Source organism: Phyllobates terribilis, unplaced genomic scaffold (genome assembly GCF_046119375.1).
Source record: "Phyllobates terribilis strain yellow unplaced genomic scaffold, ASM4611937v1 Scaffold_3__8_contigs__length_932513732, whole genome shotgun sequence".
Lineage (NCBI taxonomy): Eukaryota > Metazoa > Chordata > Amphibia > Anura > Dendrobatidae > Phyllobates > Phyllobates terribilis.
In genome coordinates, this window is record NW_027362763.1 from 1838562 (window position 1) to 1899509 (window position 60948).

At 45.5% G+C, this 60948-nt stretch overlaps 4 non-coding genes across 4 annotated transcripts; all 4 read left to right on the forward strand.

The window, feature by feature from the left end:
- The first annotated feature begins 27774 nt into the window (after positions 1-27774).
- On the forward strand, positions 27775-27846 carry TRNAG-CCC (transfer RNA glycine (anticodon CCC)). The gene has a single exon. It is a non-coding gene; the product is annotated as a tRNA-Gly (tRNA).
- A 21267-nt stretch (positions 27847-49113) lies between these two features.
- TRNAG-UCC (transfer RNA glycine (anticodon UCC)) lies at positions 49114-49185 on the forward strand. Its single transcript has one exon. It is a non-coding gene; the product is annotated as a tRNA-Gly (tRNA).
- A 1678-nt stretch (positions 49186-50863) lies between these two features.
- On the forward strand, positions 50864-50935 carry TRNAG-UCC (transfer RNA glycine (anticodon UCC)). Its single transcript has one exon. It is a non-coding gene; the product is annotated as a tRNA-Gly (tRNA).
- A 9692-nt stretch (positions 50936-60627) lies between these two features.
- On the forward strand, positions 60628-60699 carry TRNAG-CCC (transfer RNA glycine (anticodon CCC)). The gene has a single exon. It is a non-coding gene; the product is annotated as a tRNA-Gly (tRNA).
- Positions 60700-60948: the final 249 nt, after the last annotated feature.

Sequence of the window (60948 nt, forward strand, 5' to 3'; positions counted from 1 at the left end):
ATTAGTTTTAATTTGCAACCTGATGGAGGTCAGTATAGATGGACTAATAGAATGATGCTATGCCCAAAAGATTTTACTTCACTAGGTGCAGTAAAAAAATTGGTATTCTATACACAGGTAGTATATCTTGCAACACAGATAGGCGACTCCACTGACTAACACACTCTGCAATAGGCCAAAAAGGATTAGCTTTGCTAGATTCAGCCAAATGCTGTGAAAAAAACTTGCACAGCACTGGCACAGACCTGCCTGGCAAAAACTGATAGGAACTGATGTTAACTAGTCCTGAAAAGGACTGCAATTACAATTAGTTTTTACTCCCACAACCGATCTATTTAAGAGCACAGACCTCCCTGATAAAAGTCGTAGGAAATGCTGTAACCTAGTCCTTAAAAGGACTGTGTGATGAACCTGTAGCCGCCATCTTGGTAATGATAAATCATATCCAGGGATGGCCACACTTCAGCAGCCCCCACCGTTGGGACCTTCTGTTAAAACGTCAACTAGATAGTTTCCCCCCATCCAGGCTCCTGTAAGATAAGAAGCCTACTTAACACTTGAATGCTAGGAGCTTCAAAGACTTCGAGAGGAAACACAGCCAGCAGGGGGGGGTGCTTCGTCTATCTGTACCTGACCATTTGTCCCATAGGACTAGTTTCTTTGTCTGTCACCAGCATGGAGGCATAAGATATAGAAACATGAATAGTACACGCATGTTGCGTGGGATGGGCCAATAAAAAAATATCACGGCGTCCCGGAGCCATTGCGCACACAAGCCTCCGCGGTAGACGTTTGTACGTGCTCTGGAAGCCAAGATATAGCGCGGAGCCATTCCTGAGGACCGTATGGTATCATAATTGATATCAAAAGGTCGGTTACGGCGGCCCGAATCCATGGGAACCCCTGGGGGTATCATGAGACCATCCCAGAAGAAGTTATTGGGTTCCATAGAATTTGGGCTTCTGATCGAAGTTAGACCTGAGGGTGGAGACTGAGCCAGCTGACCTCACCAGCAGTGGGCGGGACGGGGCAGGTAAGATAGCAGGACAGACAAGAGACAAGTCAGTCTTGACCCAAGAGTGGTGTGCTGAACATCTGAGCACCAGCTGAGGCCACCAAGGGGAGGAGCAGTTTGACCATGCGGTGGTAGGCCTCAGCCTGTAACAAAGAACCGTGCCTGCGACCGCAGAATCCTCTCCCTGCGTCACAAGAAAATCAAGAAACCGGTAACTGATATGCTGTGGTGATTCTGTGTGTTGTATTCCATTGTTGTATAGTTTAGCCTGACCTTATACCTGTGTATATTTAGTTGTATATCGTGTATCTAGTGTATTATTATAATCAATTACCTCAAGTAATTGTGGGCCTGCCTTTTATTCTGCATAACGAACGCACGTCCGTGTGAGCTCGGCTCAAGCCAAAAACGCTACCCAGGGTTGGTTCCTGACCCGATATAGGCCCATTCACGGACTGGGCGTATATCTAAAATAGGGACTGGTGGCAGCATACCAACTGGGGATTGGGGAAGGCTAGTAGTGACGGTCGGAGGTTCAGATATATATATTCCTGGCGCGGCCAAGGAAGATATATATACCGCCCTCACTACAGAGGGCCCCGATACCCAGTAGGTTACAGGACAGTCTCTCTGGCGACCGCTTATCCTAGGTGCAGTTCCTTGACTGACCTGAGGCTAAGAGGGCGCTAGCGAGTTGTGCTGTGTAGTGACGTTGAAGGGATAACACACTACCGTGTTCCCTGCGCTGGTTGCAGCTACCTGGCACTACTTTCTCTAGGTGCAGTACCTTGACTGACCTGAGAGGTAAGGGGGCGCCAGAGAGCTGCACCCACCGGCCGGCTTTCATCACATTGGTGGCAGAGCGGTGGGATTGCAGAATAATAGTGTTGTGGGACCCCTACTCCCAGGCACTAAAGACTGCCAGTGGTAACTTCCACTGCTGGAGTCTTAAGGTCAGCCCAACGTTAGACGGTCAGGCTAAAAGTATAACAAGGTGTGTGCAAACTCAGGGTTGCAGCGGTGTCGGTTACCAAGATGGCAGACGGCACCAGGAGCAAGACCCTGCAAGAGGCTAATGCTACGGTCCGTGTGGCAGGAGGGGAGGACATTGTTACTCATGGCGAGGAGGAGTCCAGCCCGGGCACCTCAGGGAGCCAGTCCCCAGTATACGGTCCCGCAGTGGGCTGCCCACCACCTACCCAGCCCAGCCTGTCCAGATCACAAGCCCTTTTACAAGCGGCTATGGCAAGTCTCCAGTCTCATGGCGATGCCGTCTACAAAACCCTCCTGGCAGCATCAGAGAAGGCAGCGGAGGAGGAGCGTGCAGAGCGGGCTGCGGAGCGGGCTGCGGAGCGGGCTGCGGAGCGTGAAGCTGCAGAGCGCCGGGAGGTTGCGGAGCGTGCAGAGCGAGCTGCGGAGCGCCAGCACCAACTGGACCTGGCCCAGCGGGGGCTTCCGCTAGAGCAACCAACCCATCAGGAGACCAAGTCGTCCAAAGTCCGAGCTGAGGACTTCCCTCTACTGGAGAAGGATGGGGACCTGGACTCCTTTCTGGTGGCATTTGAACGGACCTGTCTTCAGCACCATCTGGCCCGGGATCAGTGGGCCAGATACCTGACCCCCCGTTTGAGGGGTAAGTCCCTGGATGCCTTGGGGGACTTACCTGCCGGGGAGGTACAGAACTACGACTGCATCAAGCGGGCCCTGATCCGGCAGTACAACCTCACTCCCGAGTCGTACCGCCAGAAGTTCCGGAGCCTGCTGCGTGGCCCCAAGGACACCTGGACCGATCATATGCGGGCGCTGTTGAGAGCCGCAGAGCACTGGACCTCGGGTCTAGCGCTTACTACCCGCCAGGAGGTCCAGGAACTGTTCGTCACGGAGCAGTTTTTGTGGAACTGCCCAGAGGACCTCCGACAGTTCCTCCGTGACCGAAAACCAACAGGGGCTTCTGCTACAGCCGCCCTGGCAGACGAGTATGCCAATAACAGGGCGCCTGAGCTGAAGAAGTCTGCCAGCAGCACCTGGAGAGGGGGTAAGCCCAGTCATGCCCCTGTTTCCCCGGCCCCTAGAACACAAGGGGTGTATCCCCCTGTTGCCCTCTCCAGGCAAGGACCAGACGTAAGACGTTGTCATCTATGCAACAAACCAGGACACTTTAGGGCTGAGTGTCCCCAGCGCCAAAAGACCCCATCCCAGTCCCAGAGAGCGCCCAATGTTTTGTGTGTGGGAGGGGGTGGTGGTAGGTCCCTGGACAACATCCAACCCGTCACCATAGGCCGTTCTGCGGTCATGGGACTGCGGGACACGGGCGCTGAACGAACACTGGTACGGCCTGAGGTGGTGTCCCCCCAGGACTTGGTACCAGGAAAGACTCTTTCCGTCTCCGGGGTTGGAGGCGTGGAGCCGGCACTTCCCGTTGCCATGGTGTATTTGGACTGGGGTGCCGGAAGGGGGATGCGGGAGGTGGGAGTAACGCCAAATATTCCCGCAAATGTTTTATTAGGGACCGACTTGGGGCGTCTAGTATCGCAGTATGTACCCTCTGAACCCCCAAGTTCGGCCCCCCAAGAGTGTATTGATTTGTCTGCTGCTAATGCCAACCATGTTGTATGTAGTGTGTGTCCTGCTGAGGAGGAGGGAGTGAAACCTGAGGGTAACACCTGCACAGACACAACACAAACAGGGTTAGTGAAAGCAGGTGGGGAGTGTGGGGATGCCCGCAGAGGTGCTCAGCCGGCGTGCCGTGACCTCTTGTCCTCCGGTGAGGGAGGGGGCGGGCAGGATTCTGTAGAGGGAAGCTCAGGGATGGAGAGGGGGGCAGCTACCGGCAGTGTAGGGCTCCCAGGGGTATCCAGGCTGCTGAGTATAGGCCCACTGCAGGGGGAGGAACAGGCCATGGGAGGTGGGGGTGTCCCAAGAGAGGAGCCGCCAGGTAAGACCCCAGGGCAGGAGTTCCCCACATCCGAGATGTCCAAAGGCCTAGGAAGCCTGCCTGATCGGGCGGCTTGGTCAGAAACAGAGGGGAAGCAGGCACTACCCACGGTCACAGCGGTCATAGCCGCTGTCACCAGGAGTGGGAGCGCCGGAGCCCAAGGAGCCTTGCAGAGGTCCGACGGCTTCCCCACTTCTGACCAAGTGTCTGCCGGGTCAGACAGCGGCCAGGTGACATGCCCGGAGGGGCTGACGGAGGATGTGGCAGTTTCGTCGATTCTGGCCACATCAAGTCAGGAATTTCAGGCTGCGTTGGAAGCAGACGACAGCCTGAAAGCTCTCAAGGAACAGGCGGCACAGCCTCCCATGGAGTCAGACTGCGAGCGTGTGGTCTGGGACCAGGGACGGCTGTACCGGGTAACGGTCCAGCAGGGTTCACCGGAGGCGTGGCCCAGGGACCGACAGTTAGTGGTACCCTATCCGTTCAGGGCGGAATTGTTGCGGATCGCACACGAGATTCCGATGGCCGGACACCTAGGGATCGCTAAAACCAAGGCCAGGATAGCTCAGCATTTCTACTGGCCTGGGATGGGAGCCGCGGTGGGTGCCTACTGCCGTTCGTGTGACACCTGTCAGAGGGTGGGGAAGGCGGGGCCGCGCCCCAAAGCCCCACTGGTAACTCTGCCAATCATCGAAGAGCCTTTCTCGAGGGTTGCTGTGGATCTTATTGGACCTCTGTCCACTCCCAGCCACTCCGGGAAATGCTTCATACTCACGGTAGTGGACTATGCCACCCGGTACCCGGAAGCGGTAGCTTTGTCGTCCATTCGGGCCGACAAGGTGGCTACCGCCTTACTGGAGATCTTCTCCAGAGTGGGTTTCCCCCAAGAAATGCTCACCGACCGAGGGACCCAGTTCATGTCGCGGCTGATGGAGTCCCTCTGTAAGCAAATGCAGGTGCAACATCTGGTGGCCAGCCCGTATCACCCACAGACTAATGGCCTGTGTGAGCGGTTCAATGGCACCTTAAAGCAGATGCTTAAGATGTTGGTCGACTCCCACGGGAGAGACTGGGAGCGTTACCTCCCACACCTCCTATTTGCTTACCGGGAGGTTCCGCAGGCCTCAACGGGGTTCTCCCCCTTTGAGCTCCTGTACGGGCGACGGGTACGGGGCCCCCTGGCTCTGGTGAAGGAAGCATGGGAAGGGGATTTGGCCACCCCCGAGGTGTCGGTCATCGAGTATGTCGTGCGCCACCGGGACAGGATGATGGCCTTGGCAAAGCTGGTGCAGGACAATATGGCCCAGGCCCAGGCCGACCAGAAGCGGTGGTACGACCAGAATGCTTGTGAGAGGACCTACCAGGTGGGTCAAAAGGTGTGGGTACTGGTCCCCGTACCACAGAACAAGCTTCAGGCAGCCTGGGAAGGTCCCTACTTCGTGCACCAGAAACTCAACGCCGTCACCTATCTGGTCACCCTGGATCACGCCCGTGGAAGGAGGAAGGCCTTCCACGTGAACATGATGAAGGCTAATCATGAGCGGGAAGCGACTGCCCACCCAGTGTGCAACCTTCCCGAGGAAGGAGAGGTAGAAACCCTCCTGGATCTGCTCACCCAAGCCAAGGCGGGTGGGTCCATCGAGGATGTGGGGGTTGGCCACCAGCTCACGGAGGACCAACGGTCCCAGCTGGGGACCACCCTGCACCCCTTCCGGGGGCTGTTCAGCAGCCTGCCCGGAAGGACTGAGATGGCTGTCCACGACGTGGACACTGGCGATCACCCGCCGATCCGGCGTTCAGCATATCGGGTCTCTTTCGAGGTGCAGGGAAACATGCGCCAAGAGATAGACGAGATGCTGAAGCTGGGGGTGATCCAGGCATCCAGCAGCGCGTGGGCCTCGCCTGTAGTCCTCGTACCAAAGAAGGACCGAACTACACGGTTCTGCGTGGACTACCGGGGGCTCAACGCTGTAACGGCCACCGATGCGTTCCCCCTACCACGCATCGATGACCTGCTCGATCGGATGGCCGGGGCTAAGTACCTGACCATCATGGATCTGAGCCGGGGGTACTGGCAGATTCCTCTGACCCCCGCGGCAAGGGAACGCTCTGCCTTTATCACCCCTTTTGGACTGTACGAGTCCACAGTGATGCCATTCGGCATGAAGAATGCCCCTGCCACTTTTCAGCGGATGGTCAATACGCTGCTTGAGGGACTTGAAGGGTACGCGGCTGCGTACTTGGACGATATTGCAGTCTTCAGTCCCACTTGGGAGGATCACCTAGAGCACCTGCGGCAGGTGCTCGGTCGGATCCACCGGGCAGGCTTGACCATCAAGCCGGAAAAGTGCCAGCTGGGCATGAGTGAGGTCCTCTACCTGGGTCACCGGGTAGGCGGGGGGGTTCTGAAGCCAGAACCGGGGAAAGTGGATGCCATCGCATCCTGGCCCACTCCTAGGACCAAAAAGCAGGTGATGTCCTTCTTGGGGACCGCCGGGTACTATAGGAGGTTCGTCCCACACTATAGCACCCTGGCCAAGCCCCTGACGGACCTCACCAAGAAGAAGCTGCCCGTCGCAGTCGACTGGACAGTCGCCTGCGAGACAGCTTTCGGGGCACTCAAGGCCGCCCTAAGTAGCTCCCCTGTACTGCAAGCTGCCGACTTCGACCGGCCGTTTGTGGTACAGACCGACGCCAGTGACTTTGGCCTCGGTGCTGTGCTAAGTCAGGTCAACACGACAGGCCAGGAACATCCTGTCCTGTACCTGAGCAGGAAGCTACTGCCCCGGGAGGTGGCTTACTCCACGGTGGAAAAAGAATGCCTGGCAATTGTATGGGCCCTGCAGCGTCTGCAGCCCTACTTGTACGGGAGCCATTTCACCGTGGAGACGGACCACAACCCCCTCAGCTGGTTACACACGGTCTCTGGGTCGAATGGCAGGTTGCTACGCTGGAGCCTCGCTCTCCAGCAGTACCACTTCTCCATTCGCCACAGAAGAGGCCGTGACCACGGTAACGCTGACGGGTTATCCCGGCAAGGGGAGGGTGCAGAAGGACGCACGGGGGAACACAGGAATGTGCTACCCCCTCGCGCCCTCGTATAGGGGGAGGTGTGATGAACCTGTAGCCGCCATCTTGGTAATGATAAATCATATCCAGGGATGGCCACACTTCAGCAGCCCCCACCGTTGGGACCTTCTGTTAAAACGTCAACTAGATAGTTTCCCCCCATCCAGGCTCCTGTAAGATAAGAAGCCTACTTAACACTTGAATGCTAGGAGCTTCAAAGACTTCGAGAGGAAACACAGCCAGCAGGGGGGGGTGCTTCGTCTATCTGTACCTGACCATTTGTCCCATAGGACTAGTTTCTTTGTCTGTCACCAGCATGGAGGCATAAGATATAGAAACATGAATAGTACACGCATGTTGCGTGGGATGGGCCAATAAAAAAATATCACGGCGTCCCGGAGCCATTGCGCACACAAGCCTCCGCGGTAGACGTTTGTACGTGCTCTGGAAGCCAAGATATAGCGCGGAGCCATTCCTGAGGACCGTATGGTATCATAATTGATATCAAAAGGTCGGTTACGGCGGCCCGAATCCATGGGAACCCCTGGGGGTATCATGAGACCATCCCAGAAGAAGTTATTGGGTTCCATAGAATTTGGGCTTCTGATCGAAGTTAGACCTGAGGGTGGAGACTGAGCCAGCTGACCTCACCAGCAGTGGGCGGGACGGGGCAGGTAAGATAGCAGGACAGACAAGAGACAAGTCAGTCTTGACCCAAGAGTGGTGTGCTGAACATCTGAGCACCAGCTGAGGCCACCAAGGGGAGGAGCAGTTTGACCATGCGGTGGTAGGCCTCAGCCTGTAACAAAGAACCGTGCCTGCGACCGCAGAATCCTCTCCCTGCGTCACAAGAAAATCAAGAAACCGGTAACTGATATGCTGTGGTGATTCTGTGTGTTGTATTCCATTGTTGTATAGTTTAGCCTGACCTTATACCTGTGTATATTTAGTTGTATATCGTGTATCTAGTGTATTATTATAATCAATTACCTCAAGTAATTGTGGGCCTGCCTTTTATTCTGCATAACGAACGCACGTCCGTGTGAGCTCGGCTCAAGCCAAAAACGCTACCCAGGGTTGGTTCCTGACCCGATATAGGCCCATTCACGGACTGGGCGTATATCTAAAATAGGGACTGGTGGCAGCATACCAACTGGGGATTGGGGAAGGCTAGTAGTGACGGTCGGAGGTTCAGATATATATATTCCTGGCGCGGCCAAGGAAGATATATATACCGCCCTCACTACAGAGGGCCCCGATACCCAGTAGGTTACAGGACAGTCTCTCTGGCGACCGCTTATCCTAGGTGCAGTTCCTTGACTGACCTGAGGCTAAGAGGGCGCTAGCGAGTTGTGCTGTGTAGTGACGTTGAAGGGATAACACACTACCGTGTTCCCTGCGCTGGTTGCAGCTACCTGGCACTACTTTCTCTAGGTGCAGTACCTTGACTGACCTGAGAGGTAAGGGGGCGCCAGAGAGCTGCACCCACCGGCCGGCTTTCATCACAGACTGCAATCACAACTATTCCCTACTCCCAAGCTATCTGTATATTTGTGCGAAAATTGGCTTGAAATTAACAAGGTATAGCGCACACAGCAACAGCGGTGCCGTCTAACACGCAGCTGCAGCAGTGAGAAAATGGTGGCGACGGGGAAAATGGCTTGGTCTTATAGGGCAAGGACATGTGACATACACTGCCAATGACACATGCCCTTGCTTGTGTGAAAAAAAGCACTTCGCTCCGTGTGTGCGCTGCTGATAGGCTGACAGATTGCACCTCCCCACTGTAAATGCGGGAAAGAGAAAAAAAAATGGAGATCTTCATTGTTCCTGCAGAGATCCATCCCCTGCCCCTCCCCCCGCCCCGCTGTACACTCAAACTGCGTATTAACATTAATTTTCATCATTACTGAGAAAAAATCCAGTTATGATTTTGGTGCACGAACAGGTATCGAACATAACCTCGGACAGCCGAATTTTTCTCAAATTGTTCGTGTTCGCCGAACGGCTCGAACACCGCCCAAAACAGCTCGAATTTGAGATTGGCGAACAGTTCAAGTAGAACAACGCTCATCTCTAATATTCAGTCCTCCTTTTTTAAGTAAAACTTTAGCAGATTTAACAGCCAAAATCCCAAACCAGTCAAGTGGGTTCATGCATTGGTGGTATAGTTGTGAGCATAGCTGCTTCCCAAGCAGTTGACCCGGGTTAGATTCCCGGCCAATGCAATACTTATGTAGTTTTATTTCTGGCATATCATACATTTTACAAACTATTTTGTAATGTTAGAGCAGAAAATGTAAAAAAAAAGCTGATCCTGTAAAATGTGAAAAAAATGCTGGGTACCTTAAGCATTTTTGGTATAGTGGTGAGCAAACCTGCCTTCCAAGCAGTTGACCTGCGATTGATTCCTGGTCAATGCAATACTTATGTGGGTTTTTTTTCCTGGCACGTCTTACTTTTTACTAATAATTTTGTATTGTTAGTGCAGAAAATGTAAGAAAAAAACATGGTTTCTGTAAGTGTTGGTGATATAGTGGTGAGCATAGCTGCCTTCCAAGCAGTTGACCAGGGTTAGATTCCTGGCCAAGGCATGAATTGTTTTTCACATTTGGTGATGCTTTTAGTCTGTTTTAATTTTTCGTGTTAAGGCTCATGCTCTTCTTTCTTCTTAGAGTTTAGCAACCACGAAAATGAGGAAAAAATTGAAGAGAATATTTCTTAGATTTTTTTCAACTGTCTCATCTAACTGATCTTCTGCTCTTCAGTTGTTGATTAAACACTTTGTAGGGTTAGTCTCCAATACGAAAGCAATGTGAGGGTTGGCATTGGTGTTAGGCTGGTGGGTGTAGTTGCTTTTAAAACAATAGGCCATAGTTTAATTCTTGAAGAACTCATTGTTTTTTTGCATTTGGTGGTGTTTGGAATCTTTTTCACTTTCTGTGCTAAGGCTTATGCTTTTATTTCTTTCTTGGTAACACTTTAGCTACCTTAGTGGGCAGAAAGCAAAGCTAATTGAGAGAATTTGTAGGCAGAGGTGGAAAAGCTACATAACTGATTCCAAAAACTCCTCTGTCTTTAGAGTTAGTGTTAAAAATGCCAAAAATGGCAGAGGTCTTTAGGGGGAATTTGGTGCTGCTGTTGACTCTTTGTAATCTGTTTGAGCTAAGGCTCATAGTGTACTTTCTTTCTTGGTAAGAGTTTAGTTACCTTATTGGCAAAAAAGTGAAAATAATTGAGAGAAATGTAAGAATTGGTGGAAAAGCTACATAGCTGATTCACAAGAATTCATCTTTGAGTTTTGGACAATGCTTTGCCTTGTTTTTAAACTTTTCAGTAATTGGCTCTTTCAAGACATATTCAGTAGAGATGAGCGTTGTTCTACTCGAACTGTTCGCCAATCTCAAATTCGAGCTGTTTTGGGCGGTGTTCGAGCCGTTCGGCGAACACGAACAATTTGAGAAAAATTCGCCTGTTCGAGGTTATGTTCGATAACTGTTCGTGCACCAAAATCATAACTGGATTTTTTCTCAGTAATGATGAAAATTAATGTTAATACGCAGTTTGAGTGTACAGCGGGGCGGGGGGAGGGGCAGGGGGTGGATTTCTGCAGGAACAATGAAGATCTCCATTTTTTTTTCTCTTTCCCGCATTTACAGTGGGGAGGTGCAATCTGTCAGCCTATCAGCAGCGCACACACTGAGCGAAGTGCTTTTTTTCACACAAGCAAGGGCATGTGTCATTGGCAGTGTATGTCACATGTCCTTGCCCTATAAGACCAAGCCATTTTCCCCGTCGCCACCATTTTCTCACTGCTGCAGCTGCGTGTTAGACGGCACCGCTGTTGCTGTGTGCGCTATACCTTGTTAATTTCAAGCCAATTTTCGCACAAATCTACAGATAGCTTGGAAGTAGGGAATAGTTGTGATTGCAGTCCTTTTAAGGACTAGGTTACAGCATTTCCTACGACTTTTATCAGGCAGGTCTGTGCTCTTAATTAGATAGATTGTGGGAGTAAAGACTAATTGTAAATGGAGTCCTTTTCAGGACTAGGTTACATCAGTTCCTATCAGTTTTTGCCAGGCAGGTCTGTGCCAGTGCTGTGCAAGTTTTTTTCACAGCATTTGGCTGAATCTAGCAAAGCTAATCCTTTTTGGCCTATTGCAGAGTGTGTTAGTCAGTGGAGTAGCCTATCTGTGTTTCAAGATATACCACCTGTGTATAGAATACCAATTTTTTTACTGCACCTAGTGAAGTAAAATCTTTTGGGCATAGCATCATTCTATTAGTCCATCTATACTGACCTCCATCAGGTTGCAAATTGAATATAATTTTTTTCTGCATCTAGCTCTGAAAAAATATTGGGCTTCTAGCTGTGTGTGGGACTTGTTGTATTAGTCCATCTATACTGACCTCCATCAGGTTGCAAACTGCATATATTTTTTTCTTCATCTACCTCTGAAAAAATATTGGGCTTCTAGCTGTGTGTGGGACTTGTTCTATTAATCCATCTATACAGACCTCCATCAGGTTGCAAACTGAATATATTTTTTTCTGCATCTACCTCTGAAAAAATATTGGGCTTCTAGCTGTGTGTGGGACTTGTTCTATTAATCCATCTATACAGACCTCCATCAGGTTGCAAACTGAATATATTTTTTTCTGCATCTACCTCTGAAAAAATATTGGGCTTCTAGCTGTGTGTGGGACTTGTTGTATTAGTCCATCTATACTGACCTCCATCAGGTTGCAAACTGAATATATTTTTTTCTGCATCTACCTCTGAAAAAATATTGGGCTTCTAGCTGTGTGTGGGACTTGTTGTATTAGTCCATCTATACTGACCTCCATCAGGTTGCAAACTGAATATATTTTTTTCTGCATCTACTTCTGAAAAAATATTGGGCTTCTAGCTGTGTGTGGGACTTGTTCTATTAATCCATCTATACAGACCTCCATCAGGTTGCAAACTAAATATATTTTTTTCTGCATCTACCTCTGATAAAATATTGGGCTTCTAGCTGTGTGTGGGACTTGTTGTATTAGTCCATCTATACTGACCTCCATCAGGTTGCAAACTGAATATATTTTTTTCTGCATCTACCTCTGAAAAAATATTGGGCTTCTAGCTGTGTGTGGGACTTGTTCTATTAATCCATCTATACAGACCTCTATCAGGTTGCAAACTGAATATATTTTTTTCTGCATCTACCTCTGAAAAAATATTTGGCCTTCTAGCAGTGTGTGGGACTTTCTCTATTAGTCCATCTATACTGACCTCCATCAGGTTGCAAATTGAATATAATTTTTTTCTGCATCTAACCCAGCCAATAGTTTTGGCCTAATACCACAGTTTGGCCACTCAGCTCTGCTCGGTTCCCATCCATTGTATTTTTGTGCAAACAACTCCAGAGTTGTGAATTAGTTAACCACCAAAATGAGTGGAAAAAGGCCTGCTGCTGGTGGAAAGGGGAATAGGCGTGTTGGGAAGGGGAAAAAAGGTTGTGTCCGTGGGGTAGGTGTTAAAGCAACAGTAACATCTGCAGAAGAAAGACCATCTTCCAGCCAAACTAAAATGTCTACTTCTTTTAGCGGACAATGTGATAAGATCCCTTTCTTACGGCCACGCCAATCGCTACAAATTCCAGATGAGGCACAAAAACAGCAGGTGCTTCAACGGATATCAAGTGCTCCTTTAAGTGGGCTCTCCTCCACATCAACTTCAACATCACAAATACTCCAGTCCTCAAAGGTGTCACCCCAATCGCACTTGCTTCCTCACAGCTCCCAAATCTCCAGCTGCCCGTCTGAGTATGAGGTAGAACAGATGGTTGAGTCTGCAGAGTTGTTTACTCATACTATAGCCTGGGAATCAGAGGTCGACTCCAGCGCTTCTGTGAATCCAGACGAGGAAATGATCTGCACTGATGCCCAGAATCTTTATGAGTCGGATCCAGGACCAGACGCAGAAGGTTCTGACAATAATGTAGACCCTCATTCCCAAACTGTAACTCCTGTTGGTGGAGACAATGAGGAAGACGATGATAAGACTCAAATACCTGATTGGAGCGACAACTTTAGTTTTTTGTCAGGGCAGGAACAGGTTGGCTCTGAGGACGACGGGTGTGATAACGCACAGGGTGATGATGATGAGGTTGGAGATCCCACTTACTGTCAACCCACAGTCAGCCAATAGATGAGGTCAGCAGAGGAGGTGGAGGAAGATGCTAGTGACGACGAGGTCAGGTTGCGCCTTCCTGGACAGAGACATAGTACTGGAAGCACGTCAACAACTGCATCCTCAAACACAGCTCTGCCTCTCACCACAAGTCGTGGTGGCTCTTCAGGTCGCATGGGTGCTAAGCCTTGCATAGCCTGGGCATTTTTTCAGATCGATAAAGATGACCCAACTCGTGTTATCTGTAACATTTGTCAGCAAAAGCTAAGTAGAGGCCAAAAAATACATAGTTTGAGTACTTCATGCATGAACCGGCACATGGACATGAAGCATAAGTTGCAGTGGGAAGCTCAGTGTGCTACAATGCGGCCTAGCCGGCCGGGCCAACCACCGTCTGCCATATCTTGTGCATCCGCGGCCTCTTCATCCTCTGTGACTGGGGGGACAGCAGTCACACCTGTTTTGGGGCGCAGACCTGCCACCTCTTTACCTGCAACAGCCAGCGTGATTGGCAGGTCATCATTTTCTTTGGAGGTGGGAACACCAGCTGGTGTTGAGCGCTGTCCGACATCGATAGCACCACCTTTGGATCAAGGCAACCTAACATGTCCGCCTGCATCTTCCTCACAGACCGGCAGTTTGCCGGGGACACCCTTATCAACCCCGTCTAAGCACAATAGCCAGCCCTCGGTCCCTCAGATGTGGACAAGTAAAAGACCATTTCCTCCTAGCCATGAGAAAGCTAAGAGGTTGAATTTCACCATCTGCAAGCTCTTGGCTACAGAAATGCTGCCTTTCCGCCTGGTGGACACAGAGGATTTTCGAGACCTTATGTCCGTCGCGGTGCCCCAGTACCAGATGCCCAGTCGGCACTACTTCTCAAAGAAAGGTGTGCCTGTGCTCCACCAGCATGTCGCACACAACATCACCGCTTCTTTGAGAAACTCTGCGTGTGACAGGGTGCATTTCACCACAGACACTTGGATGAGTAGGCATGGACAGGGGCATTACATGTCGCTGACTGGGCACTGGGTAACTATGGTGACAGCAGGACAAGAGGCTGCTGTCCAAGTCTTGCCGTCCCCACGAGTTGTGCGTCAATCCTCTTTATGTCAAAGTTCCTCCACTGCTTCTGCCTCCTCAACCTCCTCTCGGTCTTCCACCTGCACCCAAAGCCTGTCTGGTCATGCCACAAGCTTTCTAACTGCGCAGAAGGGATCCTGCACACCTCCTTACTATGCTGGCAGTAGGGCTCAATGTCATCAGGCGGTTTTTACATTGAAATGTCTGGGAAATGTGAGTCACACAGCTGAGGAGTTGTGGTCAGCTCTGGAGAACCAATTTCATGAATGGTTGTCTCCACTGGACCTGAAACCAGGGAAGGCCGTGTGCGACAATGCTGCAAAGCTGGGTGCGGCCCTTCGCCGGGGCAATGTCACACACGTGCCTTGTATGGCTCACGTGTTGAACCTGGTTGTCCAGCAATTTTTAGCCCACTATCCCAGACTAGATGGCCTTCTGCAGAGGGCACGGTCGCTGTGTGCTCACTTTCGCCGTTCGCATCCCGCAGCTCAGCGACTTACATCTCTACAGAAGTCGTTGGGCCTGCCACTTCACCGGCTAAAATGCGATGTGCCTACCTGGTGGAATTCAACTCTGCACATGTTGCAGCGACTGTGGCAGCACCGACAAGCCCTGGTGCAATACGTTCTGACGTATAGCCTGGGCCAACGAGATCCAGAGGTGGGGCAAATCACGCTGGAGGATTGGTCTCAGATCAGGGACCTATGCACCCTTCTGCACAGTTTTGAAATGGCGACAAAGATGTTTAGTGCTGACGATGCCATTATCAGCATGACTATTCCGGTGATTTACATGCTGGAGCACATGTTAAACAGAATTCGGAGTCAGGTGGTGGCACAAGAGGAGGTGGAGGAAGTAGAGGAGGAGGAGTTGTATGCGGAAGGGCTAACATCTGCAAGGTCCAGACGGTCGGCAGCACCAAGGCGGCAGGCATGTGAGGGTGGGGGAGATGGTTTTACCAGGGCGCATGGTAGCAGCCAAACTAGTGAGGAAGGTGCAGGAGCCCAGGAAGAAGTGGAGGACGAACTGATGGAAGACTCATCAGATGAGTGAGACCTTGATCACATTTCTGTTGTGCGAGGTTGGGGGGAGAGGACAGAGGAAGGAAGCATGATTGTTACCTCGCCACCAACACAACAGGGACTTGGTGCTCCTGGATGCGCAACACACATGAGTGCCTTCTTGCTGCACTACCTGCAACATGACCCTCAAATTGTGAGAATTAGAAATAATCCTGACTACTGGGTTGCCACACTGTTAGATCCCCGGTACAAAAGTAAATTTGCAGAAATTATTCCTGCCATAGAAAGGGATGCACGCATGCAGGAGTATCAGCAGAGACTGTTGCAGAATCTTACATGTGCTTTTCCAGAAAATACCAGTGGTGCACGTAGTGAATCTCACAGTTCCAACTTGCCAACCGTGGGACCGTCAAGTGTTCAGCACTCAAACCGTAACAGAACCACAGTATCTGCTGGTAACATCAATTTTGCGGAATCATTTCACCACTTTTTTAGCCCATCCTTTGCAAGGCCACAGGAGACAAGAAGTCTGACACATAGTCAACGCCTAGAGACGATGGTACAGGAGTATCTCCAAGTAAACATTGAAGCCACGACTGTGTGACTGGACCCTTGCTCTTTTTGGGCTTCCAATCTGGATAAATGGCCGGAGCTAGCCACTTACGCCTTGGAGATCTTGTCATGCCCCGCAGCCAGCGTTCTGTCTGAACGTGTGTTCAGCGCTGCTGGTGGTGTGCTGACAGATAAGCGCACGCGGCTCTCCACTGATAATGTAGACAGACTCACGTTCATAAAGATGAACAAATCATGGATCCGAAACGACTTTTCTACCCCTGTGTCATCCTGGGGAGAGTAAAAGCTTGATGATTGGTTAAAATCACCCTACCAACCGTTTTAAGCTTTCAAATTACTAATCATGTTTATCTGTATCTTGACTAGTGTTGAGCCACCCCCGTAGTGTTCGGGTTCGGTTCGTCGAACACCGGGATGTTCGAGGAACTGTTCGTCGAACTGTTCGTCGAACACCTTAGAACACTGTCGAACACCGTTAAAACCAATGGCAGGCAAACAAAAACACATAGAAACACATAGAAAACACCTACAAAGGTGTCCAAAAGCTGACAAACTGCTCAGAAGACACTCTCTTTAAAAAAGCCGGCCGGCAAATTCAGCAGCGGCATACACCGGTACCCGACAATTTAGACAAGAAGGAATAGAGCATCACACATAGATTAGATAGATAGAAACATGTCAGTCACACATATAAGAAGCACAGTGACAGTGTTGGTTACTGCACTTGTCATTTAGTGTAAAGGATTTATTAAAAAAAATATTAGTGTTTTCATGCACCGTCTCTTTAAAAAAGCCGGCCGGCAATTCAACATCTGTACCCGACAATTTAGAACAGAAAGAATAGAGCTTCACACATAGATTAGATAGAAACATGTCAGTCACATATATAATAAGTACAGTGATAGTGTTGCTTACTGTACTTGTCATTTAGTGTAAAGGATTTATTTAAAAAAATAATAGTGTTTTCATGCACTGTCTCTTTAAAAAAGCCGGCCGGCAATTCAGCAGCGGTACCCGACAATTTAGAACAGAAAGATAGAGCATCACACATAGATTAGATAGATAGAAACATGTCAGTCACATATATATGAAGTACAGTGATAGTGTTGGTTACTGTACTTGTCATTTAGTATTAAAATAAAGGATTTATTATTAAAAAAATTGGCGTGGGGTTCCCCTTAATTTTAGGCTCTAGCGGAGGTTAAGCAGACGGCTGGGGCAGATGTTTGAAGCCTGGGAAGGGGGTAATACCCACAGAGCTTCCCAGGCTACTAATATCAGCCCCCAGCTGAATACATAGCCTTTACTAGCTATTAAAATGGGGGACCCCCCCAAAAAAATGACGTGGGTCCCCCCTAATTTAATAGCTAGCAAAGGCTAGGCAGACAGCTGGGGGCTGATATTAATAGCCCAGGAAGGGAGCCATGAATATTGGCCCCCTCCCAGGCTAGAAACACCAGCCGTCAGCCGCCCCAGAAATGGCGCATTCATAGGATGCGCCAATTCTGGCACTTAGCCTCGCTCTTCCACGCTGCCCTGGTGCGGTGGCAGGGGGTAATAGGGTTGGGGTTGATGTCAGCTTATAATGCCAGCTGACATCAAGCCCAGGTTAGTAATGGAGAGGCGTCTATAAGACACCCCCATTACTAACCCCATAGTCAAAGTTAAAAAAAACACAAACACCCAGAATAAAGTCCTTTAATTGAAATAAAGACACAATCCTTTATTGTTCTAAATTAAACTCTACTTACCATCACGCCCATTCCAGCTGAAGCCAACGATCTCCTGCAATAAAAGAAAAATAATAAAGCAACCTCATCCTTACCTTTCCATGGTTCCCACGACAGCTTCAGCTCTGCTACATCGAGATGACAGGCTGGACCGCAGCAGAACGCTGCCATCCAGCCTGTCATCCCGCAGACACTGAGAAGCGCAGGCTTGCTTGCGCTGCTCAGCGTCTCTCTGTGACGACATCCAGATGAGCCGAGTTCATGTCCAATGAACTCGGCTCACCTCATGCACGTCACTGACAGCGTGGGAAAATTCTCACGCTGAAGCGCTGATTGCAGGAGAATTTTCCCACGCTGTCAGTGACGTGCAGGAGGTGAGCTGAGTTCATTGGACATGAGCTCACCTCATGCACATCACTGACAGCGTGGGAGAATTCTCCTGCACTCAGCACTTCAGCGTGAGAATTTTCCCACGCTGTCAGTGACGTGCATGAGGTGAGCCGAGTTCATTGGACATGACCTCGGCTCATCTGGATGCCGTCACAGCGAGACAGTGAGGAGCGCAAGCATGCTTGCGCTTCTCAGTGTCTGCGGGATGACAGACTGGATGGCAGCGTTCTGCTGCGGTCCAGCCAGTCATCTCGATGTAGCAGAGCTGCAGCTGTCGTGGGAACCATGGAAAGGTAAGGATGAGGTTGGTTTATTATTTTTCTTTTATTGCAGGAGATCGTTGGCTTCAGCTGGAATGGGTGTGATGGTAAGTATGGTTTAATTTAGAACAATAAAGAATTGTGTCTTTATTTCAATTAAAGGACTTTATTCTGGGTGTTGTGTTTTTTTTAAATACTTTACTAGAAATTCATGGCGGTCATGTCTAATACTGGCGTGACCCCATGAATTTTGGGCTTGGGGCCAGCTGATAATACCAAGCTGGCCCTAACCCCTTTATTACCCAGTGAGCCACCGCACCAGGGCCCTGGATGAGTTGGGTACAGCGCCAGAAAATGGCGCTTCTATGAACGCGCCATTTTCCGGGGTGGCTGCGGACTGCAATTTGTAGCGGGGGGGGGGCCCAGAAAGCTTGGGCCTCCCTGCACTGCAGATTCCAGCCCCCAGCTGCCTAGTTGTACCTGGCTGGACACAAAAATAGGGCGAAGCCTCACGTACTTTTTTTTAAATTATTTCATGAAATTCATGAAATAATTAAGAAAAAAAGGCCTTCCCTATATTGTTGTGTCCGGCCAGGTACAAATAGGCAGCTGGTGGTTGGGGGCAGCCCGTTCCTGCCTGCTGTACCTGGCTGGACACAAATATAGTGCGAAGCCCCACTTCAATTTTTTTTAATTATTTCATGAAATTCATGAAATAATTAAGAAAAAAAGGGCTTCCCTATATTGTTGTGTCCGGCCAGGTACAAATAGGCAGCTGGTGGATGGGGGCAGCCCGTTCCTGCCTGCTGTACCTGGCTGGACACAAATATAGTGCGAAGCCCCACTTCAATTTTTTTTAATTATTTCATGAAATTCATGAAATAATTTAGAAAAAAAGGGCTTCCCTATATTGTTGTGTCCGGCCAGGTACAAATAGGCAGCTGGTGGATGGGGGCAGCCCGTTCCTGCCTGCTGTACCTGGCTGGACACAAATATAGTGCGAAGCCCCACTTCAATTTTTTTAAATTATTTCAGGAAAAAAAATACGTGGAGCTTCGCCCTATTTTTGTGTCCAGCCAGGTACAACTAGGCAGCTGGGGGCTGGAATCCGCAGCGCAGGGAGGCCCAAGCTTTCTGGGCCACCCCCGCTGCAAATTGCAGTCAGCAGCCACCCCGGAAAATGGCGCGTTCATAGAAGCGCCATCTTCTGGCGCTGTACCCAACTCATCCAGGGCCCTGATGCGGTGGCTCACTGGGTAATAAAGGGGTTAGGGCCAGCTTGGCATTATCAGCTGGCCCTAAGCCCGAAATTCATGGGGTCACGCCAATATTAGACATGACCACCATGAATTTCTAGTAAAGTATTTAAAAAAAACACAACACCCAGAAAAAAGTCCTTTAATTGAAATAAACACACAATTCTTTATTGTTCTAAATTAAACCATACTTACCATCACGCCCATTCCAGCTGAAGCCAACGATCTCCTGAAATAAAAGAAAAATAATAAAGCAACATCATCCTTACCTTTCCATGGTTCCCATGACAGCTTCAGCTCTGCTACATCGAGATGACAGGCTGGACCGCAGCAGAACGCTGCCATCCAGCCTGTCATCCCGCAGACACTGAGAAGCGCAGGCTTGCTTGCGCTCCACAGTGTCTCTCTGTGAGGGCATCCAGATGAGCCGAGTTAATGTCCAATGAACTCGGCTCACCTCATGCACGTCACTGACAGCGTGGGAAAATTCTCCTGCACTCAGCGCTTCAGCGTGGGAGAATTCTCACACTGAAGCGCTGAGTGCAGGAGAATTCTCCCACGCTGTCAGTGACGTGCAGGAGGTGAGCTGAGTTCATTGGACATGAGCTCACCTTATGCACGTCACTGACAGCGTGGGAAAATTCTCCTGCACTCAGCGCTTCAGCGTGGGAGAATTCACACGCTGAAGCGCTGAGTGCAGGAGAATTCTCCCACGCTGTCAGTGACGTGCAGGAGGTGAGCTAAGTTCATTGGACATGAGCTCACCTTATGCACGTCACTGACAGCGTGGGAGAATTCTCCTGCACTCACCGCTTCAGCGTGAGAATTTTCCCACGCTGTCAGTGACGTGCATGAGGTGAGCCGAGTTCATTGGACATGAACTCGGCTCATCTGGATGTCGTCACAGAGAGACGCTGAGCAGCGCAAGCAAGCCTGCGCTTCTCAGTGTCTGGGGGATGAGAGGCTGGATGGCAGCGTTCTGCTGCGGTCCAGCCTGTCATCTCGATGTAGCAGAGCTGAAGCTGTCGTGGGAACCATGGAAAGGTAAGGATGAGGTTGGTTTATTATTTTTCTTTAATTGCAGGAGATCGTTGGCTTCAGCTGGAATGGGCGTGACGGTAAGTATGGTTTAATTTAGAACAATAAAGGATTGTGTCTTTATTTCAATTAAAGGACTTTATTCTGGGTGTTTGTGTTTTTTTTAACTTTGACTATGGGGTTAGTAATGGGGGTGTCTTATAGACGCCTCTCCATTACTAACCTGGGCTTGATGTCAGCTGGCATTATAAGCTGACATCAACCCCAACCCTATTACCCCCTGCCACCGCACCAGGGCAGCGTGGAAGAGCGAGGCTAAGTGCCAGAATTGGCGCATCCTATGAATGCGCCATTTCTGGGGCGGCTGACGGCTGGTGTTTCTAGCCTGGGAGGGGGCCAATATTCATGGCTCCCTTCCTGGGCTATTAATATCAGCCCCCAGCTATCTGCCTAGCCTTTGCTAGCTATTAAATTAGGGGGGACCCCACGTCATTTTTTTTGGGGGGTCCCCCATTTTAATAGCTAGTAAAGGCTATGTATTCAGCTGGGGGCTGATATTAGTAGCCTGGGAAGCTCCGTGGGTATTACCCCCTTCCCAGGCTTCAAACATCTGCCCCAGCCGTCTGCTTAACCTCCGCTAGAGCCTAAAATTAAGGGGAACCCCACGCCAATTTTTTTAATAATAAATCCTTTATTTTAATACTAAATGACAAGTACAGTAACCAACACTATCACTGTACTTCATATATATGTGACTGACATGTTTCTATCTATCTAATCTATGTGTGAAGCTAAAATCCTTTATTTTAATACTAAATGACAAGTACAGTAACCAACACTATCACTGTACTTCATATATATGTGACTGACATGTTTCTATCTATCTAATCTATGTGTGAAGCTCTATTCTGTCTGTTATAAATTGTCGGGTACCGCTGCTGAATTGCCGGCCGGCTTTTTTAAAGAGACGGTGCATGAAAACACTATTATTTTTTTTGATAAATCCTTTACGCTAAATGACAAGTACAGTAAGCAGCACTTTCACTGTACTTCGTATATATGTGGCTGACATGTTTCTATCTATCTAATCTATGTGTGGTGCTCTATTCTTTCGGTTCTAAATTGTCGGGTACCGGTGTATGCCGCTGCTGAATTGCCGGCTTTTCGTGTTTCACTGTTGGCACTGTTCCCATCGATTTGGGCAATCACTGTAATGCCACAACCACCATGGCTGTGGCATTACAGTGAGTGGCAGACAATCCCTGCATGATTGGTGCTCTAAATAGCGCCAGACATGCAGGACACGCTTTTGGTGCACGAACAGTTATCGAACAAAACCTCGAACAGCCGAATTTTTTGCCAATCGTTCGGGCTCGTCGAACAACTCGAACACCGCCCAAAACAGCTCGAATTTGAGATTGGCGAACAGTTCTAGTCGAACACCGCTCATCTCTAATCTTGACTGGAAAATAATTTGGGCTTTGTAGCAGTGTGCAGCACTGATTCTATTAGGCCATCTATAATAAGCTCCACCAGATTTAAAATTACTAATCATGTTCATCTGTATCTTGACTGGAAAATAATTTGGGCTTTTTAGCAGTGTGCAGCACTGATCCTATTAGGCCATCTATACTAAAGCTTCACCAGATTTAAAATTAATAATAATTTTTAGCTGCATCTAGCCCGGAAAATAATTTTGGGGCTCCGAGATGCGCAAGACACATAAGTGCCTTCTTGCTGCACTACCTGCAGCATGACCCTCATATTGTCAGAATTCGAAGTAATCGTGACTACTGGGTTGCCACACTCTTAGATCCCCCAAACTTTTCGATCAACCTTTTCATTTTAATAAAGACCAAAAAAATGGTCATTTTTGAAATTATAAGCATTAGCAGGTTGTTAGAAACTGAAATCAAACAGTTTTCAACTCAAAACTTTATTCTAGGTGATGTTACATTTTCACATAGGACCCCTTGTTCGAAAGGAGCTTCTGAACTCTCTCGTCCATTGAATTTGTCAGGTTTTGGATGGTTTCTGCTTCAATTGTTTTGCATGAGGACAGAATACCCTCCCAGAGCTGTTGCTTAGATGTGAACTGCCTCCCGCCATCATAGACACTCCTTTTAATGATGCTCCAAAGGTTCTGAATGGGGTAGAGGTCAGGGGAGCATGGGGGTCACACCATAAGTTTGTCCCCTTTTATGCCCATATCAGCCAGAGATGCAGATGTTTTATGTGCAGCATGAGATGGTGCATTATCATGCAGAAAAATGATCTTGCTGTGAAATACACGGTTCTTCTTCTTGAACCATGGCAGGAAGTGCTGTTTGAGAAAATCCACATACATTATGGAGTTCATCTTTAGCGCCTTCAGGGATCCTAAAGGGGCCGACAATCTCTCTCCCCATGATTCCAGCCCAAAACATTACTCCACCTCCTCCTTGTTGGCGCTGTAGCCGTGTTTGCGTGGGGTGTCCATCAACCAGCCATCCTCCACTCCATCCATCTGGACCATCGAGCGCTGCACGGCACTCATCCATGAACAAAACAGTTTTGAAATCAGTCTTCATGTAATGTTTGGCCAACTGGAGCCGTTTCTGCTTGTGTGAAGTGGATAGAGGAGGTCGACAGGATGGCGTATGCACAGCTGCAAACCTCTGAAGGACCCTGCATCTTGTTGTTCGGGGGACGTTGGAGGCACAAGCAGCTTCAAAAACATGTCTGCTGCTATGACAAGGCTTTTTTGCCGCTGCTCTTTCAACCTGACGTAATTGCCTGTAGGAAAGAGTCCTCAATTTGCCCTTATCAGCACGCACACGTGTGTACTGTGAATCAGCTACATACTTCTTGATTGCCAAGACACTTCATCCTGATCATCGCACAATGTTGATTGTAGTCATGCCTTGACCTAAACACTCCACAATTTGTTGCTTCTCAGCAGCCGACACATCCTTTTTCTTTCCCATTTTGGCAGAAAATGTAGGCTGCTGAATAATGTGAGACAGCCTTCTTAAGTAGTCTTGCCTTTCATTGGACACACCTGCCAAACTAATTAGCACAGGTGTCTGCAATTGCTTACAGTGATATAAAGAGCCCTGACACACATCACCATCAATGAGTTTAACTGACAAACAAACAAATTCTTCCCTTATCACTCCTAAACACTTTTTGCATAATAATTTGGAACACAGTGTACATGTGCTTTTCCACAAAACACCAGTGGTTCACGTAGTGAATCTTACAGTTCTAACTTGACAACCGTGGTCTGTATGGAGTTGTTCAATAAAGGGCCCAAAATTAAGATAACATAGATGGGAGAGGTCTCTATGAATAGGAATTCCTAAGTATTTGATACCCTGTGAGGGCCAGGCAAAGGGAAAGTTGGACTGGATGGAATCCTATATGGATTTGGGGAGGGAGACATCGAGGGCCTCAGACTTCGCTGCATTGATTTTAAAATTTGACCATGTAACAAAGTGATCTATTTCAGCCATAACAGCATGGATGGATATATGTGATTGAGTGATATATACTAGGACATCATCAGCAAATAGAGAGCACTTGTACTCGGTGCCTCCCACCTCAATCCACCTAATATTGGGGTTATGGCGAATTGATGAGAGCAGGTGCTCCGTCACTAGGATGTATAAGAGAGGGGACAGAGAACATCCCTGCCTTGTCTCATTGGTGATTGTGAAAGGTGATGAAAATGTTCTGACGCGCCCCCTGGGCCTTGGGACACCCGGAGCCGGACCATTTTTGGTGGATTCTGGTGGTTGTAGTCTCCGTGGCGGCAACCCGGTTCCGTGGCTCAGGGCAGTCAAACCAGTGGCGGAACTATTTATGTGGTTTTGATGTTTAAATGTCCGACTACGCCACCCGTGGATTGCGGTCAGAGTGAACCGCCGCTCCAGGGCAGACCGTTGAGGCTGGTGTTGTGGGTGCAGCAGAGCGTAGCATAACTCCCCACGGGAGGAGTATAGCCTCAGGGCAGTGTATGCGGAGGATGGGGGTGATGGTGCAGGGCAGCAGCAGTAATGACACGGAGTCAGTGATGCAGTCCAGGGCCTTTACTCACAGTTCTTATTATCCAGACCACGTCTGCAGGTAACGGCTGCCCACGTCGTACTGTGCTCACCAGGTGAGGGGCTCAGACAACTCCCAGATAACTTTGGAGTGCTTCACAGGACCCCCTTTGTGTGTCCTTTGTCTGGCCTTTCTTACCAACCCTTCTGTCCGGCTGCCTCGGGCCTCCTCTTGGTAAACTTGGCGCCAGTTTCCCTGACCCTATGTGGTGCCTTCCTAGCGGGTGTAGCGAGGGGCTGCGCCACATAAAATGTCACAGCCTCCTGTTTCTAGCTGAGGGTCGTTTCCTGCCTCCACTAGTTTCGGGGACCGGTCTCCCCCTTTGGCCTGACCCCTCCACGCAGGTGGATTCGGGCGTGCGGTGGCGACTCGCCCGTCCGCACCCCTGAGATCCCTTCGTTCAACGTTCCTGGAGCCTTCTCCGCTCCTCTTCCTTCCTTCTCCCTCTTCCAGGCCTGGGCCTCTGTTACTAGGCCCGCCTCCGGAGCAGAGCTCATGCAGAGCCCCTGCTCCCTGCCACTTCTGCTCAGACTTCTCTGCACTGAACTAAGATGGTGCCCACCTTTTATACTCCCTTCTCAATGCACCCAGGAACTGCTTCCTCCCTGCTCCTGAACTACAGGGTTCCCCTTCCTCAGTGTTCCCTCCCCCCACTCCAGCCAGGGACAGGGACTGTCGTGCCCATCTCAGGGGCATATTGGTCGCCCTGCCCCACGGCAATGTGGTGTAATGCATGCAGGTGTCGGGTCCTGATCCACACTACATCCCCTCAGGGTGCTACAGTTCCATTTATCTTCAGCCTAGGTGACGTATTGCGATACAGGGCCGTGATTTTGTCTATAAAAGGGTCCCCTAGACCCCTACCCCATGCTTTTTAAGAGAATCATATATTGCTTGCCAGGAGACTCTATGGAATGCTTTCTCAGCATCCAACGAGAGTATCTAATTACAAATTTTTAACTGCATCTAGCCCAGGAAATACTTTGTGCCTAGTAGCAGTGTCTGCTAGTCAGCGGATTATCCCGGCTGTTAACCAAGCTACACCACCTGTAGTTTGGACACTTAATTTTTTCAAAGGAAATGCTTCGGGACCACGGGATACTCAGTGAAGAGCATCAGGAGGCACCGCAAGGCATAGGGGATGGGACTGGCAGTAGGATGACTTGCGGTGGACAGCCGAGCTCGATCCTTATAAAAGCTTTTTAACTGCAGCAGCTTTAGTGGACGCTACTGGAGCTGGAATTACGCGGCTGCTGGCATGAGACTTGCCCTCCAATAGATCCTTGTAAATGGATTTAAAGTGTATTCATTCAAATTAGAGAGACAATTTAAATTAAAAAGCTTAGAGCTGCCTCCACCACAGGGGAACTCGCTCGACCCACCAGCGGACAGGCACCAGTATTGGGAGAGGGGGGCTGGCCGTCAGGGTTCACCGCGGCTCTGGCACAAACCCGGCGACGCGGAGGTGGCACGAGCAGGAGTGGACTGAACGTGTCAGCTTCTCACTTTTTGGATTTTAGAAGGGCATGACATGCCTATATCTGTGTCTCCCCCTCCTTTTACTCCTCCACCTCTTTTCTTTTCGCATGACTATATGTACTTGTCACTTTTCCATGTGTTAGTTGTGTCTTCTGACAAGTTTGTCAGCTTTTGGACACCTTTGAAGGTGTTTTCTATGTGTTTCTATGTGTTTTTGTTTGCCTGCCATTGGTTTTAACGGTGTTTGAAGGTGTTCGACGAACAGTTCGACGAACACACGGGTGTTCGACGAACCGAACCGAACTCGAACACTACGGGGGTGGCTCAACACTAATATTCAGTCCTCCTTTTTTAAGTAAAACTTTAGCAGATTTAACAGCCATAATCCCAAGGCAGTTAAGTGGGTTCATGCATTGGTGGTATAGTGGTGAGCATAGCTGCTTTCCAAGCAGTTGACCCAGGTTCAATTCCCAGCCAATACAAAACGTCGGTGTTTTTTTTTTCAGGCACGTCATACTTTTTACTAACAATTTTGTATGGTTAGTGCAGAAAATGTGAAAAAAATGCTGGGTACCTTAAGCATTTTTGGTATAGTGGTGAGCAAACCTGCCTTCCAAGCAGTTGACCTGCGATTGATTCCCGGTCAATGCAATACTTATGTGGGTTCTTTTTTCCTGGCACGTCTTACTTTTTACTAATAATTTTGTATTGTTAGTGCAGAAAATGTAAGAAAAAAACATGGCTTCTGTAAGTGTTGGTGGTATAGTGGTGAGAATCGCTGCCTTCCAAGTAGTTGACCCGAGTTTGATTCTCAGCCAACGCATGAATTGTTTTTCATATTTGGTGATGCTTTTAGTCTGTTTTAATTTTTCGTGTTAAGTCTCAGGCTCTTCTTTCTTCTTAGAGTTTAGCAACCACGAAAATGAGAAAAAAATTGAATAGAATATTTCTTAGCTTTTTTTCAACTGTCTCATCTAACTGATCTTCTGCTCTTCAGTTGTTGATTAAACACTTTGTAGGGTTAGTCTCCAATATGAAAGCAATGTCAGGGTTGGCATTGGTGTTATGCTGGTGGGTGTAGTTGCTTTTAAAACAATAGGCCATAGTTTAATTCTTGAAGAACTATTTTTTTTTTGCATTTGGTGGTGTTTGGGCTCTTTTTCACTTTCTGTGCTAAGGCTTATGCTTTTATTTCTTTCTTGGTAACACTTTAGCTACCTTAGTTGGCAAAAAGCAAAGCTAATTGAGAGAATTTGTAGGCAGAGGTGGAAAAGCTACATAACTGATTCCAAAAACTCCTCTGTCTTTAGAGTTAGTGTTAAAAATGCCAAAAATGGCAGAGGTCTTTAGGGGTAATTTGGTGCTGGTGCTGACTCTTTGTAATCTTTTTGAGCTAAGGCTCATAGTGTACTTTCTTTCTTGGTAAGAGTTTAGTTACCTTATTGGAAAAAAGTGAAAATAATTGAGAGAATGTAAGAATTGGTGGAAAAGCTCCATAGCTGATTCACAAGAATTCATCTTTGAGTTTTGGACAATGCTTTGCCTTGTTTTTAAACTTTTTAGTAATTGGCTCTTTCAAGACATATTCAGTCCTCCTTTTTTTAAGTAAAACTTTAGCAGATTTAACAGCCATAATCCCAAACCCATCCAGTTTGTTCATGCATTGGTGGTATAGTGGTGAGCATAGCTGCTTCCCAAGCAGTTAACCCGGGTTCGATTCCCGGCCAATGCAATTCTTATGTAGTTTTATTTCTGGCATATCATACATTTTACAAACTATTTTGTAATGTTAGTGCAGAAAATGTAAAAAAAAAAGCTGATCCTGTAAGCATTGGTGGTATAGTGGTGAGCATAGCTGCCATCCAAGCAGTTGACCTGGGTTCGATTCCTGGCCATTGCAAAACATGGGTGTGTTTTTTTTTCAGGCACGTCATAATTTTTACTAACAATTTTGTAGGGTTAGTGCAGAAAATGTGAAAAAAATGCTGGGTACCATAAGCATTTTTGGTATAGTGGTGAGCAAACCTGCCTTCCAAGCAGTTGACCTGCGATTGATTCCTGGTCAATGCAATACTTATGTGGGGGGTTTTTTCCTGGCACGTCTTACTTTTTACTAATAATTTCGTATTGTTAGTGCAGAAAATGTAAAAAAAAAAACATGGCTTCTGTAAGTGTTGGTGGTATAGTCGTGAGAATCGCTGCCTTCCCAGTAGTTGACCCGAGTTCGATTCTCAGCCAACGCATGAATTGTTTTTCACATTTGGTGATGCTTTTAATCTGTTTTAATTTTTCGTGTTAAGTCTCAGGCTCTTCTTTCTTCTTAGAGTTTAGCAACCACGAAAATGAGAAAAAAATTGAAGAGAATATTTCTTAGCTTTTTTTCAACTGTCTCATCTAACTGATCTTCTGCTCTTCAGTTGTTGATTAAATACTTTGTAGGGTTAGTCTCCAATACGAAAGCAATGTCAGGGTTGGCATTGGTGTTATGCTGGTGGGTGTAGTTGCTTTTAAAACAATAGGCCATAGTTTAATTCTTGAAGAACTCATTGTTTTTTTGCGTTTGGTGGTGTTTGGAATCTTTTTCACTTTCTGTGCTAAGGCTTATGCTTTTATTTCTTTCTTGGTAACACTTTAGCTACCTTAGTGGGCAAAAAGCAAAGCTAATTGAGAGAATTTGTAGGCAGAGGTGGAAAAGCTACATAACTGATTCCAAAAACTCCTCTGTCTTTAGAGTTAGTGTTAAAAATGCCAAAAATGGCAGAGGTCTTTAGGGGTAATTTGGTGCTGGTGCTGACTCTTTGTAATCTTTTTGAGCTTAGGCTCATAGTGTACTTTCTTTCTTGGTAAGAGTTTAGTTACCTTATTGGCAAAAAAGTGAAAATAATTGAGAGAATTGTAAGAATTGGTGGAAAAGCTCCATAGCTGATTCACAAGAATTCATCTTTGAGTTTTGGACAATGCTTTGCCTTGTCTTTAAACTTTTTAGTAATTGGCTCTTTCAAGACGTATTCAGTAGAGATGAGCGTTATTCTACTCGAACTGTTCGCCAATCTCAAATTCGAGCTGTTTTGGGCGGTGTTCGAGCCGTTCGGCGAACACGAAGAATTTGAGAAAAATTCGGCTGTTCGAGGTTATGTTCGATAACTGTTCGTGCACCAAAATCATAACTGGATTTTTTCTCAGTAATGATGAAAATTAATGTTAATACGCAGTTTGAGTGTACAGCGGGGTGGGGGGAGGGGCAGGGGATGGATCTCTGCAGGAACAATGAAGATCTCCATTTTTTTTTCTCTTTCCCACATTTGCAGTGGGGAGGTGCAATCTGTCAGCCTATCAGCAGCGCACACACGGAGCAAAGTGCTTTTTTTCACACAAGCAAGGGCATGTGTCATTGGCAGTGTATGTCACATGTCCTTGCCCTATAAGACCAAGCCATTTTCCCCGTCGCCACCATTTTCTCACTGCTGCAGCTGCGTGTTAGATGGCACCGCTGTTGCTGTGTGCGCTATACCTTGTTAATTTCAAGCCAATTTTCGCACAAATATACAGATAGCTTGGGAGTAGGGAATAGTTGTGATTGCAGTCCTTTTAAGGACTAGGTTACAGCATTTCCTACGACTTTTATCAGGGAGGTCTGTGCTCTTAAATAGATAGATTGTGGGAGTAAAGACTAATTGTAAGTGGAGTCCTTTTCAGGACTAGGTTACATCAGTTCCTATCAGTTTTTGCCAGGCAGGTCTGTGCCAGTGCTGTGCAAGTTTTTTTCACAGCATTTGGCTGAATCTAGCAAAGCTAATCCTTTTTGGCCTATTGCAGAGTGTGTTAGTCAGTGGAGTAGCCTATCTGTGTTGCAAGATATACCACCTGTGTATAGAATACCAATTTTTTTACTGCACCTAGTGAAGTAAAATCTTTTGGGCATAGCATCATTCTATTAGTCCATCTATACAGACCTCCATCAGGTTGCAAACTGAATATATTTTTTTCTGCATCTACCTCTGTAAAAATATTGGGCTTCTAGCTGTGTGTGGGTCTTGTTCTATTAATCCATCTATACAGACCTCCATCAGGTTGCAAACTGAATATAATTTTTTTCTGCATCTAGCTCTGAAAAAATATTTGGCCTTCTAGCAGTGTGTGGGACTTTCTCTGTTAGTCCATCTATACTGACCTCCATCAGGTTGCAAACTGAATATAATTTTTTTCTGCATCTAGCTCTGAAAAAATATTTGGCCTTCTAGCAGTGTGTCGGACTTTCTCTATTAGTCCATCTATACTGACCTCCATCAGGTTGCAAATTAAAAATAATTTTTATCTGCATCTACAGTACCTCTGAAAAAATATTTGGGCTTCTAGCTGTGTGTGGGACTTGTTGTATTATTCCATCTATACTGACCTCCATCAGGTTGCAAACTGAATATATTTTTTTCTGCATCTACCTCTGAAAAAATATTGGGCTTCTAGCTGTGTGTGGGACTTGTTTTATTAGTCCATCTATACTGACCTCCATCAGGTTGCAAACTGAATATATTTTTTTCTGCATCTACCTCTGAAAAAATATTGGGCTTCTAGCTGTGTGTGGGTCTTGTTCTATTAATCCATCTATACAGACCTCCATCAGGTTGCAAACTGAATATAATTTTTTTATGCATCTAGCTCTGAAAAAATATTTGGCCTTCTAGCAGTGTGTGGGACTTTCTCTGTTAGTCCATCTATACTGACCTCCATCAGGTTGCAAACTGAATATAATTTTTTCTGCATCTACCTCTGAAAAAATATTGGGCTTCTAGCTGTGTGTGGGACTTGTTGTATTATTCCATCTATACTGACCTCCATCAGGTTGCAAACTGAATATATTTTTTTCTGCATCTACCTCTGAAAAAATATTGGGCTTCTAGCTGTGTGTGGGACTTGTTGTATTAGTCCATCTATACTGACCTCCATCAGGTTGCAAACTGAATATATTTTTTTCTGCATCTACCTCTGAAAAAATATTGGGCTTCTAGCTGTGTGTGGGTCTTGTTCTATTAATCCATCTATACAGACCTCCATCAGGTTGCAAACTGAATATAATTTTTTTATGCATTTAGCTCTGAAAAAATATTTGGCCTTCTAGCAGTGTGTGGGACTTTCTCTGTTAGTCCATCTATACTGACCTCCATCAGGTTGCAAACTGAATATAATTTTTTTTCTGCATCTAGCTCTGAAAAAATATTTGGCCTTCTAGCAGTGTGTCGGACTTTCTCTATTAGTCTATTTATACTGACCTCCATCAGGTTACAAATTAAAAATAATTTTTATCTGCATCTACAGTACCTCTGAAAAAATATTTGGGCTTCTAGCTGTGTGTGGGACTTGTTGTATTAGTCCATCTATACTGACCTCCATCAGGTTGCAAACTGAATATATTTTTTTCTGCATCTACCTCTGAAAAAATATTGGGCTTCTAGCTGTGTGTGGGTCTTGTTCTATTAATCCATCTATACAGACCTCCATCAGGTTGCAAACTGAATATAATTTTTTTCTGCATCTAGCTCTGAAAAAATATTTGGCCTTCTAGCAGTGTGTGGGACTTGTTCTATTAGTCCACCTATACTGACCTCCATCAGGTTGCAAATTCAAAATAATTTTTTGTATGCATCTAGCTCTGAAAAAATATTTGGCCTTCTAGCAGTGTGTGGGACTTTCTCTGTTAGTCCATCTATACTGACCTCCATCAGGTTGCAAACTGAATACAATTTTTTTCTGCATCTAGCTCTGAAAAAATATTTGGCCTTCTAGCAGTGTGTCGGACTTTCTCTATTAGTCCATCTATACTGACCTCCATCAGGTTGCAAATTAAAAATAATTTTTATCTGCATCTACAGTACCTCTGAAAAAATATTTGGGCTTCTAGCTGTGTGTGGGACTTGTTGTATTAGTCCATCTCTACTGACCTCCATCAGGTTGCAAACTGAATATATTTTTTTCTGCATCTACCTCTGAAAAAATATTGGGCTTCTAGCTGTGTGTGGGACTTGTTGTATTAGTCCATCTATACTGACCTCCATCAGGTTGCAAACTGAATATAATTTTTTTCTGCATCTAGCTCTGAAAAAATATTTGGCCTTCTAGCAGTGTGTGGGACTTGTTCTATTAGTCCACCTATACTGACCTCCATCAGGTTGCAAATTCAAAATAATTTTTTGTATGCATCTAGCTCTGAAAAAATATTTGGCCTTCTAGCAGTGTGTGGGACTTTCTCTGTTAGTCCATCTATACTGACCTCCATCAGGTTGCAAACTGAATACAATTTTTTTCTGCATCTAGCTCTGAAAAAATATTTGGCCTTCTAGCAGTGTGTCGGACTTTCTCTATTAGTCCATCTATACTGACCTCCATCAGGTTGCAAATTAAAAATAATTTTTATCTGCATCTACAGTACCTCTGAAAAAATATTTGGCCTTCTAGCTGTGTGTGGGACTTGTTGTATTAGTCCTTCTATACTGACCTCCATCAGGTTGCAAACTGAATATATTTTTTTCTGCATCTACCTCTGAAAAAATATTGGGCTTCTAGCTGTGTGTGGGTCTTGTTCTATTAATCCATCTATACAGACCTCCATCAGGTTGCAAACTGAATATAATTTTTTTCTGCATCTAGCTCTGAAAAAATATTTGGCCTTCTAGCAGTGTGTGGGACTTTCTCTGTTAGTCCATCTATACTGACCTCCATCAGGTTGCAAACTGAATATAATTTTTTTCTGCATCTACCTCTGAAAAAATATTGTGCTTCTAGCTGTGTGTGGGACTTGTTGTATTAGTCCATCTATACTGACCTCCATCAGGTTGCAAATTGAATATAATTTTTTTCTGCATCTAACCCAGCCAATAGTTTTGGCCTAATACCACAGTTTGGCCACTCAGCTCTGCTCGGTTACCATCCATTGTTTTTTTGTGCAAACAACTCCAGAGTTGTGAATTAGTTAACCACCAAAATGAGTGGAAAAAGGCCTGCTGCTGGTGGAAAGGGGAATAGGTGTGTTGGGAAGGGGAAAAAAGGTTGTGTCCGTGGGGTAGGTGTTAAAGCAACAGTAACATCTGCAGAAGAAAGACCATCTTCCAGCCAAACTAAAATGTCTACTTCTTTTAGCGGACAATGTGATAAGATCCCATTCTTACGGCCACGCCAATCGCTACAAATTCCAGATGAGGCACAAAAACAGCAGGTGCTTCAACGGATATCAAGTGCTCCTTTAAGTGGGCTCTCCTCCACATCAACTTCAACATCACAAATACTCCAGTCCTCAAAGGTGTCACCCCAATCGCACTTGCTTCCTCATAGCTCCCAAATCTCCAGCTGCCCGTCTGAGTATGAGGTAGAACAGATGGTTGAGTCTGCAGAGCTGTTTACTCATACTATAGCCTGGGAATCAGAGGTCGACTCCAGCGCTTCTGTGAATCCAGACGAGGAAATGATCTGCACTGATGCCCAGAATCTTTATGAGTCGGATCCAGGACCAGACGCAGAAGGTTCTGACCATAATGTAGACCCTCATTCCCAAACTGTAACTCCTGTTGGTGGAGACAATGAGGAAGACGATGATAAGACTCAAATACCTGATTGGAGCGACAACTTTAGTTTTTTGTCAGGGCAGGAACAGGTTGGCTCTGAGGACGACGGGTGTGATAACGCACAGGGTGATGATGATGAGGTTGGAGATCCCACTTACTGTCAACCCACAGTCAGCCAAGAGATGAGGTCAGCAGAGGAGGTGGAGGAAGATGCTAGTGACGACGAGGTCAGGTTGCGCCTTCCTGGACAGAGACGTAGTACTGGAAGCACGTCAACAACTGCATCCTCAAACACAACTCTGCCTCTCACCACAAGTCGTGGTGGCTCTTCAGGTCGCATGGGTGCTAAGCCTTGCATAGCCTGGGCATTTTTTCAGATCGATAAAGATGACCCGACTCGTGTTATCTGTAACATTTGTCAGCAAAAGCTAAGTAGAGGCCAAAAAATACATAGTTTGAGTACTTCATGCATGAACCGGCACATGGACATGAAGCATAAGTTGCAGTGGGAAGCTCAGTGTGCTACAATGCAGCCTAGCCGGCCGGGCCAACCACCGTCTGCCATATCTTGTGCATCCGCGGCCTCTTCATCGTCTGTGACTGGGGGGACAGCAGTCACATCTGTTTTGGGGCGCAGACCTGCCACCTCTTTACCCGCAACAGCCAGCGTGATTGGCAGGTCATCATTTTCTTTGGAGGTGGGAACACCAGCTGGTGTTGAGCGCTGTCCGACATCGATAGCACCACCTTTGGATCAAGGCAACCTAACATGTCCGCCTGCATCTTCCTCACTGACCGGCAGTTTGCCGGGGACACCCTTATCAACCCCGTCTAAGCACTATAGCCAGCACTCGGTCCCTCAGATGTGGACAAGTAAAAGACCATTTCCTCCTAGCCATGAGAAAGCTAAGAGGTTGAATTTCACCATCTGCAAGCTCTTGGCTACAGAAATGCTGCCTTTCCGCCTGGTGGACACAGAGGATTTTCGAGACCTTATGTCCGTCGCAGTGCCCCAGTACCAGATGCCCAGTCGGCACTACTTCTCAAAGAAAGGTGTGCCTGCGCTCCACCAGCATGTCGCACACAGCATCACCGCTTCTTTGAGAAACTCTGCGTGTGACAGGGTGCATTTCACCACAGACACTTGGACGAGTAGGCATGGACAGGGGCGTTACATGTCGCTGACTGGGCACTGGGTAACTATGGTGACAGCAGGACAAGAAGCTGCTGTCCAAGTCTTGCCGTCCCCACGAGTTGTGCGTCATTCCTCTTTATGTCAAAGTTCCTCCACTGCTTCTGCCTCCTCAACCTCCTCTCGGTCTTCCACCTGCACCCAAAGCCTGTCTGGTCATGCCACAAGCTTTCTAACTGCGCAGAAGGGATCCTGCACACCTCCTTACTATGCTGGCAGTAGGGCTCAACGTCATCAGGCGGTTTTTACATTGAAATGTCTGGGAAATGTGAGTCACACAGCTGAGGAGTTGTGGTCAGCTCTGGAGAACCAATTTCATGAATGGTTGTCTCCACTGGACCTGAAACCAGGGAAGGCCGTGTGCGACAATGCTGCAAACCTGGGTGCGGCCCTTCGCCGGGGTAATGTCACACACATGCCTTGTATGGCTCACGTGTTGAACCTGGTTGTCCAGCAATTTTTAGCCCACTATCCCAGACTAGATGGCCTTCTGCAGAGGGCACGGTCGCTGTGTGCTCACTTCCGCCGTTCGCATCCCGCAGCTCAGCGACTTACATCTCTACAGAAGTCATTGGGCCTGCCACTTCACCGTCTAAAATGCGATGTGCCTACCCGGTGGTATTCAACTCTGCACATGTTGCAGCGACTGTGGCAGCACTGACAAGCCCTGGTGCAATACGTTCTGACGTATAGCCTGGGCCAACGAGATTCAGAGGTGGGGCAAATCACGCTGGAGGAGTGGTCTCAGATCAGGGACCTATGCACCCTTCTGCACAGTTTTGAAATGGCGACGAAGATGTTTAGTGCTGACGATGCCATTATCAGCATGACTATTCCGGTGATTTACATGCTGGAGCACATGTTAAACAGAATTCGGAGTCAGGTGGTGGCACAAGAGGAGGTGGAGGAAGTAGAGGAGGAGGAGTTGTATGCGGAAGGGCTAACATCTGCAAGGTCCAGACGGTCGGCAGCACCAAGGCGGCAGGCATGTGAGGGTGGGGGAGATGGTTTTACCAGGGCGCATGGTAGCAGCCAAACTAGTGAGGAAGGTGCAGGAGCCCAGGAAGAAGTGGAGGACGAACTGATGGAAGACTCATCAGATGAGGGAGACCTTGATCACATTTCTGTTGTGCGAGGTTGGGGGGAGAGGACAGAGGAAGGAAGCATGATTGTTACCTCGCCACCAACACAACAGGGACTTGGTGCTCCTGGATGCGCAACACACATGAGTGCCTTCTTGCTGCACTACCTGCAACATGACCCTCGAATTGTGAGAATTAGAAATAATCCTGACTACTGGGTTGCCACACTGTTAGATCCCCGGTACAAAAGTAAATTTGCATAAATTATTCCTGCCATAGAAAGGGATGCACGCATGCAGGAGTATCAGCAGAGACTGTTGCAGAATCTTACATGTACTTTTCCACAAAATACCAGTGGTGCACGTAGTGAATCTCACAGTTCCAACTTGCCAACCGTGGGACCGTCAAGTGTTCAGCACTCAAACCGTAACAGAACCACAGTATCTGCTGGTAACATCAATTTTGCGGAATCATTTCACCACTTTTTTAGCCCATCCTTTGCAAGGCCACAGGAGACAAGAAGTCTGACACATAGTCAACGCCTAGAGACGATGTTACAGGAGTATCTCCAAGTAAACATTGAAGCCATGACTGTGTCACTGGACCCTTGCTCTTTTTGGGCTTCCAATCTGGATAAATGGCGGAGCTAGCCACTTACGCCTTGGAGATCTTGTCATGCCCCGCAGCCAGAGTTCTGTCTGAACGTGTGTTCAGCGCTGCTGGTGGTGTGCTGACAGATAAGCGCACGCGGCTCTCCACTGATAATGTAGACAGACTCACGTTCATAAAGATGAACAAATCATGGATCCGAAACGACTTTTCTACCCCTGTGTCATCCTGGGGAGAGTAAAAGCTTGATGATTGGTTAAAATCACCCTACCAACCGTTTTAAGCTTTCAAATTACTAATCATGTTTATCTGTATCTTGACTGGAAAATAATTTGGGCTTTGTAGCAGTGTGCAGCACTGATCCTATTAGGCCATCTATACTAAAGCTTCACCAGATTTAAAATTAAAAATAATTTTTAGCTGCATCTAGCCCGGAAAATAATTTTGGGGCTCTGAGATGCGCAAGACACATAAGTGCCTTCTTGCTGCACTACCTGCAGCATGACCCTCATATTGTCAGAATTCGAAGTAATCATGACTACTGGGTTGCCACACTCTTAGATCCCCCAAACTTTTCGATCAACCTTTTCATTTTAATAAAGACCAAAAAAATGGTCATTTTTGAAATTATAAGCATTAGCAGGTTGTTAGAAACTGAAATCAAACAGTTTTCAACTCAAAACTTTATTCTAGGTGATGTTACATTTTCACATAGGACCCCTTGTTCGAAAGGAGCTTCTGAACTCTCTCGTCCATTGAATTTGTCAGGTTTTGGATGGTTTCTGCTTCAATTGTTTTGCATGAGGACAGAATACCCTCCCAGAGCTGTTGCTTAGATGTGAACTGCCTCCCGCCATCATAGACACTCCTTTTAATGATGCTCCAAAGGTTCTGAATGGGGTAGAGGTCAGGGGAGCATGGGGGTCACACCATAAGTTTGTCCCCTTTTATGCCCATATCAGCCAGAGATGCAGATGTTTTATGTGCAGCATGAGATGGTGCATTATCATGCAGAAAAATGATCTTGCTGTGAAATACACGGTTCTTCTTCTTGAACCATGGCAGGAAGTGCTGTTTGAGAAAATCCACATACATTATGGAGTTCATCTTTAGCGCCTTCAGGGATCCTAAAGGGGCCGACAATCTCTCTCCCCATGATTCCAGCCCAAAACATTACTCCACCTCCTCCTTGTTGGCGCTGTAGCCGTGTTTGCGTGGGGTGTCCATCAACCAGCCATCCTCCACTCCATCCATCTGGACCATCGAGCGCTGCACGGCACTCATCCGTGAACAAAACTGTTTTGAAATCAGTCTTCATGTAATGTTTGGCCCACTGGAGCCGTTTCTGCTTGTGTGAAGTGGATAGAGGAGGTCGACAGGATGGCGTATGCACAGCTGCAAACCTCTGAAGGACCCTGCATCTTGTTGTTGGGGGGATGTTGGAGGCACAAGCAGCTTCAAAAACTTGTCTGCTGCTATGACAAGGCTTTTTTGCCGCTGCTCTTTCAACCTGACATAATTGCCTGTAGGAAAGAGTCCTCAATTTGCCCTTATCAGCACGCACATGTGTGTACTGTGAATCAGCTACATACTTCTTGATTGCCAAGACACTTCATCCTGATCATCGCACAATGTTGATTGTAGTCATGCCTTGACCTAAACACTCCACAATTTGTTGCTTCTCAGCAGCCGACACATCCTTTTTCTTTCCCATTTTGGCAGAAAATGTAGGCTGCCGAATAATGTGAGAGAGCCTTCTTAAGTAGTCTTGCCTTTCATTGGACACACCTGCCAAACTAATTAGCACTGGTGTCTGCAATTGCTTACAGTGATATAAAGAGCCCTGACACACATCACCATCAATGAGTTTAACTGACAAACAAACAAATTCTTCCCTTATCACTCCTAAACACTTTTTGCATAATAATTTGGAACACAGTGTACATGTGCTTTTCCACAAAACACCAGTGGTTCACGTAGTGAATCTTACAGTTCTAACTTGCCAACCGTGGTCTGTATGGAGTTGTTCAATAAAGGGCCCAAAATTAAGATAACATAGATGGGAGAGGTCTCTATGAATAGGAATTCCTAAGTATTTGATACCCTGTGAGGGCCAGGCAAAGGGAAAGTTGGACTGGATGGAATCCTATATGGATTTGGGGAGGGAGACATCGAGGGCCTCAGACTTCGCTGCATTGATTTTAAAATTTGACCATGTAACAAAGTGATCTATTTCAGCCATATCAGCATGGATGGATATATGTGATTGAGTGGTATATACTAGGACATCATCAGCAAATAGAGAGCACTTGTACTCGGTGCCTCCCACATCAATCCACCTAATATTGGGGTTATGGCGAATTGATGAGAGCAGGTGCTCCGTCACTAGGATGTATAAGAGAGGGGACAGAGAACATCCCTGCCTTGTCCCATTGGTGATTGTGAAAGGTGATGAAAATGTTCTGACGCGCCTCCTGGGCCTTGGGACACCCGGAGCCGACCCTTTTTGGTGGATGCTGGTGGTTGTAGTCTCCGTGGCGGCAACCCGGTTCCGTGGCTCAGGGCGGTCAAACCAGTGGTGGAACTATTTATGTGGTTTTGATGTTTAAATGTCCGACTACGCCACCCGTGGATTGCGGTCAGAGTGAACCGCCGCTCCAGGGCAGACCGCTGAGGCTGGTGTTGTGGGTGCAGCAGAGCGTAGCATAACTCCCCACGGGAGGAGTATAGCCTCAGGGCAGTGTATGCGGAGGATGGGGGTGATGGTGCAGGGCAGCAGCAGTAATGACACGGAGTCAGTGATGCAGTCCAGGGCCTTTACTCACAGTTCTTATTATCCAGACCACGTTTGCAGGTAACGGCTGCCCACGTCGTACTGTGCTCACCAGGTGAGGGGCTCAGACAACTCCCAGATAACTTTGGAGTGCTTCACAGGACCCCCTTTGTGTGTCCTTTGTCTGGCCTTTCTTACCAACCCTTCTGTCCGGCTGCCTCGGGCCTCCTCTTGGTAAACTTGGCGCCAGTTTCCCTGACCCTATGTGGTGCCTTCCTAGCGGGTGTAGCGAGGGGCTGCGCCACATAAAATGTCACAGCCTCCTGTTTCTAGCTGAGGGTCGTTTCCTGCCTCCACTAGTTTCGGGGACCGGTCTCCCCCTTTGGCCTGACCCCTCCACGCAGGTGGATTCTGGCGTGCGGTGGCGACTCGCCCGTCCGCACCCCTGAGATCCCTTCATTCCTCGTTCCTGGAGCCTTCTCCGCTCCTCTTCCTTCCATCTCCCTCTTCCAGGCCTGGGCCTCTGTTACTAGGCCCGCCTCCGGAGCAGAGCTCATGCAGAGCCCCTGCTCCCTGCCACTTCTGCTCAGACTTCTCTGCACTGAACTAAGATGGTGCCCACCTTTTATACTCCCTTCTCAATGCACCCAGGAACTGCTTCCTCCCTGCTCCTGAACTACAGGGTTCCCCTTCCTCAGTGTTCCCTCCCCCCACTCCAGCCAGGGACAGGGACTGTCGTGCCCATCTCAGGGGCATATTGGTCGCCCTGCCCCACGGCAATGTGGTGTAATGCATGCAGGTGTCGGGTCCTGATCCACACTACATCCTTACCTGAGAGTGAGATATCACACCTCTGGGTGAGGTGCAATACCTCTGTAGCAACTGAGCCCTCAGGGTGCTACAGTTCCATTTATCTTCAGCCTAGGTGACGTATTGCGATACAGGGTCATGATTTTGGCTATAAAAGGGTCCCCTAGACCCCTACCCCAAGCTTTTTAAGAGAATCATATATGGCGTGCCAGGAGACTCTATGGAATGCTTTCTCAGCATCCAACGAGAGTATCTAATTACAAATTTTTAACTGCATCTAGCCCAGGAAATACTTTGTGCCTAGTAGCAGGGTCTGCTAGTCAGCGGATTATCCCGGCTGTTAAGCAAGCTACACCACCTGTAGTTTGGACACTTCATTTTTTCAAAGGAAATGCTTCGGGACCACGGGATACTCAGTGAAGAGCATCAGGAGGCACCCCAAGGCATAGGGGCTGGGACTGGCAGTAGGATGCCTTGCGGTGGACAGCCGAGCTCGATCCTTATAAAAGCTTTTTAACTGCAGCAGCTTTAGTGGACGCTACTGGAGCTGGAATTACGCGGCTGCTGGCATGAGACTTGCCCTCCAATAGATCCTTGTAAATGGATTTAAAGTGTATTCATTCAAATTAGAGAGACAATTTAAATTAAAAAGCTTAGAGCTGCCTCCACCACAGGGGGGCTCGCTCGACCCACCAGCGGACAGGCACCAGTATTGGGAGAGGGGGGCTGGCCGTCAGGGTTCACCGCGGCTCTGGCACAAACCCGGTGACACGGAGGTGGCACGGGCAGGAGCGGACTGGACGTGTTGGCTTCTCACTTTTTGGATTTTAGAAGGGCATGACATGCCTATATCTGTGTCTCCCCCTCCTTTTACTCCTCCACCTCTTTTATTTTCGCATGACTATATGTACTTGTCACTTTTCCATGTGTTAGTTATGTCTTCTGAGCAGTTTGTCAGCTTTTGGACACCTTTGAAGGTGTTTTCTATGTGTTTCTATGTGTTTTTGTTTGCCTGCCATTGGTTTTAACGGTGTTCGAAGGTGTTCGACGAACAGTTCGACGAACACACGGGTGTTCGACGAACCAAACCGAACTCGAACACTACGGGGGTGGCTCAACACTAGTGGTGAGCAAACCTGCCTTCCAAGCAGTTGACCTGCGATTGATTCCTGGTCAATGCAATACTTATGTGGGGTTTTTTTTCCTGGCACGTCTTACGTTTTACTAATAATTTCGTATTGTTAGTGCAGAAAATGTAAGAAAAAAACATGGCTTCTGTAAGTGTTGGTGGTATAGTGGTGAGAATCGCTGCCTTCTAAGCAGTTGACCTGGTTTCGATTCCTGGCCAATGCAAAACATGGGTGTGTTTTTTTTTCAGGCACGTTATAATTTTTACTAACAATTTTGTAGGGTTAGTGCAGAAAATGTGAAAAAAATGCTGGGTACCTTAAGCATTTTTGGTATAGTGGTGAGCAAACCTGCCTTCCAAGCAGTTGACCTGCGATTGATTCCTGGTCAATGCAATACTTATGTGGGTTTTTTTTTCCTGGCACGTCTTACTTTTTACTAATAATTTCGTATTGTTAGTGCAGAAAATGTAAGAAAAAAACATGGCTTCTGTAAGTGTTGGTGGTATAGTGGTGAGCATAGCTGCCTTCCAAGCAGTTGATCTGGGTTCAATTCCCAGCCAACGCATGAATTGTTTTTCACATTTGGTGATGCTTTTATTCTGTTTTAATTTTTCGTGTTAAGGCTCATGCTCTTCTTTCTTCTTAGAGTTTAGCAACCACGAAAATGAGAAAAAAATTGAAGAGAATATTTCTTAGCTTTTTTTCAACTGTCTCATCTAACTGATCTTCTGCTCTTCAGTTGTTGATTAAACACTTTGTAGGGTTAGTCTCCAATATGAAAGCAATGTCAGGGTTGGCATTGGTGTTATGCTGGTGGGTGTAGTTGCTTTTAAAACAATAGGCCATAGTTTAATTCTTGAAGAACTCATTGTTTTTTTGCATTTGGTGGTGTTTGGACTCTTTTTCACTTTCTGTGCTAAGGCTTATGCTTTTATTTCTTTCTTGGTAACACTTTAGCTACCTTAGTTGGCAAAAAGCAAAGCTAATTGAGAGAATTTGTAGGCAGAGGTGGAAAAGCTACATAACTGATTCCAAAAACTCCTCTGTCTTTAGAGTTAGTGTTAAAAATGCCAAAAATGGCAGAGGTCTTTAGGGGTAATTTGGTGCTGGTGCTGACTCTTTGTAATCTTTTTGAGCTAAGGCTCATAGTGTACTTTCTTTCTTGGTAAGAGTTTAGTTACCTTATTGGCAAAAAAGTGAAAATAATTGAGAGAATTGTAAGAATTGGTGGAAAAGCTCCATAGCTGATTCACAAGAATTCATCTTTGAGTTTTGGACAATGCTTTGCCTTGTTTTTAAACTTTTTAGTAATTGGCTCTTTCAAGACATATTCAGTCCTCCTTTTTTTAAGTAAAACTTTAGCAGATTTAACAGCCAAAATCCCAAACCAGTCAAGTTGGTTCATGCATTGGTGGTATAGTGGTGAGCATAGCTGCTTCCCAAGCAGTTGACCCGGGTTCTATTTCCAGCCAATGCAATACTTATCAACCCAAAGTTTTAATAAAAATTAACTTTTATTCATAAATAGTATAAAAAGTTACTACATAGTCAATATAGGGCACAGTACAGAAATACGAAAAGACATATAACATGTAGAAAAAACCGTCTCACTGAAGGGACGATGTGGTCCACAAATAACGAAGGGGGGGGCCTCAGCACCACAGCAAAAACATATATATATCTAGTCCTTCATCTGTAATGTCAATAAGGAGGACTATCGGATAGCCACAGAGAAATACCCATAATAATATCCATATAGTAATGCATGTCACAGGCAGTATTAGAGTACTTGAAGATTTCCTCAGGGGGGACTCATAATCAGTACTATCTGAATGCCATATGTGGGCTACTAGACTGTGCTTTTCATCATATCAGATGCACAGTATGAAAATAGGTAGGCGTAGAGTTGAATAAAGGCAAATACTGCATAATATCAAGAAGGTTACCTGGGCTACAAGCTGTAATGTCGGGGCTCCCCCACGTGGACCGCTCGCCCACCCCAACGCACGTTTCGGCGTTTGCCTTCTTCAGGGGGCGTCAACTTCCTCCGGGGGAGTATGGACTTAAATACCATGCTGGCCAATCAGATGGAGGGGGTGGACCCGTAGTGACGCGCGTAGCGTCCCCGCTGCTAAGCAACCAGTGACGCGGGCGTCATGCAAGGAATCACATGATGGTCACATGGACCCATGTGATGCAGGTCCTTGCATAAAGACGCCAGGCGGCACGGGGTACTCAGAAAGCGGCGACGCTCGCGCGTCAGGTCCTATTAGATTCACATAATTGGGGAACATACCGAAAGATATATACTATTCTTGCACAATATAGTATATTTTTTCTCTTTCCCACTGCCACCACTTCAGTATATGGATGTATCATATAGTAACACTATGTCACAGTCCAGCAACTTAACATTATGACAATCAAATAATACATCATTACATCAATTATATATATCCCATCATACAGGGGGCTAGTATAGATCATTTGCAATCCCATAAGTATATAAGTAAATGTGTAAGGGCCTTATTGTCACACCAGTAATATATACTAAGTGAGATTTTAAAAAATAGAGATAACATCACATATATCATCACAAGTTCACAGAGAATCATGTATAGTGTGGGGGTAGCGAACTTCCCTGATCCAGATTCTATCAAAACAACAGGGTATATAAAGATCATATAGCACAAGACAAAAAAATCCACAGTATATATATATACACCGCAGTAGTTGTTCCCAGATGAGATGGATTATTCAATGTATTCATATTCACATATTGGTCCATATAGTATCAGCCATAATATACATATAACTCGTCGGAGGAAGTAAGGTGCAAACGGATGGTGAAACACACTGTAAATAAAAAAATAGATTAAAATCATAAAAACCACAACAGAGATATGTGACAGGGGAGGAATCTAAAGAAAAGGAGCGAAGCTGAGATTCTCATTAAGTCCATTGGGATGTACGGTATTTAGTCGCCAAATCCATCTAGATTCGAGCTGAGCCAAACGTTGGCTCTGTCTACCTCCACGAATACCCATTCTCAACGCGTCTATCCCCCGAACCCTCAGGAGGGAACTGTCACAGTCATGATGCAATTTAAAATGTTTGGGTATGGTCCTGAGTGTGGAGGGATCCATGCAGTCGATTGCCGCCACGATCCCCAATATATGTTCTCTTATTCTAACTTTAAGTTGGCGCGTTGTTAGGCCAACATAAATGAGCCCACAAGGGCAGGTGGCATAGTAGATAACAAAACGTGAGGTACATGTAATACGACATTTTATATCATAAATTTTAGTACCAGCTGCATTAGAAAAAGTACTGATCCTGTCCATATTGGGGCAGGCGACACATCGACCGCACGGAAAACTCCCACAGTCAGGACCTGATGCACCAAAGATAGTAGACGTGCCTGGTGCTGTTTGATAGTGACTGTGTACAAAATAGTCACGGAGATTCCTAGACCGGCGTACAGTGATGGGTGGGCGATCAGGAAGAATTTTTGACAATACCGGGTCTATCAAAAGGATGGGCCAAGCTTGAGTCAAACATTTCCTCTTGCGCCCAAATTGTCCATGATAGTTTGTTATAAACCTTGGTTTGTCACTGATCTTAGGACTTCTTTGCAGATAGAGCAATTCGTGCCTATTTGAATATTTGGCACGATGATACGCTCTTTTCACCACTCGTTTACTGTAGCCTCTCTCATAGAATCTCTTCTTCATATCCATAGACTGTCTAGCAAAGTCCTCGTCACTGGAACAAAGTCTGCGAAGTCGCAGAAATTGTCCAGTGGGTACTGAACGAACCATCCACGGAGGATGGGAGGACGACGCGTGAAGCAGCGTATTCGTGGAGGTATCCTTTCTATAGATGTTTGTTTGTATCAGATTATTGTGGTCCCTCGTAAGGGTAACATCAAGAAAGTTAACTGTATCCATATCCCAATTGAAAGTAATATGAATATTCATATTATTGGTGTTAAGGAGTTGCACAAAAGTCTGCAAGTCCTCAACAGAGCCCTGCCAGATCAGCAGGATATCATCAATGTAGCGCGTCCAAAAGGGGACGCGCTCCATTGATGTCTGCAGATCCGGCAGGGAGAGGTCCCTCTCCCACAGCCCCAGGAACAAATTGGCGTAGGCTGGCGCAAAGGATGCACCCATAGCTGTACCCTGGAGCTGTAGGTAGAAGGATCCCTTGAAGGTGAAGAAACTGTGGGTGAGGGAAAATTCCAAGAGGCACATCACCAGGTCAACAATATCTCTTGGTAGATTAGAGGTGTTGAGAAAGAATGCACAGGCCCTAAGACCATCCACATGCTTAATATTAGTATATAATGATTCCACATCTCCTGTCACAAGAATCATCTCTGGATCCAGGTACAATCCATCCACTTTCTTTAGTAGGTCGCCTGTATCTAGAAGGAATGATGGAAGGCTTTCTACTAGTGGTTGGAGTTTACTATCAATCCATCGGTTTACATTCTCTAGAAAGTTGCCTGTTCCAGAGATGATTGGACGCCCAGGTGGTGAGGACATATTCTTGTGGACTTTGGGCAACAAGTAGAATGTGGATATCGTTGGTTCATTAACCAATAGTGCCGAAGCCAGTCCGGCAGTGATGGTCCCATCGGCTACGGCTTTATGAATAATTTTAGACAAATCGGATGAGAAAGAGGCCAGAGGATTGAATGTCAGACATTTATAACAGGTTTTATTGTGAAGCTGTCTGAAGGCCTCTCTCTCATACATGTCTTTTGGCCACAGCACGATGTTCCCACCCTTGTCGGCCGGCTTCAACACTATATTGGGGAGGTTCTGAAGAGCATGAAGGCGGTCCCGCTCCTGTGTGGTGAGATTGTCCTTCTCTATATAGCGGGGCATACGTTCGAATTCTCTCGTGACCACCTGTACGAACAAGTCTATGTTGGCGCACGTGGACAGTGGGGGAAATTTCTTGGACCTTACTCTAATAGATGCAGGGATCTTACCTCCTTCATCCATATTGTGTTCCATGGAAAGTTCATCCAGCGTACGTAAGGCTACTTGTTCCTCTTCTGTTGGAAAGAGATTAAATTGTGTCTCATCAAAGAAGTGTTTTTTAAACATCAAGGACGTCGCAAATAAATGGAGGTCCTTGATGGCAGAAAAGACATCAAAATTACTCTTAGGTGAGAAGGAAAGGCCCCTGCCTAGCAGAGCAAGGTCCATATCAGTAAGTTTGTAGTTACTAAGGTTAATTACCTTGTTATCCCCACTGTCCATGGGCGGCTGTCTAGGCTGTCTACGTCGGTATGGATGAAAATTCGAATCGCGTGTCCTCTTCAGGCTTAGTCCTGACCGTGTAATCACGGAAGAAGACATAATGCTAGATGAATCACTAAGAGATGAAGATGATGTGATGGAGGAAGAACGTTGTGCCACAGAATGTTGAGTATTAGTCTTTCTCCAGTGATAGACCATATTGGAGGAGAAATCTCTTTGATCCCTCGCCATTTTATTGGCTTGGGTGTCATGAAGTTTTTTTACGCATAAGTCCAGGTTCCTATCGATTTGTGCGTCAAATTCTTGAAGTTTCTCATTCGGACAACTACTTCTAAGTGTATTCTGTGCTTCATCAATAGAAACATCCAGGGCTGTAATAGCCTTAGTGTTAAGATCAATTAGTAATTTCATAAATCCAAATGAACATGTATTACAATGGTCTTCCCAACTGGAGATAAAGTCTGTATCATCCACCACAAATGTAGGGATCACCCGTACTCTCAGACCTCTCGGGATAAGTTTATTGGTGATGTACCTCTGTAGGAAGGCCCTATTCCACCACAGCTTAGTCCGCCTCAAAATCAATGCCTGAATAGACCGGACCTGAGAATCCCAGCTTCGCTCACTCTCCACCTGTGGTTCCGCACTGCCTGCGCCAAATACCTGATCCATTTGACCGAGCCAGGTCTTTTCCTTGGCTCTAAAATCCATCACTATTGGAAACAAAAATTCTGTGCATAACACAAACACAATAATCCAATGTAAGTTTCTCAATCGGTGCATATTAAAGATAGTGTGTCTCTTGCTAAATAGCTAGCACCTACTGATGAAAATCAAGGTTGGGTCGTTTGAACATAGTTAAATACTTGAAGAGAAAGAATACGACCATATCAACCCAAAGTTGTAATAAAAATTAACTTTTATTCATAAATAGTATAAAAAGTTACTACATAGTCAATATAGGGCACAGTACAGAAATACGAAAAGACATATAACATGTAGAAAAAAACGTCTCACTGAATGGCTGATACTATATGGACCAATATGTGAATATGAATACATTGAATAATCCATCTCATCTGGGAACAACTACTGCGGTGTATATATATATACTGTGGATTTTTTTGTCTTGTGCTATATGATCTTTATATACCCTGTTGTTTTGATAGAATCTGGATCAGAGAAGTTCGCTACCCCCACACTATACATGATTCTCTGTGAACTTGTGATGATATATGTGATGTTATCTCTATTTTTTAAAATCTCACTTAGTATATATTACTGGTGTGGCAATATGGCCCTTACACATTTACTTATATACTTATGGGATTGCAAATGATCTATACTAGCCCCCTGTATGATGGGATATATATAATTGATGTAATGATGTATTATTTGATTGTCATAATGTTAAGTTGCTGGACTGTGACATAGTGTTACTATATGATACATCCATATACTGAAGTGGTGGCAGTGGGAAAGAGAAAAAATATACTATATTGCGCAAGAATAGTATATATCTTTCGGTATGTTCCCCAATTATGTGAATCTAATAGGACCTGACGCGCGAGCGTCGCCGCTTTCTGAGTACCCCGTGCCGCCTGGCGTCTTTATGCAAGGACCTGCATCACATGGGTCCATGTGACCATCATGTGATTCCTTGCATGACGCCCGCGTCACTGGTTGCTTAGCAGCGGGGACGCTACGCGCGTCACTACGGGTCCACCCCCTCCATCTGATTGGCCAGCATGGTATTTAAGTCCATACTCCCCCGGAGGAAGTTGACGCCCCCTGAAGAAGGCAAACGCCGAAACGTGCGTTGGGGTGGGCGAGCGGTCCACGTGGGGGAGCCCCGACATTACAGCTTGTAGCCCAGGTAACCTTCTTGATATTATGCAGTATTTGCCTTTATTCAACTCTACGCCTACCTATTTTCATACTGTGCATCTGATATGATGAAAAGCACAGTCTAGTAGCCCACATATGGCATTCAGATAGTACTGATTATGAGTCCCCCCTGAGGAAATCTTCAAGTACTCTAATACTGCCTGTGACATGCATTACTATATGGATATTATTATGGGTATTTCTCTGTGGCTATCCGATAGTCCTCCTTATTGACATTACAGATGAAGGACTAGATATATATATGTTTTTGCTGTGGTGCTGAGGCCCCCCCCTTCGTTATTTGTGGACCACATCGTCCCTTCAGTGAGACGGTTTTTTCTACATGTTATATGTCTTTTCGTATTTCTGTACTGTGCCCTATATTGACTATGTAGTAACTTTTTATACTATTTATGAATAAAAGTTAATTTTTATTACAACTTTGGGTTGATATGGTCGTATTCTTTCTCTTCAAGTATTTAACTATGTTCAAACAAACCAACCTTGATTTTCATCAGTAGGTGCTAGCTATTTAGCAAGAGACACACTATCTTTAATATGCACCGATTGAGAAACTTACATTGAATGCAATACTTATGTAGTTTTATTTCTGGCATATCATACATTTTACAAACTATTTTGTAATGTTAGTGCAGAAAATGTAAAAAAAAAAAGCTGATCCTGTAAGCATTGGTGGTATAGTGGTGAGCATAGCTGCCTTCCAAGCAGTTGACCCGGGTTCAATTCCCGGCCAATACAAAACATTGGTGGTTTTTTTTTTCAGGCACGTCATACTTTTTACTAACAATTTTGTAGGGTTAGTGCAGAAAATGTGAAAAAAATGCTGGGTACCTTAAGCATTTTTGGTATAGTGGTGAGCAAACCTGCCTTCCAAGCAGTTGACCTGCGAGTGATTCCTGGTCAATGCAATACTTATGTGGGTTTTTTTTTCCTGGCACGTCTTACTTTTTACTAATAATTTCGTATTGTTAGTGCAGAAAATGTAAGAAAAAAACATGGCTTTTGTAAGTGTTGGTGGTATAGTGGTGAGCATATCTGCCTTCCAAGCAGTTGACCCGGCCAATACTAAACATCGGTGTTTTTTTTTTTCAGGCACGTCATACTTTTTACTGACAATTTTGTAGGGTTAGTGCAGAAAATATGAAAAAAATGCTGGGTACCTTAAGCATTTTTGGTATAGTGGTGAGCAAACCTGCCTTCCAAGCAGTTGACCTGCGATTGATTCCTGGTCAATGCAATACTTATGTGGGTTTTTTATTCCTGGCACCTCTTACTTTTTACTAATAATTTCGTATTGTTAGTGCAGAAAATGTAAGAAAAAAACATGGCTTCTGTAAGTGTTGGTGGTATAGTGGTGAGAATCGCTGCTTTCCAAGTAGTTGACCCGAGTTCGATTCTCAGCCAACGCATGAATTGTTTTTCACATTTGGTGATGCTTTTAGTCTGTTTTAATTTTTCGTGTTAAGTCTCAGGCTCTTCTTTCTTCTTAGAGTTTAGCAACCACGAAAATGAGAAAAAAATTGAAGAGAATATTTCTTAGCTTTTTTTCAACTGTCTCATCTAACTGATCTTCTGCTCTTCAGTTGTTGATTAAACACTTTGTAGGGTTAGTCTCCAATATGAAAGCAATGTCAGGGTTGGCATTGGTGTTATGCTGGTGGGTGTAGTTGCTTTTAAAACAATAGGCAATAGTTTAATTCTTGAAGAACTCATTGTTTTTTTGCATTTGGTGGTGTTTGGACTCTTTTTCACTTTCTGTGCTAAGGCTTATGCTTTTATTTCTTTCTTGGTAACACTTTAGCTACCTTAGTTGGCAAAAAGCAAAGCTAATTGAGAGAATTTGTAGGCAGAGGTGGAAAAGCTACATAACTGATTCCAAAAACTCCTCTGTCTTTAGAGTTAGTGTTAAAAATGCCAAAAATGGCAGAGGTCTTTAGGGGGAATTTGGTGCTGCTGTTGACTCTTTGTAATCTGTTTGAGCTAAGGCTCATAGTGTACTTTCTTTCTTGGTAAGAGTTTAGTTACCTTATTGGCAAAAAAGTGAAAATAATTGAGAGAATTGTAAGAATTGGTAGAAAAGCTCCATAGCTGATTCACAAGAATTTATCTTTGAGTTTTGGACAATGCTTTGCCTTGTTTTTAAACTTTTTAGTAATTGGCTCTTTCAAGACATATTCAGTCTTCCTTTTTTACGTAAAACTTTAGCAGATTTAACAGCCAAAATCCCAAACCAGTCAAGTGGGTTCATGCATTGGTGGTATAGTGGTGAGCATAGCTGCTTCCCATGCAGTTGATGCGGGTTCGATTTCCAGCCAATGCAATACTTATGTAGTTTTATTTCTGGCATATCATACATTTTACAAACTATTTTGTAATGTTAGTGCAGAAAATGTAAAAAAAAAATATGACCCTGTAAGCATTGGTGGTATAGTGGTGAGCATAGCTGCCTTCCAAGCAGTTGACCCGGGTTCGATTCCCGGCCAATGCAATAATTATGTAGTTTTATTTCTGGCATATCATACATTTTACAAACTATTTTGTAATGTTAGTGCAGAAAATGTAAAAAAAAAAGCTGATCCTGTAAGCATTGGTGGTATAGTAGTGAGCATAGCTGCCTTCCAAGCAGTTGACTCGGGTTTGATTCCCGGCCAACGCATGAATTGTTTTTCACATTTGGTGATGGTTTTAGTCTGTTTTAATTTTTCGTGTTAAGGCTCATGCTCTTCTTTCTTCTTAGAGTTTAGCAACCACGAAAATGAGAAAAAAATTGAAGAGAATATTTCTTAGCTTTTTTTCAACTGTCTCATCTAACTGATCTTCTGCTCTTCAGTTGTTGATTAAATACTTTGTAGGGTTAGTCTCCAATAGAGATGAGCGGTGTTCGACTAGAACTGTTCGCCAATCTCAAATTCGAGCTGTTTTGGGCGGTGTTCGAGTTGTTCGACGAACCCGAACGATTTGCAAAAAATTCGGCTGTTCGAGGTTATGTTCGATAACTGTTCGTGCACCAAAAGCGTGTCCTGCATGTATGGCGCTATTTAGAGCACCAATCATGCTGGGATTGTCTGCCACTCACTGTAATGCCACAGCCATGGTGGTTGTGGCATTAGAGTGATTGCCCAAATCGATGGGAACTGTGATCACAGTGAAACATGAAAAGCCGGCAATTCAGCAGCGGCATATACCGGTACCCGACAATTTAGAACAGAAAGAATAGAGCATCACACATAGATTAGATAGATAGAAACATGTCAGTCACATATATATAAAGTAAAGTGACAGTGTTGCTTACTGTACTTGTCATTTAGTGTAAAGGATTTATCAAAAAAAACAATAGTGTTTTCATGCACCGTCTCTTTAAAAAAGCCGGCCGGCAATTCAGCAGCGGTACCCGACAATTTATAACAGACAGAATAGAGCTTCACACATAGATTAGATAGATAGAAACATGTCAGTCACATATATATGAAGTACAGTGACAGTGTTGATTACTGTACTTGTCATTTAGTGTAAAGGATTTATTAAAAATAATAATAGTGTTTTCATGCACCGTCTCTTTAAAAAAGCCGGCCGGCAATTCAGCATCTGTACCCAACAATTTAGAATAGAAGGAATAGAGAATCACACATAGATTAGGTAGATAGAAACATGTCAGTCACATATATATGAAGTACAGTGACAGTGTTGCTTACTGTACTTGTCATTTAGTATAAAGGATTTATTAAAAAAAATAATAGTGTTTTCATGCACTGTCTCTTTAAAAAAGCCGGACGGCAATTCAGCATCTGTACCCGACAATTTAGAGTAGAAGGAATAGAGAATCACACATAGATTAGATAGATAGAAACAGGTCAGTCACATATATATGAAGTACAGTGACAGTGTTGCTTACTGTACTTGTCATTTAGTGTAAAGGATTTATTAAAAAAAAATAATAGTGTTTTCATGCACCGTCTCTTTAAAAAAGCCGGCCGGCAATTCAGCATCTGTACCCGACAATTTAGAATAGAAGGAATAGAGAATCACACATAGATTAGATAGATAGAAACATGTCAGTCACATATATATGAAGTACAGTGACAGTGTTGATTACTGTACTTGTCATTTAGTGTTAAAATAAAGGATTTATTTAAAAAAAAATTGGCGTGGGGATCCCCATAGTTTTAGGCTCTAGCGGAGGTTAAGCAGACAGCTGGGGCAGATGTTTGAAGCCTGGGAAGGGGGTAATACCCACGGAGCTTCCCAGGCTACTAATATCAGCCCCCAGCGGAATACCTAGCCTTTACTAGCTATTAAAATGGGGACCCCCAAAAAAATGACGTGGGGTCCCCCCTATTTTAATAGCTAGCAAAGGCTAGGCAGACAGCTGGGGGCTGATATTAATAGCCCAGGAAGGGTTCCATGAATATTGGCCCCCTCCCAGGGTAGAAACACCAGCCGTCAGCCGCCCCAGAAATGGCGCATCCTTAGGATGCGCCAATTCTGGCACTTAGCCTCGCTCTTCCCACTGCCCTGTAGCGGTGGCAGTGGGGTAATAGGGTTGGGGTTGATGTCAGCTTATTATGCCAGCTGACATCAAGCCCAGGTTAGTAATGGAGAGGCGTCTATAAGACACCCCCATTACTAACCCCATAGTCAAAGTTAAAAGAAAACACAAACACCCAGAATAAAGTCCTTTAATTGAAATAAAGACACATTCCTTTATTGTTCTAAATTAAACCATACTTACCATCACGCCCATTCCAGCTGAAGCCAACGATCTCCTGCAATAAAAGAAAAATAATAAAGCAACCTCATCCTTACCTTTCCATGGTTCCCACGACAGCTTCAGCTCTGCTACATCGAGATAACAGGCTGGACCGCAGCAGAACGCTGCCATCCAGCCTGTCATCCCGCGGACACTGAGAAGCGCAGGCATGCTTGCGCTCTGCAGTGTCTGGCTGTGACGGCATCCAGATGAGCCGAGTTCATGTCCAATGAACTCGGCGCACCTCATGCACGTCACTGACAGCGTGGGAGAATTCTCCTGCACTCAGCACTTCAGCGTGAGAATTCTCCCACGCTGTCAGTGACGTACATGAGGTCAGCTGAGTTCATTGGACATGAATGAGCTCACCTCATGCACGTCACTGACAGCGTGGGAGAATTCTCACGCTGAAGCGCTGAGTGCAGGAGAATTTTCCCACGCTGTCAGTGACGTGCATGAGGTGAGCTCATTCATGTCCAATGAACTCAGCTGACCTCATGTACGTCACTGACAGCGTGGGAGAATTTTAACGCTGAAGTGCTGAGTGCAGGAGAATTCTCCCACGCTGTCAGTGACGTGCATGAGGTGAGCCGAGTTCATTGGACATGAACTTGTCTCATCTTTATGGCGTCACAGCGAGACACTGAGGAGCGCAAGCATGCCTGCGCTTCTCAGTGTCCGCGGTATGACAGGCTGGATGGCAGCGTTCTGCTGCGGTCCAGCCTGTCATCTCGATGTAGCAGAGCTGAAGCTGTCGTGGGAACCATGGAAAGGTAAAGATGAGGTTGCTTAATTATTTTACTTTTATTGCAGAAGACATTGGCTTCAGCTGGAATGGGCGTGACGGTAAGTATGGTTTAATTTAGAACAATAAAGAATTGTGTGTTTATTTCAATTAAAGGACTTTATTCTGGGTGTTTGTGTTTTTTTTAAATACTTTACTAGAAATTCATGGTGGTCATGTCTAATATTGGCGTGACCCCATGAATTTCGGGCTTAGGGCCAGCTGATAATGCCAAGCTGGCCTTAACCCCTTTATTACCCAGTGAGCCACCGCACCAGGGCCCTGGATGAGTTGGGTACAGCGCCAGAAGATGGCGCTTCTATGAACGCGCTATTTTCTGGGGCGGCTGCGGACTGCAATTTGCAGCGGGTGGGGCCCAGAAAGCTTGGGCCTCCCTGCGCTGCGGATTCCAGCTCCCAGCTGCCTAGTTGTACCTGGCTGGGCACAAAAATAGGGTGAAGCCCCACGCATTTTTTTTTTAAAATTATTTCATGAAATTCATGGAATAATTAAGAAAAAAAGGGCTACCCTATATTGTTGTGTCCAACCAGGTACAAATAGGCAGCTGGTGGTTGGGGGCAGCCCGTCCCTGCCTGCTGTACCTGGCTGGACACAAATATAGTGCGAAGCCCCACGTCAATTTTTTTTTAATTATTTCATGAAATAATTTTTTTAAAAAAGGGCTTCCCTATATTGTTGTGTCTGGCCAGGTACAAATAGGCAGCTGGTGGTTGGGGGCAGCCCGTTCCTGCCTGCTGTACCTGACTGGACACAAATATAGGGCGAAGCCCCACGTCAATTTTTTTTAAATTATTTCAGGAAATTCATGAAATAATGAAAAAAAAATTGATGTTGGGCTTCGCCCTATATTTGTGTCCAGTCAGGTACAGCAGGCAGGAACGGGCTGCTCCCAACCACCAGCTGCCTATTTGTACCTAGCCGGACACAACAATATAGGGAAGCCCTTTTTTTCTTAATTATTCCAAGAATTTCATGAATTTAAAAAAAAAATACGTGGAGCTTCGCCCTATTTTTGTGTCCAGCCAGGTACAACTAGGCAGCTGGGGGCTGGAATCTGCAGCGCAGGGAGGCCCAAGCTTTCTGGGCCCCACCCGCTGCAAATTGCAGTCCGCAGCCGCCCCGGAAAATGGCGCGTTCATAGAAGCGCCATCTTCTGGCGCTGTACCCAACTCATCCAGGGCCCTGGTGCGGTGGCTCACTGGGTAATAAAGGGGTTAAGGCCAGCTTGGCATTATCAGCTGGCCCTAAGCCCGAAATTCATGGAGTCACGCCAATAATAGACATGACCACCATGAATTTCTAGTAAAGTATTTAAAAAAAACACAACACCCAGAAAAAAGTCCTTTAATTGAAATAAACACACAATTCTTTATTGTTCTAAATTAAACCATACTTACCATCACGCCCATTCCAGCTGAAGCCAATGATCTCCTGCAATAAAAGTAAAATAATAAAGCAACATCATCCTTACCTTTCCATGGCTCCCACGACAGCTTCAGCTCTGCTACATCGATATGACAGGCTGGACCGCAGCAGAACGCTGCCATCCAGCCTGTCATCCCGCAGACACTGAGAAGCGCAGGCTTGCTTGCGCTACTCAGTGTCTGGCTGTGACGGCATCCAGATGAGCCGAGGTCATGTCCAATGAACTCGGCGCACCTCATGCACGTCACTGACAGCGTGGGAAAATTCTCACGCTGAAGCGCTGAGTGCAGGAGAATTTTCCCACGCTGTCAGTGACGTATATGAGGTGAGCTGAGTTCATTGTCGGCTCATCTGGATGCCGTCACAGTCAGACACTGAGGAGCGCAAGCATGCCTGCGCTTCTCAGTGTCTGCGGGATGACAGGCTGGATGGCAGCGTTCTGCAGGTCCAGCCTGTCATCTCGATGTAGCAGAGCTGAAGCTGTCGTGGGAACCATGGAAAGGTAAGGATGAGGTTGCTTTATTATTTTTCTTTTCTTGGAGGAGATCGTTGGCTTCAGCTGGAATGGGCGTGATGGTAAGTATGGTTTAATTTAGAACAATAAAGAATTGTGTCTTTATTTCAATTAAAGGACTTTATTCTGGGTGTTTGTGGTTTTTTTTAACTTTGACTATGGGGTTAGTAATGGAGGTGTCTTATAGACGCCTCTCCATTACTAACCTGGGCTTGATGTCAGCTGGCATTATAAGCTGACATCAACCCCAACCCTATTACCCCCTGCCAAGAGCGAGGCTAAGTGCCAGAATTGGCGCATCCTATGGATGCGCCATTTCTGGGGCGGCTGACGGCTGGTGTTTCTACCCTGGGAGGGGGCCAATATTCATGGCTCCCTTCCTGGGCTATTAATATCAGCCCCCAGCTGTCTGCCTAGCCTTTGCTAGCTATTAAATTAGGGGGGACCCCACGTCATTTTTTTGGGGGGGTCCTCCATTTTAATAGCTAGTAAAGGCTAGGTATTCAGCTGGGGGCTGATATTAGTAGCCTGGGAAGCTCCGTGGGTATTACCCCCTTCGCAGGCTTCAAACATCTGCCCCAGCTGTCTGCTTAACCTCCGCTAGAGACTAAAATTACGGGGAACCCTACGCCAATTTTATTTAATAATAAATCCTTTATTTTAATACTAAATGACAAGTACAGTAACCAACACTATCACTGTACTTATTATATATGTGACTGACATGTTTCTATCTATCTAATCTATGTGTGAAGCTCTATTCTGTCTGTTATAAATTGTCGGGTACAGATGCTGAATTGCCGGCCGGCTTTTTTAAAGGGACGGTGCATGAAAACACTATTATTTTTTTTAATAAATCCTTTACACTAAATGACAAGTACAGTAAGCAACACTGTCACTGTACTTCATATATATGTGACTGACATGTTTCTATCTATCTAATCTATGTGTGATGCTCTATTCCTTCATGTCTAAATTGTCGGGTACCGGTGTATGCCGCTGCTGAATTGCCGGCCGGCTTTTTTAAAGAAAGCGTCTTCTGAGCAGTTTGTCAGCTTTTGGACACCTTTGAAGGTGTTTTCTATGTGTTCCTATGTGTGTTTGTTTGCCTGCCATTGGTTTTAACGGTGTTCGACGAACAGTTCCTCGAACATCCCGGTGTTCGACGAACCGAACCGAACCCAAACACTATGGGGGTGGCTCAACACTAGTCTCCAATACGAAAGCAATGTCAGGGTTGGCACTGGTGTTATGCTGGTGGGTGTAGTTGCTTTTAAAACAATAGGCCATAGTTTAATTCTTGAAGAACTCATTGTTTTTTTGCATTTGGTGGTGTTTGGAATCTTTTTCACTTTCTGTGCTAAGGCTTATGCTTTTATTTCTTTCTTGGTAACACTTTAGCTACCTTAGTGGGCAGAAAGCAAAGCTAATTGAGAGAATTTGTAGGCAGAGGTGGAAAAGCTACATAACTGATTCCAAAAACTCCTCTGTCTTTAGAGTTAGTGTTAAAAATGCCAAAAATGGCAGAGGTCTTTAGGGGGAATTTGGTGCTGCTGTTGACTCTTTGTAATCTGTTTGAGCTAAGGCTCATAGTGTACTTTCTTTCTTGGTAAGAGTTTAGTTACCTTATTGGCAAAAAAGTGAAAATAATTGAGAGAATTGTAAGAATTGGTGGAAAAGCTACATAGCTGATTCACAAGAATTCATCTTTGAGTTTTGGACAATGCTTTGCCTTGTTTTTAAACTTTTTAGTAATTGGCTCTTTCAAGACATATTCAGTCCTCCTTTTTTAAGTAAAACTTTAGCAGATTTAACAGCCAAAGTCCCAAACCAGTCAAGTGGGTTCATGCATTGGTGGTATATTGGTGAGCATAGCTGCTTCCCAAGCAGTTGACCCGGGTTTGATTTCCAGCCAATGCAATACTTATGTAGTTTTATTTTCGGCATATCATACATTTTACAAACTATTTTGTAATGTTAGTGCAGAAAATGTAAAAAAAAAAGCTGACCCTGTAAGCATTGGTGGTATAGTGGTGAGCATAGCTGCCTTCCAAGCAGTTGACCGGGTTCAATTCCTGGCCAATACAAAACATCTGTGGTTTTTTTTTTCAGGCACGTCATACTTTTTACTAACAATTTTGTAGGGTTAGTGCAGAAAATGTGAAAAAAAAGCTGGGTACCTTAAGCATTTTTGGTATAGTGGTGAGCAAACCTGCCTTCCAAGCAGTTGACCTGCGATTGATTCCTGGTCAATGCAATACTTATGTGGGGTTTTTTTTCCTGGCACGTCTTACTTTTTACTAATAATTTCGTATTGTTAGTGCAGAAAATGTAAGAAAAAACATGGCGTCTGTAAGTGTTGGTGGTATAGTGGTGAGCATAGGTGCCTTCCAAGCAGTTGATCCGGTTTCAACTCCCAGCCAACGCATGAATTGTTTTTCACATTTGGTGATGCTTTTATTCTGTTTTAATTTTTCGTGTTAAGGCTCATGTTCTTCTTTCTTCTTAGAGTTTAGCAACCACGAAAATGAGAAAAAAATTGAAGAAAATATTTCTTAGCTTTTTTTCAACTGTCTCATCTAACTGATCTTCTGCTCTTCAGTTGTTGATTAAACACTTTGTAGGGTTAGTCTCCAATATGAAAGCAATGTCAGGGTTGGCATTGGTGTTATGCTGGTGGGTGTAGTTGCTTTTAAAACAATAGGCCATAGTTTAATTCTTGAAGAACTCATTGTTTTTTTGCATTTGGTGGTGTTTGGACTCTTTTTCACTTTCTGTGCTAAGGCTCATGCTTTTATTTCTTTCTTGGTAACACTTTAGCTACCTTAGTTGGCAAAAAGCAAAGCTAATAGAAAGAATTTGTAGGCAGAGGTGGAAAAGCTACATAACTGATTCAAAAAACTCCTCTGTCTTTAGAGTTAGTGTTAAAAATGCCAAAAATGGCAGAGGTCTTTAGGGGTAAATTGGTGCTGCTGTTGACTCTTTGTAATCTTTTTGAGCTAAGGCTCATAGTGTACTTTCTTTCTTGGTAAGAGTTTAGTTACCTTATTGGCAAAAAAGTGAAAATAATTGAGAGAATTGTAAGAATTGGTGGAAAAGCTCCATAGCTGATTCACAAGAATTCATCTTTGAGTTTTGGACAATGCTTTGCCTTGTTTTTAAACTTTTTAGTAATTGGCTCTTTCAAGACATATTCAGTCCTCCTTTTTTTAAGTAAAACTTTAGCAGATTTAACAGCCAAAATCCCAAATCAGTCAAGTCGGTTCATGCATTGGTGGTATAGTGGTGAGCATTGCTGCTTCCCAAGCAGTTGACCCGGGTTCGATTTCCAGCCAATGCAATACTTATGTAGTTTTATTTCTGGCATATCATACATTTTACAAACTATTTTGTAATGTTAGTGCAGAAAATGTAAAAAAAAAAGCTGACCCTGTAAGCATTGGTGGTATAGTGGTGAGCATAGCTGCCTTCCAAGCAGTTGACCCGCGTTCAATTCCCGGCCAATACAAAACATCGGTGTTTTTTTTTTCAGGAACGTCATACTTTTTACTAACAATTTTGTAGGGTTAGTGCAGAAAATATGAAAAAAATGCTGGGTACCTTAAGCATTTTTGGTATAGTGGTGAGCAAACCTGCCTTCTAAGCACTTGACCTGCGATTGATTAATGGTCAATGCAATACTTATGTGGGTTTTTTTTTCCTGGCACGTCTTGCTTTTTACTAATAATTTCGTATTGTTAGTGCAGAAAATGTAAGAAAAAAACATGGCTTCTGTAAATGTTGGTCGTATAGTGGTGAGAATCGTTGCCTTCCAAGTATTTGACCCGAGTTCGATTCTCAGCCAACGCATGAATTGTTTTTCACATTTGGTGATGCTTTTAGTCTGTTTTAATTTTTCGTGTTAAGTCTCAGGCTCTTCTTTCTTCTTAGAGTTTAGCAACCACGAAAATGAGAAAAAAATTGAAGAGAATATTTCTTAGCTTTTTTTCAACTGTCTCATCTAACTGATCTTCTGCTCTTCAGTTGTTGATTAAACACTTTGTAGGGTTAGTCTCCAATATGAAAGCAATGTCAGGGTTGGCATTGGTGTTATGCTGGTGGGTGTAGTTGCTTTTAAAACAATAGGCCATAGTTTAATTCTTGAAGAACTCATTGTTTTTTTGCATTTGGTGGTGTTTCGACTCTTTTTCACTTTCTGTGCTAAGGCTTATGCTTTTATTTCTTTCTTGGTAACACTTTAGCTACCTTAGTTGGCAAAAAGCAAAGCTAATTGAGAGAATTTGTAGGCAGAGATGGAAGAGCTACATAACTGATTCCAAAAACTCCTCTGTCTTTAGAGTTAGTGTTAAAAATGCCAAAAATGGCAGAGGTCTTTAGGGGTATTTTGGTGCTGGTGCTGACTCTTTGTAATCTTTTTGAGCTAAGGCTCATAGTGTACTTTCTTTCTTGCTAAGAGTTTAGTTACCTTATTGGCAAAAAAGTGAAAATAATTGAGAGAATTGTAAGAATTGGTGGAAAAGCTCCATAGCTGATTCACAAGAATTCATCTTTGAGTTTTGGACAATGCTTTGCCTTGTTTTTAAACTTTTTAGTAATTGGCTCTTTCAAGACATATTCAGTCCTCCTTTTTTTAAGTAAAACTTTAGCAGATTTAACAGCCATAATCCCAAACCAGTCAAGTTGGTTTATGCGTTGGTGGTATAGTGGTGAGCATAGCTGCTTCCCAAGCAGTTGACCCGGGTTCGATTCCTGGCCAATGCAATACTTATGTAGTTTTATTTCTGGCATATCATACATTTTACAAACTATTTTGTAATGTTAGTGCAGAAAATGTAAAAAAAAAAGCTGATCCTGTAAGCATTGGTGGTATAGTGGTGAGCATAGCTGCCTTCCAAGCAGTTGATACGGGTTCGATTCCTGGCCAATGCAAAACATAGGTGTGTTTTTTTTTCAGGCACGTCATAATTTTTACTAACAATTTTGTAGGGTTAGTGCAGAAAATGTGAAAAA